Source organism: Dasypus novemcinctus, chromosome 26 (assembly GCF_030445035.2).
Source record: "Dasypus novemcinctus isolate mDasNov1 chromosome 26, mDasNov1.1.hap2, whole genome shotgun sequence".
Taxonomy (NCBI): Eukaryota; Metazoa; Chordata; class Mammalia; order Cingulata; family Dasypodidae; genus Dasypus; species Dasypus novemcinctus.
Genome location: NC_080698.1, coordinates 58579493 through 58651581, shown reverse-complemented (window position 1 = coordinate 58651581; position 72089 = coordinate 58579493). Strand labels below are relative to the sequence as shown.

The 72089-nt window shown below is 44.9% G+C and overlaps 1 protein-coding gene and 1 long non-coding RNA gene across 2 annotated transcripts; one reads left to right on the top strand and one right to left on the bottom strand.

Annotated features, from left to right (window-relative positions):
• Nucleotides 1–44446: 44446 nt before the first annotated feature.
• LOC111759834 (uncharacterized) lies at nt 44447–69799 on the bottom strand. Its single transcript, XR_002793702.2, has 5 exons — nt 69729–69799; nt 47774–47960; nt 46333–46478; nt 46025–46185; nt 44447–44931 (listed from the first exon to the last, which is right to left on the bottom strand). It is a non-coding gene; the product is annotated as an uncharacterized lncRNA (long non-coding RNA).
• Nucleotides 68463–70102, top strand: GP9 (glycoprotein IX platelet). Its single transcript, XM_004475947.4, has 2 exons — nt 68463–68586; nt 69338–70102. The coding sequence occupies exon 2, from the start codon at nt 69444–69446 to the stop codon at nt 69975–69977; it is 534 nt and encodes a 177-aa protein (XP_004476004.2). The 5' UTR covers nt 68463–68586; nt 69338–69443; the 3' UTR covers nt 69978–70102.
• The last annotated feature ends 1987 nt before the right edge of the window (nt 70103–72089 follow it).

The following is a 72089-nucleotide window of genomic DNA, read 5'->3' as shown; positions in this document are numbered from 1 at the left end:
ATAACCCTGAGGAGAGAAGGCTGGAGCCTCTGGTCCTGCCCCTACCTCAGCCACTGGAGGACCACACTGTCCATGAGAGAGGGCAGGAAGCAGAGGGATTGGACAGGGATGTGGGGGGAGTCACTGTGACAGGAGCTGGATGACTTACAGCCAATGGTACTCCCTAGGGAAGAGGAGCAGCAGGTGGGTGCTGTCAGAGGCTCTCCTGGAAGGGAGGCGGCTCAGTGTCCCCTCACCAGGGAGAGGAGCAGCTGGAGCAGCCTCCTGGGGGCTGGGGCCCAGCAGCCCTGCAGGCCCTGCTCTCCCCAGGCCTGGGTCAGCCCCTCTTTCCACCCTGGAGGGCTGGGAGGTGGGAGCACAGGCTGTTGGAGGACAGGACCCGACAGCAGCTTGGGGAAGAACATGCCCAACCCTGGGGAAGGAGGAAGGGGACAGTGTTTGGTGTGGAGGGTCATCAGCACCCCTCACTCTCTCCTCTGCATCCTAGAGCAGCTGCCAGCCCCACCTGCTCAGAGCTGCACCAGGCCAGGTCCACAGATGCCCAGGCATGGGTCCCAGGGTCCTGAGGTGAGGGACAGGCCACTGGATGGTTTGCTTGAGGGGAAGGAGGGAGGAGAGGGTAGAAGCCTAACTGAGCTTTGGAAGGGCCAACAGGGAATCCCCCCACCAGAGCAGGACCCCAGGGCCGCAGTCTCCACCTCCTCCACGGAGCTGGAGAAGAAGTAGGCCTTGGAATTTGATTTTTTGTTGTTATACATATTACTGTAGTTTAGAGGAAACTCCCTGTGCTGCCGGCTTTGTGAGAGAGCCCTGTTGCAACTTCTCCTCCACTTCCTTGGACCACTGTAGAGGACAGGGTGGAGAGGGAATTTCCGGGCAGGGAAAGAACTGAGAGACCCCAAAACCTCTGTAAGGACAAGGCCCAGAGGCAGAGGAATTTTGCCAATGACATACAGGTTCCCTGCCTATTTACTCTACTGAAGTCACCCATTCTTCCAAATACACACCTACCAGGGGAAGCCAAATGAGTTCCCCATAGAGTCACATAAAATGCCTTTGAGGTCACCCACTCACCCACCCCCCCGCAGTTTCACTGCCAACTGCCTGCTTTGGGAGCTCACCCGAGCTTTCTTGCTGTTCACTGTGAAGCTTTCCCATGCTCATGCCTACCGTGGGGTCTCTGCCCAAAACAAGAGATGGTATTGACCCTTTTGCTAGAGCAAGCTTTGAGTAAACAGCCTCTGCTCTCATTTGAACCCTCAATTTCTCCAGTCAACTCCACCCTCCTAGAAAGAGAGGAAGGCCCCAGGGTAAAGACACCAGTCCAGTCTCTGCAACCACATAGGTGGGGGTGACTGGCCACCTGGCAGCAAGGGTCTGTAGGACCCTCCTCTGGTCTCCCAGATGGTTCCATTCACCTTTGGAAGCTGAAGCCTCCTGTATGTTAGGAGCCAATGCTTAGGAAGGCCTTATAAGTGAGGATATGTTCTGCAGGTGAACCCACTGAGTCCCCACCCAGCACCTGCAGACCTCCATCCCTAAGCCCTCCAGCACAGCATACTGCTCATGCCCAGTAGCTGAAAAGTGTTGTTCAGGTACAACCTACAGTTGTTTGTGTCCAGAACCTGCTCATCTCCCCCATTGTCTTTTCTGGCTCTGTGTGGTGTATAATCTTGTTCTTCCACGGAAAATCTAGTAAGAGCAGACTGGACTCTTCATGTGTTTTCCATTTTTGGTCACTGTCTGCTGGTCACCATGTGAGATGGGAGCATCTCCATGTGCTTTTTACTTTCAGGTTCACAACTGATTTCTCCCAGACTCACTCACCAGCACCAGGAATCAAAGACAGCTCACAGCACAGCTGGCCACAGCCCCTCAGGCTTTCTGGACTGGGCCCCACAGATGCTCAAGGGAGAGGCCAAGAACTAGGAGCTCCACAGCATGGCCTCATGGCCTCACCTCCTCTGCAGTAGCAGCAGCAGGGATGGAATCCAATAACAAAACATTTTTCCAAGCCAAGTCCAAAGAGAGCTCTGTCCACCTAAGGCAGCTCCCATTGGAAGGCAACTAGGAAAATTTTCCCTGCATTGGGTCCCTAGCCTCTCATTCTAGCAACAGCCAGGCCAGAGTGGACCCAAAGGGAACCTGTTCAAGGTTAAATGCAGATGTGTGCAGGTCAAATTTGCCAGAAGGAACCTCACTGAACCTCAAAGCAAATACCTAGGGGAAAACTCAATGCTCAGGAAGCCAAGGTCCACTCAGGAGACTTACAATGGAGGATGAAGATCAGGAGCCCCATGGAGCCCATGAAGATGATACAGGAGATAATCACTAGCAGCCACAAGTGGGACCTGAACATCCAATACATGCTGCTCTGGTGTCACACCAGGCTGGAGGGTGTGCATAGGGCAAGATGGAGGTGTGCATAGGCCGTGGCAGACTCTCAGTTGGAGTCCACTGAGGAGGATTCCAGTACCTCCATGGCATGCAGAACATTACTACTAACAAAGGAGCGTCTGTTTTATCATGTTTCCAGGAGATGTGGGGGTCAAGGGGGCAGCCACTGGCCCTCAACACCAAGCTGGGAGAAGGACAGGAGAGGGGAGCAGGCCCTAGGGCACAACCAGTGCAGCCACTGGAGTTCTGCCTGGGGGTGTGGGGAGTGGTCACCTGGGCAGTGAGGGCCTGCAGACCCCTGCCCTGGTCTCCCATTCAGCACCTGGGAGTCCTTTAAAGCTGAAGCACTTTTGTTAGTGTGGCAGCAGTGTCTCTAAAGGCCCTGGAGTTCCCAGACAACATTTTGACTTGCACCCTGTGGAGCCCCCACCATGGCAGTCTGCACACCTCCATCCTCCACTGGAGGAAGTCCTGCTGGCCCGGCATCCACAAGTGCACAACAGCCCATGGTGCTCCCTCAGGTCCCACTCACAGCCAAGTGCATCGAGCACCTGGCAGATGTCCTGCATCATCTCGTGGGGCTCCAGGGAGCTCATGATCTTCATCCTGCACTTAAGGTCATATAACCATGGCTGGGCCCCCTGAGGACCTCCTTGGTCATTCCTCTCCCCTGCTGATGCTTCTTGCTGGCACACCCTAGGCACACATGATGGGTGAAAGTCATGAAACTCCTCAAGGTGCACAGTTGGCCCTGGTTGTTGCCAGAAGGGGAGACTGGCCTCACCCCACAGGGAAAGTTCTGCTGCTCGCCCCTAACTTGGTGACTTCTCCTGGGGAAGGCTTTACTCTTGCAAACAGGAGGTGGAGAATTGCTTCCTTCAGGGCCTTCATCCCCACCACAGCTGCTGTGGGTAGAGGGCCACAGGGCCAAGCTGGGGCCCTCCTTGTGGCTCTCCCTGGGGCAGAGCCTGGGGGCCTGACTAGGCTGCACCAAGGCCATCAGGGGCTGCTGGTACAGATGAGGTAGGACCAGGGGCTCTGGTTGAAGCAGACATCTTGGGGGCTCCTGATGCCTGTGTGCATTGATTTTCTCAGCCCTTGTCAGTGAAGGCCTTGCTGAGGCTGATCCTCTGTAGAAGAGGAGTACTGCAGGGTTGACCGGTGCAGTGGGGAGGCTGTGTCAGGAGGGCACTGAGATGGGCTTCTCCCACTCCTTATCTGGCAGGGGCCTGGCATAAGTGTTGGTCATGCTTCAAGCCTTCCTCCCTGAATTCTAGTCCTTCTCCCTGTATTGAATGGTTTTAAACAAGGAATCAGAGGGGAGAACTGCAGATTCACTGTATCTTCACTGCCTGGGCTGGGAAGACATGCTGTGCTGTTCCACAGGGTGTGGGGAAGGAGGGTGGCTGTGTCTCTGACCAGGTGAGGGCTGGGGCTGCAGGACAATGGTGGAGGTCTCCTGCTCCCATCTGCTATAACCCAGCACTAGGTACGTAGCCATGATTAAGTCATGTTTCACATTTGCCAAAGACTCCTTTACCTCTTCCATGGTGTACCCCATTGTTACCATCATTGCTATCCAGTGGGAGTCCTGGTAATCCAGGAGGGGCTCCACATATGGCTTCAGTTCTTGGTGCTTATAGCCCATATTTACTGAGGGGTCACTCATTATATCCTGCAGTGTTGTTCTCTTGCAGGAATCCACTGTAAGACACTTTTTGATGAGGTTGACACAGTCCACATGTTGCAGCAAAGCTGGGCATTCTGAGCAGCAGAAAAACCCAAATGGCACTCAGAGAAGCAGAGGAACAGATTTATTATGCACTGGACCAGAGGAGAGTCAATCTCCAAATTCTGAACCCTGTTTTTCAGTTTTCATAGGTTTATATAGGATTTTATGTGGTACTAGCATGGCTCTGCTCATTGGCTAACATGTTGTTAGGTGAAATTTTGCAAGTGGGGTCACAGAAGCAGAAGGCAGGTGCAAGGTCATGCTCTCACAGGCTGATTTACAGAAGAGGGGGGCAGGAGTGTTTCCTTAGATAGTCTCCTGAAAGGCCCTGCTCTTGGGGGCTGATTTACAGAAGCAGGGGACAGGAATGACATGTTAGATAGTTTTCTGCAAAATTATGCTTTTTATTTCTCAACATTTACCCCTTTGATGCCCTTATAATTTTTACAAGGTGTCACTTGTGCTAAATGGAAAAATAATTTAAGGTAGTAAAGCATTTTATGAGACACAAGTATGTTATTAATATTAGTATCTTTTTAACTATACTCCAGCCTCTGGAAGCTGTAGCAGTTAGTTCAGTTTCAAACAGTAAAGTGAGCAGTTTGAAGAAGAGCAGGAACCACAGCAAACAGGAGTCCATCTAGTTAGGTGATGGCAATTCTCAGTGGTTCCAAGCAATTCAGATTTTGAAGGGACAGTCAGATACAGGGTGGGTTATCCAGTCATCTTGTTTTTCATTGGAGTATGTTCTTTTAATTCTGGTATGATAAATCCAAGGGACTATACCTGAAACTTTGAGAGCAGTGGGGATTATAAGGATAACAGTATGGGGGCTCATCCAGGAGGGCTGGAGAGGTTCCTTTTTTCCAGTCTTTTACCCAAACTAGGTTTCCAGGTAAGTCTGGGTGTACTGAGTGGCCTAATGGGATGGGATCTCAAGACAGGACATTTTTGTGTATTTGGGCTAGGGTTTTTCTAACTGCTGGAGGGTGGAACTTTGGCCAGTTTCTCCTAAGAGTCTGAGATTTCCCTTGAAGGTTTTAATAATTGGGGGTGGTTGTTTAAACAGAATTTCAAAAGCTGATAGCCTGAGGGTCGGGGGTGCATCTAACTTTAAGGAGGGCTAATGGGAGCAGATCTACCCATGGGAGGCCAGTTTCTTGACAGAACTTGGGTAGGGTGGTTTTGAGGGTTTGATTCATGCATTCCACTCTCCCTGAGCTCTGGGGCCTATATGCTGGGTGGGACTTCCACTTAATTCCTAACATCTTCACTAGCTCTTGGACAATGGCTGCCCTGAAAGCTGAGCCATTGTCACTGCCTATAGATAAGTGTTTCCCATGCCAGGGAACTATTTCTTAGGGCAAAGCTTTATTTACTTCTCTTGCTTTTTCAGTGTAGGTGGGAAAGGTTTTGACCCATCCTGAGAAGGTGCACATTATCACTAATAAGTATCTATACCCTTGACTTGGTTTTATTTCTGTAAAGTCCATTGTTAAGTCTTCAAAAGGGGTAGTTCCTGTGTGTTAGATGCCAGCCAGGGCCTGGGGACTTTGGGAGGGATTGCTTTTAGTGCAAGTTTAGCATTGGCTGCTAACATTGGTGCAGAGCAAGATCCAGGCAATGTGGTAATTTTTTCCTGACCAGGGCTCCTAAAGCAGCCTTTCCCAGGTGGGTGAGCTGGTGGTCTTGTTGAACATGGGTGTAGGTGGCCCCTTTGGGATGAAGACTCAGCCATGCAGGAGTAGCCAGTTTCCCTCTAGGGTCTGGTGCCTTCCTTCTCTCCTCGCCAACTCCTGTTCCTCCCAGGTATAGTTTAGTTTTTCAATGTGTTGCCCTAAAAGGGACAGGTGAGGTGCTGGTGGCAGGGCTTGCCATTTGAGGGCCCTCTTGGTTGCCTGTTGAGGTGCTTTATCAGCTAGTGTATTTCCTTTAGTAAGTGCACCCATTCCCTTTTGATGTCCCTGACAGTGGATGATGGTGACCCTGCTTGGCTTCCAGACTGCCTCCAGTAGTTAAAGGATTTCTTCTTTATTTTTTATTGCTTTTCCCCCTGCAACTAGGAGTCCCCTCTCCTTATAAATTGCTCCATGGATATGTACAGTAGCAAATGCATACTTAAGAGTCAGTGTAAATGTTTACTGTTTGCCTGCAGCCAGTTGTAGGGCTCAAATTGGCACCCAGAGTTCTGCTCACTGTGCAAACCACCCTTTAGGTAGGGGAGCTGCTTCCACTACTTGTTCAGCCATGGTGACCGTGTATCCAGCAAGCCTCTCTCCATCTCTGATAAAACTACTGCTGTCTGTGAATAGGGTTTTCTCTGGGCAAGCAAATGGACTGTCCTGGAGGTCAGGGTGACTGACAAACACTTCTGTTACTTCTGTGCAGTCATATTCAGGAGTTCCTCTTTTGGTTGACAGGAAAGTGGCAGGATTCAGGGTGCACACAGTTTCTACTGTTATCCTGTAGTTTTCACAAAGCAGGCCTTGATAATGAGTAAGCCAGGGGTTGGATAGCCAACAGCGACCATATGAGCTCATTAAAGTGGTGACAGCATGTGGTACCATGACATAAATGGCTTGCCCAAGGGTGAACTTGTCAGATTCTTTGACAAGGGCTACTGTTGCTGCTAAAGCCCTCAGGCAGGGAGGCCACCCAGCAGCTATAGGATCTAACTGTTTTGATAGATAGGCAATAGGTCTCTGCCAGAGGCCAACTGTTTGAGAGAGGACTCCTAGGGTCACCTCATTTTTTTCACACACAAACAGGTTAAAGTTCCGAAATACATCCAGACGTCCTAGGGCAGGGTCCCAGCTGAGCCTTTTTTTAATTTCTTCAAAGGCTTTCTGTTGGGTTATACTCCAGATAAGGGTTTCTTTTTCTGGGCCCATGAGGACTTCATAAAGGGGTTTAGCGATAGCCACAAAACCGGGGATCCAGATGCGACGGAATCCTGCCACCCCCAGAAATTCACAGAGCTTCCTTTTAATGGTAGGTGTTGGGATAGTGCAAATTCCCTTCTTTCATTCCAGACTGAGTGTTCGGTGCCCTTCTGAGATGATGAACCCTAGATACCTATTTTGGTGCTGGCAAATCTGAGACTTTTCCAAGACACTTTATAGCCAATTTGCATTAGAAGTTGTACAAGGGCCCGTGTTTCCTTCCAGCAATTTTCTTCTGTCTTGCTAGCAGCTAGAGGTTATCTACATACTGAAGGGGAGTACAACTTAAGTTTTCCCATGGTTAGGAAGCCAGATCCATCACCAGGGCTTCTCCAAAAAGGGTGGGGGAGTTTTTGAAGTCCTGCAGGAGTCAAGTCCAAGTTAATTTGAGTCTTTTGTTGAGTCCTGGGATTCTCCCATTCAAAAGCAAATATGGACTGGATCTGGGGAGCCACGTGCAGGCAGAAAAAAGCATCTTTTAAATTCAGACAAGTAAACCAGGTGGCCCCAGGCAGTAATTGCCCCATTAAGGTGTATGGGTTAGGAGCAACTGGGTACAGGGTGATTGTAGTGTTGTTGATGGCCCAGAAGTCTCAGACGGGTCTATATCCCATCTATCAGGTTTTTTTACTGGCAGCAGTGGAGTGTTTCAGAGTGATTGGCATTCAATTAAAATCCCTTCTTCTCTTAAGTGGTTTATGTGTTTGACCATGTTCAATTGCACCTCATGGGGGATCAGGTATTGCCCTTTTCAGACTGGGGTTGCCCCAAGTTTTAGGGCTATGATGAGAGGGGCATGGGTCTGGGCCATTCCTGGTGAATTTCTTTCAACCCAGACCTCAGGGTACAATTCTAATAGCTTCTCCCGATTTTGACTTGAAGTTTCCTCTTCATGCAGTCTCCATTCCTCACTCTGGAGAATGGTGACAAGGAAGGTGAGGCCGGTCCTGAGGTTTAAATTTGTTGACCCTTCAGATTTAAAGGTGATATGGGCTCCCAGTTTAGTTAAAAGGGCCCAACCCAGCAGGGGTACTGGGCATTCAGGTAGATACAGAAGTTCATGGGTTACTTCATGTCCACCCAACTGGCAGGTTCTGGACTGGCAGAAAGGCTACTGGCTGAACTGATTTCTAGTTGCTCCTATGATGTTAGCCATCTTTCCACTAAAGGGGCAACTGGCATGGTTACTACTGAATATTCAGCTCTAATATCCACCATGAAAGTCATTGGTTGGCCCCTCATGTTTATTTTGACTGTGGCCTCACGGGGGCTGAGTTCTAGTGAGCCCAGTCGCCCCTATTCAGAATCAAGTACCACTAGCCCAATCAGGTGGTCTTGGGGTTCACATCAGTATTGTCCTCTGGGAGCATTTCCCTTGTTAGTCTGGCCTTTTTGCAGACATTCATTCTTCCAGCATCCAGTTTCTTTACAGTAGGCACATTGATCTCTCACCAGGGGCACTCTCTTGTAGGTATTCCCCCCTTTTTGGGGAGGCCCTCCTTGATTGGTCAGGTCTGGATTCCCTAAGTCTGCTGCTAACAGGGAGACCTGCTGTTTCATTTGCTTTTTTGCTTCTTTTTCAACAGTTTTGTCCCAATTGATGAATACTTTGTGACTTCAAGGAGCTGGGAGATGTTCATTTCTGTGAACCCATCTAGCTTCTGAAGTTTCTGTCCAGTATCTGGCACCACCTGGGCAACAAAAGCTGCATTGAACATCCTCTGGCTTTCTGGGGCCTCTGGGTCAAAGGGGGTTTAGATCCTGAAGGCCTCACAGAGTTGCACATAGAAATCTCCCAGAGATCTTCAGACTTTTTAATGATGGAGGTCATTTTGGACATGTTTGTGGGCTGCTTCACTCATTCCCATACCCCTCTGAGGAGTGCTTCTTGATACCACTGAAGGGCAGCCCATCCCTGATCTGTGTTAAAGTCCCAGGCTGGTTTGAGCTTCTGGTGCTGCCTCTTGGGCCCATTCCTTTGGCTCCAAGATACTTGCAGGGGCCTGTTCTTGCAACCACTTTCTGGCTTACATAAGGATCCAGCATCTCTCTTATGTATTGAACAGCGTTAGGAGGAGTTGGCAGCAATCATCCCAAGTGGGGCGGTGGGTTTGGAAAATGGACTCCATGAAGTCAATAAGAGCCTGAAGCTTTTCTGAATGTGAAGGGGTGTGGTGCTTCCAGTTTAAGAGCTTTATAGTTGTGAAGGGTTGATAAAACAGGATTGGTCTCCCAGGTTGGACCATCCCATCTGCACTGATCTGGGCTGGACTCTGTGTTTCATGGAGGGGCATCTGGAGTGCAGGCCATGCTGACTGAAGTCTTCTCACCAAAGGAATCTCAGGATCCCTCTCAGGGGGAGGGGCTGATGGGCCCGGGGAGACTGAAGTCTCTGGGAGATCTGCTTGTGGAGGCTCTGGGGCAGGGAAATGTCCTGGAATGGCTGTAACATATGGTGGAGGTAAAGTGTCTTCCTCCAGAGATCCTCATAGAATAATAGGTTTTTGAGGTCCAGCCATTTGAGCTACTGGGACCCTACTCTGACCCTTCCTTCCAACACAGAATCAAACCCAAGGGGGCAGGGTTGGCATGATTTCTAACCAAGAATCCATGTAGGGAAACTGATAAGGATGGCCGGGGTTTCCAGTGACTATATACCAAACTGCACAAACTTTGATTACATCTAGGGTCCCTTCTAAGGGCCAGTCAACACCAAACATGGGCCACTCCAACTCACATAACATCCAGAGAGGTCCAGGGGACAGATACCATAATCCCTGGAAAAGCCTTTCTTGAAGTTTTTGAACACACACTCTAAGACTGTAAGTCTGGATTGTGATGATCTCATCCCTGAACTGGTGTCGCAGGACAAACAAAGGAGGGGTGCCTCTCATGAGGCCACTCAGATGCCCACCTGTCCATGTCTCTCATGTGAACTTAGGCTCATCTTAGCTAAGGCATCTGTGTAGAGTCTGGATTAGCTGTTATGCCATATGACATAGCTGAGTGCAGGCTGGGGCCCACTCAGACTCCATAGCACAGGCTGTGGAGCCACAAACTGGATCAGCAGAGGCAAGCCTCTGCAGGGCCTGTTCATTCACTCAATCACTCAGAGGTTACACAGGGGACTTCCCTATCCTGGAATCTTTAATCTCAAGATTTTGGAAGGTGATCAGTCTCCCCTTCTTCCGGAGGTGGGCCTGACTGGGACTCAGAACCTTGGGGTCTTACCTTTCTGATGTCTTCTTATGTTGTTCAATCCACTTCTCCACTGAATCAGGCCAGGTCAGAGGACATGGCCCACAGGAATCCTTTCCCTGAAGGAGGCCCCATCAAGGATACAGGTGGCACCACCTCATTTGTGTAGAGATCTCTGCCAGTTGTGTCCACCAATCCCAAATGGGAGGCTCAGTTAGGTTTTCTAAATATGAAGTGGTGTGGTGCTTCCAATTTAAGAGACCTATAGTTGTGAAGGGTTGATAAAACAGGATTGGTCTCCTGGATTGGACCATCCTATCTGCACTGATCTGGGAACAAAATGTTGCAGCAAAGCCAGAAATTCTGAGCAGCAAAAAAACTCAAATGGCACTTGGAGAGGTGGAAGAATAGATTTATTATGCACGGACCCAGAGGATAGTCAATCTCCAAATTCTGAGCCCTGTTTTTCAGTTTTCATAGGTTTATATAGGATTTTATGTGGGACTAGCATGTTTCTCACTCATTGGCTAACATGTTTTTAGGCAAAATTTTGCAAGTGGGGTTACAGAAGCAGAAGGCAGGTGCAAGGTAATGCTCTCACGGGCTGATTTACAGAAGTGGGGGGCAGGAGTAGTTCATTAGATGTTCTCCTGCAAGGCCATGCTCTTGTGGGCTGATTTACAGAAGTGAGGGCAGGAGTGGCTCATTAGATAGTTTTCTGCAAGGTTATGCTTTTTATTTCTCAACACACGGACAGGTACTCTGGAATGTAGAGCTCCCCACTGAGCACCTGCTCCCGCAAATCCTGGAAGCTCTGTTCAGTGAAAGGTACATCCCCGCTGACCATGATGTAGATAATCACGCCCAGGCTCCAGACATTGACAGCCAGCCCATCATATGTGTGTCCCTTAAAGATTTTGGGGGCAGTACAATAGACACTGCTGCACAAGGTTTTTAGCTTCTGGTCAATGTTAAATGTATTACTTAAGCCAAAATCAGCAACTTTGATATTCCCAGCAGCATACAAAAGCAGGTTTTCTGTTTTTAGGTCCCTGTGGGAAATAAATTTTTGGTGACAATACTGCAGGGCAGATACTGCTTGACAAAATTTCACTTGGGCTTCTTCTTTTAACAGAGGGCCTTGGATCACCAGGTATTCAAAGAGATCTCCTCCAAGAGTGTAAACTATAATGTGGGCCATTGACCATGTAATGCAGCAGTGCTCAGAGATGTATTCACCAAGTGCAATGAATGCCCCATGATGATGGAGGAGGTTGTGATTATGGGAGGAGTGGGGTGAGGGGGTTGGGGGGTATATGGGGACCTCATATTTTTTAATGCAACATTAAAAATTAATTAATTTTTAAAAATACATTACAATCAAAAAAAGAAAAAATGAAGAGATCTTCTCCACTGGCATACTCCATGATGAAGATAGAGTTTCTTATTGTTCTCAGTAACTTCAAGTAACTGGATGATCTTTGGGTGACTCAAGGCCTTCAATATGCTCACCTCTTGGGACGGCATGCAGTGGCTGGTGTTTTCATTTTTCTGTATGATTTTGATGGCTACCTCATGGCTGGTGAGGATGTGCCATGCTAATTTTACCTTAGAAAAGCCACCCTTTCCTATGGTTCTGAGGAACCAATAGTTCCCAATGAGGGTCTCCTCCTCAGCACACATGGCTGAGAGAGCCTGCAGCATGCTTGGTTTCTGCTGGGGTGGAGACCTGGTGACTCTAGGCAGACTTTCTGATGGGAAGAGCTGGTGACAAGATGATCAAAATCACCAAAAACACAAACTCTTCCAAAGTCTACCTGAATAAATGCTCTAATTTTTAAAAATGGAACCAAATGCTAGAAAACAAAAATTGGGCAAAATAATAAAATAAAATAAATAAATAAGAAAATAAAAAACAGGAGGAAAAGGAGAAGGAAAATATTTTTGAAAAACAAATGGCAAAAGAAAAAAGTAAAAGAATTTTTTTAAAAAAGGAAAGAATAAAGAAAACAAAATCTGGAAAGAGAATTAGGACGAAAAGAAAAAATAAACAAAATAAACAAAAGAATCCACAAATGAGAAATAAACAAGCCAAGAGAAGTCCGAGTCCCACAGGTCACCAAAAACAGCTTCCTGGGCAAGCAGACCTTGAACCTCAGCGCAGGGCCTTACATAGGGGCGTGGAGCTCCCCCACAATGGCTCCTTGTGAGGTCATCACAAGAAATGGACCAGTCCAGGCTGTGGTCATCCTCAGTGGTTTCTCCTTACTTTCTGGTCTCAAAAACCCCCTATGCTTTTCACAAATATATTGAGGATCTGACAGAGCTTTGTGTTTATGTGGGCTATAGCTCTCTATAATTCCTTATCAGAAATTAAAACCTAGAATGCCACAGTGGCTTCTTCATTTCTAGTTTGAAAACCTGTAACAATATATGGCTTTGAAAGAGCTCAGAATGTCTACACTGGAAATATCCAATTCCTTTTTCTGTAACTCTGCACAATCCAACTCAATGTGATACCACAGCTAGAGTGATAGCTTGGTTCTCTCTGAAAATGTTCTGTTGCTTAAAGCATAAGGTACATTATTGGCATCTATAACCCTTAGGGAAAGATCATTTTCATCCTATTTTCATTTATTTTCTGTTTTGCCCGGGTTCTTCATTGTAGCTGTCCCCTCCCACAAGCCAGAAAAATCACTGATAGATCATTTTTCCTGTCTTTACATGGAGAGAATGAAGCTGTGCATGAAGAGAGTAAGTCTTCTAAGTCTTCTACCCTTTCTTTAAGTCAACAATCTGCTCTGTGTCCCTCTTACTCAGTGCAGTGGTGGTGTTTGGGAGGTGGACATGGCACTAACACCTCACAGGAGGGAACAGTAAGTCCTACATGGTTGTTAAAACCATCTTTGAAATATAGTATAGCTACGCCATTTGGTTGTACATGTCTTATTTTTTATACCTCAGTTCTTTCATTATTGCCTATTTTCATATTGATTTGATTTATGAAATGAACCATTTTTAGTCCCTTTTCAATTTTTTGCCAGCTGGGCCCTGAGCCTCAACAGAGTTGCAACACCTACTCTCCAGTTTGTTGGACTTAGCCAGGTCAGTTAACAGGGGGGTGATGAGAGAGTCTACAGCTGTAAGCAGGAGAATTCCATCCATCAGTCATATGGGATCTAAGCACCCTCTAGATTTAGAAGTGGAGTGGACATCGCCATCCCAGGGTCCTCAGTATGGAGGAATAAAATATGGATTAGAATGGACTTACTGGTGTTCTACTGTAGAATTATTGTGACTCTAGCAATGGAAGAAATTAATATCATTGATGTGAAGACAGTGGCTGCGGGAGTTGCTGAAGGCAGGGAGAGGGACATTTTCAGGACTTGGAGTTGTCCTCAATGATGTTGCAGGGACAGATGCAGGATGTTATATATCCTGCCATAACCCACTGAATGGACTGGGAGGGAGTATAAACTACAACATAAACTATAATCCATGCTGTGTAGCAATGCTCCGAAATGTACTCATCAAATGCAATGAATGTACCTCACTAATGAAGGAGGTTGTCAATGTGGGAGGAGTGGGGCATGTAGGGAGTGGGGTATAATGGAATCTCTTGTGTTTTTTATTGTAACATTTTGTGTGATTTATGTATCCTTTTTAAAAAGATAATAAAAATTTAAAAAGCAAGCAATCCAATTTAAAAATGGACAAAAGCCTTAAATGGCCATTCTCGAAAGAGGAAATAAAAATGAAAGAAAAAAAAAACACAATCACTAGCTATTAGGGAAATGCAAATCAAAACTACAGAGAGATATAATCTCACACCTCATAGAATGGCCATTACTAAAAGAAAGAGAAAACAGTAAGTGCTGGAGAGGATGTGGAGAAATAGGAACATGCCTTCACTGTTGGTGGGATTGTAAAATGGTGCAGCCTCTGTGAAAAATAGTTTGACAGTTCCTCAGGAAGCTAAATACAGAACTGCCATATTACCCAGCAATTCCTCTACCAGGAATATATCCAGAACTGAAAATTGTGATGTGAACAGACAATTGCCCACCAATGTTCATAGCAGCATTATTCACAATTGCCAAAAGATGGAAACAACCTAAGTGTCCATCAACCAAAGAATGGATAAACAAAATATCATATATACATACAACGGAATACTATGCTGCTGTAAGAAGAAATGAACTTGGAACACATGAAAACATGAATGAACCCTGAGGACATTATGCTGAGTGAAATCAGACACAAAAGGATATATATCATATGGTATCATTAATATGAACTAAATATGAAAAATAAACTCAGGGAGTTAAAAACTAGAGTATATGTTATGAGGAGGTAGGATGGGGGATGAGATGGGGTACTGATGCTTAATATATGTAGAATTTTTAATTAGCTTGACTGTAAAAGTGTGCAAATGGATAGAGTTGATGGTAATACATTATAGATAGTATAACTCACACAGCCAGTTTATAAATGGGATTGTGACTAAAAGGGGATAGTCTAGGGATGTAAATATCAATTGAAAGTAATGCAGGGAAGCGGACTTGGCCCAATGGATAGGGCGTCCGTCAAACCCCAGGCCTCTTTGACCCATGTGGAACTGGCCCATGCGCAGTGCTGATACGTGCAAGGAGTGCAATGCCACGCAGGGGTGTCCCCCACATAGGGGAGCCCCATGTGCAAGGAGTGTGCCCCATAAGGAGAGCTGCCCAGTGTGAAAGAAATTGCAGCCTGCCCAAGAATGGTGCCGCATACACAGAGAGCTGACACAGCAAGATGACACAACAAAAAGAAACACAGATTCCTGGTGCTGCTGATGAGGATAGAAGCAGTCACAGAAAAACACACAGTGAATGGACACAGAGAGCAGACAGCTGGGGGGCAGGGGAAGGGGAAAGAAATAAATTTTTAAAAAATAAATTAAAAAAAAGAAAGTAATGCAGAGAATAATCTAGGGTCTGAAATCATAGTGAATTCAGAGGTAGATGAGGATTGTGGTTAATCATACAAATACAAGAATGTTCTTCTATGAACTAGAACAAAGGTACATCACAATTATAAAGTGGTAAGAATATGGTGATGCATGGAAAAATATAATTAATGTAAATTATGGATTATAGTTAGCAGCAATATTGTAACATTCTTGCATCATTGTGAAAGCAGATATTATATCAATACTAAGGTTCAATAATAGGGGCAATATGGAAATTTTTTTCTTTTGAACTAGGGAAAATGCTCAAAAATTTACTGACGTGATGAATGCACAACTTTGTGATGAAAGTGAGAACCACTGGGTTTACATTTTGGACAGATTGTTCAAACCATGGGACAGTGAACCACATAGTGGAAGATGGACTGTGATTAGCAATACATATATGAGAGCAACAGTACAATTCATGGTAATAATTTAAATTTTTCTTTAGTTAGAATGATATTAAGTAGTAAGCAAAACATACCATGAAAATTAGAGATATTGTGAGAGAAAGGAAAAAGATTTATATTTTTAAATCTTTAATGTCACTTTTTCCTCCTTTTAGAACAAGGGTCCGGCTATCATTTTGTACCGGGACCTGGTCTTTGGGTGAATTTGTGGTTTTCATTATATAGAGATATAGAAATAAATATAGATGTTACAGTCTTTATTACCCATTTATATATATATATATATATACATACACAGTATAAATATTCATATATTCCTTAGCTCTATTGAGAACTGTAAACAGTGACAACCCAATAGGAGTGAGCCCCCTATCACCTAGATCTTGGTATCTAAATACCAATCTCCACTAAAAGCACCCAGCCCTTTTAGAAAAATAGTTGGTTCCAAGGCTGGGGCAGGGAAAGTACTTCTTGAGACTTAAAGACTTGGTTTTGCCATAATTTAATGATGTTGGCTTGTCAAGAGGACATAAAAGACAGTTTGAAGTGGAGCCCACTAATCAAATCTGAAACATTTTGAGAATCAAAATAAATAATGATAACCCATTGAATATAATAGGAGTTCATAAATCTATACCAAAAGAAATAAATGAATGCATAATTTGAAAATTATGATGAAGAACATGATATTTGCATAGTCTCAAAGTAACTCCCCACAAAATTCTTGTTAATTACAAAAAGGAAAAGAATAATTCTACAATGGAGGAGACTGGCAAACACCAATGCAATCAAGTGATGGAAGGAAACGACATTGCTAATGGGACAAATTGAACCCAGGTGCTCCCTGACAGAATGCAATGATAAGAATACAGCATCACTTTGTGATATTCCTGCCAAAGATGCTTAACTTGATCAAATATAAGTAATAAATAGAATCTCAATGGTGGCGGACTTGGCCCAGTGGTTTAGGGCATCCGTCTATCATATGGGAGGTCCAAGGTTCAAACCCAGGGCCTCCTTGACCCATGTGGAGCTGGCCCATGCACAGTGCTGATGCGTGCAAGGAGTGTCGAGCCACGCAGGGGTGTCCCCCATGTAGGGGAGCCCCACACACAAGGAGTGCTCTCCATAAGGAGAGCCACCCAGCGCAAAAGAAAGTGCAGCCTGCCCAGGAATGGTGCTGCACACATGGAGAGCTGACACAAGAAGATGATGCAACAAAAAGAAACACAGATTCCCATGCTGCTCACAGCAACAGAAGCAGACAAAGAAGACGCAGCAAATAGACACAGAGAACAGACAACCGGGGTGGAAGCTGGGGGAAGGGGAGATAAATAAATAAATAAATAAATAAATAAATCTTTAAAAAAAGAAATAGAATCTCAAATTGAGGGATATTCTAAAAATAGCTGGACTGTATTCTCCAAAGTACCAAGGTCATGGGATTCTAGAAATACTGTGGAACTTGAGCAGTTTGAAATACATTAAGGAGATATAATAACTAAATAAAACAAATAATTCTCTACTGCATCTTTTTGCTAAAAAGGACACTATTGGAACAATTTGTGAAACTTGAATGATATCAGAGTATTGCAGGTTATAATTTGACAATGTTCATTTGCAGATGTTGAATATTGTGGCCGTGTATAAGAATGTCCTGACATGGAAACTCTCTTCACATCAGAGGTCCCCAGGATTGAATCCCGGTGAATCCTGGAGGAGAAAAAATGAGAAGAGAAGACCAAAAAGAGAAACAGACACAGAAGATCACACAACAAATGGATACATACAGCAAAAACAGCAGGGCAGGGGGAGGGGAGAGATAAAAAATAAATAAATCTTAAAAAAAAAAGAACATCCTTATTTGTAGAAAATAGATATTAACAACTTACTCTCAAATGAGTCTGTATAAATGAAGTCCCTGTACTGTAATTGCATCTTTTATGTAAATTTCACAGTTTCAAAATATGAAGAATAAAAAAGATTTTAAAAATTTAAAAAGCATTACTTTTATTAAATTAACTATTACTGTCCTCATTGAACAAAGCAAAAAAGTACAGATGGGTAAGTGGGGTAGAAGTGCTGCTTTAATTCTATTCAAAAACCTAAACCAACTCTGTCTTTTACATAAATCTCAATTTCTAGTATTAAGTACATTGAAGGGGTGGAAACTGTACAACTACTGCCACCTACTGGTCACAGAAGATATTTTTAGGGTAATAGTAAACATTGATACATTATTTAATGTTCTATGTGCAAACTTTCCTTAAATGGAGACCAGGGGTTTGCGCATATCATAAGATTTTCAACAAAGTGTCAATAATAGGGTGGTATATGGGCATCCTGTAATTTATGAATGATTGTTCTGTAAACCAAAGACTCCTCTAGTAAAAAAAAAATAGGGAGTAAGCTCACACATATGAAGATATTTCCTATTTGTTTAAGTTTTGCTCAGTGAAAGTCTATTAAGAAGCTTGGTAGGGTTTTTTGTTTCTTTGTGGTTTTTTGTTTGGTTGGTTGGTTTTTGGTTTTGTTTTTGGATTTTTTGTTTTGTTTTGGTTTGGTTTGGTTTTTTGGATTTTTGGGCCACATACCAAGTTCTCATAAATGTAATGGCTTTAGGGATGCAGACTTGGCCCAATGGATAGGGTATCCACCTACCACATGGGAGGTCCGTGGTTTAAAGCCCGGACCTCCTTGACCCGTGTGGAGCTGGCCCATGCACAGTGCTGATGCATGCAAGGAGTGCTATGCCACACAGGGGTGTTCCCCGCATAGGGGAGCCCCATGCTCAAGAAATGCGCTCTGGAAGGAGAGCTGCCCAGTGCAAAAGAAAGTGCAACCTGCCCAAAAGTGGTGCCACACACATGGAGAGCTGACAGAACAAGATGATGCAACAAAAAGAAACACAGATTCCTGGTGCCACTGATAAGGATAGAAGCGGTCACAGAAGAATACACAGCAAATGGACACTGAGAGCAGACAACTGGGGGGGGGCGAAGGGGAGAGAAATAAATAAAAATAAATCATTTTTTAAAATGTAATGGCTTTAAACAACACCCATTTTTCACCCAGTTGTTTCTGTGAGTCAGAGGTCTGTGTGAGCTCAGCAGGGTCCTGTGCTCAGGGTCTTACCAGGTAGAAATCCAGGGGTCCCCAGGGCTGTTCTCCCTGGAGGTTCTAGGGAAAGTCCACTGCTAAGGTCATTCAGGAGGTTGGCAAATTCTGTCTTGTTCTCATGCTTTCCACACCTCCCTCCATCTTCAGGGCAGCAGTGGTGGCTGGAGTCCTTCTCATGCTTCCAATCTCTCTGACACCCTCTTCTTCCTCACTTCTCTGCATTTCAGGCTCATGTGATTGCACTGCATGCCTCCTTCTCTTTAGAGTTTAGAGCAGACAAAGCCCCATCAGTTTAACTGACAACTGCCCCTTCCCAGCTGACTGCCCTGCCCCCTGCCTTCTAGTCCACAGTTCCCTGAGTGTCTCTGACCACTGTCATGACCCACCATGACCTGTGTCCCCACTTTTGTTCTTGGCAATCCCCAAAAATCTACTTGCTGCCAAATCCAGGGCCAATCCTGCCCAGCTCTCCTAACCTGTGGCACCTGGCACCACCTGTCACCCCGCCCAAGGCTGAGGCTGTGCTCTCAACTGAGGCGCCCCCGGGTAAGGACCCACCTCCAAGGTCACTTGTGCTATTGGCAGGATTCAGTTTCTACTGATGCCTCTGTCCCTTTCTGTTTTTCAGGCACTCCCTCTGCTTGTTCCCATGTGGACCCTGCACAGGGTAGCCCAAAACACCACAGCTTCTTTCCCAGCGTGAGGGATGGAAGGAGGGAGAGAAAGATAAAGAGACAGAGAGAGAAAGATTGATCGATATAGATACATACATACAGAACAAAAGAGAACTAGCAGGACAAAAGTCACAAATGTTTAAAAATCTTGGAAGTGATGTATCTCTGTGTCCATATTCTATTGATTAGAAGAGTCACTAATTCCTCACAAGGATGTGTACACCAGGAGGCAGAGATCCTTGGAAGACATTTACTGGCTGCCCACCAAATAGACAAAGCGGAAGAACTTAATCTGCTTTATTTTTTTTTAAGATTTTTTTTATTTATTTCTCTAACCCCCCCCCCCCACCCCCGGTTGTCTGCTCTCTGTGTCCATTCACTGTGTGTTCTTCTGTGACCGCTTCTATCCTTATCAGCAGCACTGGGAATCTGTGTTTCTTTTTGTTGCATCATCTTGTGTTGTCTTGTTGTGTCAGCTATCCATGTGTGTGGCACCATTCTTGGGCAGGCTGCACTTTCTTTTGTGCTGGGTGTCTCTCCTTATGGGGCACACTCCTTGTGCATGGGGCTCCCCTATGTGGGGAACACCCCTGCATGGCAGGGCACTCCTTGTGTGCATCAGCACTGCGCATGGTTCAGCTCCACATGGGTCAAGGAGGCCCAGGGTTTGAACCGCAGACCTTTCATGTGGTAGGCGGATACACTATCCATTGGGCCAAGTCTGCTTCCCTAATCTGCTTTAAATATCATGAGTAGCCATTGAAGTGTTTTAAGCTTAAGGATGAAGATACATGATTTTCATTGAATTGCAAGGCCATCATGGTGTAGACTGGAAAATGAAGCCAACAAGTGAAGTTGCATTCCCAAGATCACATCAACAGAAACCAAACCTGTTTTGGGTTGAACTTCCTGTTGCTTTGCATTCTTTCTTGCAATTCTTCCACCTCTAAGTTCATGTATTAAGTACATGTGGCACCATTCCACTAATTTTATAGAGACTATTTCATATACCTCTGTTAAACTCCTAGGGAGTACATCCTAGAAGATCCTCAAGGTTCAGATGGGGAGAGAGTGGCAGTTTGATATTATTTATGAATTCCAAAAAGAAATATAGATTATATTTGTAAACTGGCCTGTTCCACTGGGCATTTAACCCATTGATTATATTAGATTCAGCTGAGATGTCTGATTGAATTATGTTAAGATTAGGGCTTTGATCCAACCACATCAGTACAGTGCATCTCAGCATCCAGTCCCAGCCCCCTTGGGCTGATAAAACAGCAGGGAAGTAGACATACAGAAGATACACAGAGGATCCTGCCGCTGGGGAAGAGAGAGGAACCTGAGAGTTAGCAGCTGAAGAGGACAGAGCAGCTAAGCCCAGATATAAATAAGCCCCAGGAAGAGACAAGCCTTATGCCAGCCTCCAGCTGAGAGCGGAAGAAGCTGGGACCACAAAGCCTTAAGAGGAAGAGAAAGGCTGAATCCTCACAGAGATGGCAGCTACCTTGCTCCAAAGTGTGGCAGCAGATTTTGGTGAGGGAAGTAACTTACTCTTTATGACCTTGTAACTGTAAGCTTCTACCCCAAATAAATACTTTATAAAAGCCCACAGAGTTCTGGTACTTGGCATCAGCACCCCTTTGGCTGCCTTATAAAGATGGGGAGACTAGGAAGACCCAAGAGGCCCAGTCACTTTCCAGGGTCACAGAACTGGGAGGAGAAGGAGTAAGGTCTGACCAAGTTCCACCTTCTCAATACTGGGGTCTTGAATTTCCCAGGCCTTCCATTGCCTGTAGGGATGACTGAGTTGGCGTAAGTGTACATTTTTCTGGCCATTTAGCAGGAGACACCCAAAGGAAACACAGGGTGGCACAGGGCAGGGCATGAATACCAGGTGATGGTTGTGACCCTGTCTGGGCACCTCACAGCACTATGTGTGGCCTGGAGGGGTATCAGGTGCTCAGGCCCTGGATGGGAGAAGATTCTTGGTGGGATGGAACCCTGGTGGGCTTATACGTCCATACCCAGATCATGGCTGGCAGGGCTGGAGTGCTGGGATGGTGATCATCTGCCCAGATGTCAATCAAGAGCTGCCACCTCCTGTGCTCATGGGCTGGAAGTCTGAAAAGACAGGGTTCTGTTTCTAATCTGGGGAGATGAACATCATGTGATGGCCAGGCTGGGACCTAATGCTGCCAGGCCTAGCTGCTGGGCACTGTCTTTGCAGAGCTCCACCTGGAAAATGGGTAAGAAGCTGGACAAGAGAGTCATCTATACCATGTCATCATGCAAGGAGCAGGTGCACCACACTAACAGCAAGGGCCAGGGCAGGCCAGAGGTGAGAACAGCTGCACAGCAGTCTCCACACCCAGGGTCATAGTCCGTAAAAGAGGACTCCAGAACCCCAGCCTGGCAAATCCCCAGGCTCCCTCTCAGGGTTTTCCTGATTATCGGTCAGGGTCCCACTCCCAAAAGTATCTGAGCTGAAGTCTTTCCCCCATTTCCACTGCCCAGCCCCTCTCTTGGTCATGTGCAGCTACTTTCCCTATATTTGTACTAACACAGAAAAGAAGCTTTTATGTTTCCATTTCATTTGGAACCATGAGTGCCTCTGCATTTTGTAATTGTTTTGGTCATTTTCATTACCTGACCCCAGGTGTCCCCTGTATTACTCTGACTGTCCTTACACAACTTCTCCAATTTTAATAATCACCATGAACAGCAGGACTGTTTTTATGAAATAAGATTGAGGGGATAATACTATATATCTCTGTTTCTGTAACTTGTCATCCTACAGAACACATCCTGGTAATCCCTCAAGACTCCACAAGACCAAGTGACAAAGAATGTCCAAGAAGGGATGCGTGTTAAGGATATGCATGAGAGGATACTCAGCCTCTCACAGCTGATGGACCTTGATGTGATTCCTTTCTGTTGTATTTCAACAGTGCTGCTGAGGAGGTCATATGTCTCTTAATATTCTAATGCTCTTCACACACTCAGTATAGACCCCCAGGAGCAAGGTTACTGGGTTGAAGTGTATGCATACTTAACATTTTAATTACAAGAGCCAGATAATTTTGAAAAGGGGGCATCTCAGTTAAATTGCCCACAGCAGTCTATGGTGGTGGAGACTTTCCTACATCCCACCAGGCATGGGTATATATTTTTTTTCAATTTCTGTCAAACTGGTGTCAGAGCAGAAAAAGAAATCACATGTCCCTCATCTGTCCCAACCTTGGTGTAAAAACATGTCAGCTTTGAATTCAGCCACGGCTAGCATGGTGAAGATCAAAGCAGACAGGGTGGAGAAGTTGGTAGAACATCTGGTGCCTGCCTTCCAGTGCAGGGACTTCTCTCTCATCACCAACTTCCTATGAAGGAGACCTGGTCACCACCCATCAGGTGCTGGACTTTCTCTTCACAAAGTGAGCACCTCCTCCCAGCACAGCCACCACTCTGCCACATACTAGCAGTGTGTCATGGGAATGTCACTTCGCCTCTCTGAGCCACAGGTGGCTCCTCTGAAAAATGGGATGAAGAGAGAACAAACTTCATAGGGAATAGGAGGACTAAATGGAATAAACCATGGAAAGCTGTGACCCTTAGTGACAGCCTAAGAATGATGATCTTTTGACCCACAAATTGCTCTGCTGTGTCACATAAGCCCATCCAGGATGGGTGAGGCAGTTCAATTGTTTGCTTGGGGAGCTGGCAAGGGATTAAAGATCCAACCCCGCCAGTCTCTCTCTACAGACCAGGACTGGTTGTTGAGGACACAGAGGGGAGTGGAATTACTCCCTACCTGGGAAAAGGGAGGGGACTGCCAGCAAAGTTTGGAGAACTGCCTCTGAGAAAGGTTGACTCCAAGCATTTTTATTTTCTAAAGTGATATCTTTTTTGTGTGTGTTCTTTTTCTTGTCTTTGTTTCCTTCCAAAGCAAATGATCAGAGCTCTAGGTCACTCACCCTCCCTACTCCCAACCACAACCCATCCAAATTAGCAACAACTGAAAACAGGTGAGAAAATCACCCTCAAGGAAATCACAAAACACAAGCACAATTTCACAACAGCCACCAATGAGGCAAAGAGCTCTACTGCAATGCCCCTTTGCCAGGTCTGGAGAAACTGAAACAAACGTCTATGGAATTGGAGGGCCTGGAGAGGTGGGAGGGCAGGGAAGAGGAAGTAAGCAGAGCGAAGGCGTCCACCTGGTGCTTAGGAGCAAGTTCGCCTCTCTCCTTTGCCCGAGGGACTGCTCCCCAAAAGGCGCTCACCAGCCCCGGGGCCTCCATCCCCGCGGGAGTCGCAGGAGGCAAAGCCCAGCGCTCTAGTGTGGGGCGAGTCCCCAGTCTGCACATGGTGGGCACCACGGGCGGGGCACCACCTTGTGGGCCAGGGTGGGAGCAGCACTCCAGGCTCTGCGCATGGCCACTGCTCTGGGAAGGGTGCTCAGAACTGAGTCACAAGAACTTTTCCCTTGATCTTCCTGCCCTGACTTTCCTGCCTCCAGCAAGCTAGTGGAGGGTGGAGGGGTTTACTACAAGGGGTGAAAGACTCACTGGTGCAAGACGGAATTGGCCCAACAAAGAGTTAGTCTCAGAGCTGGGAAGGTGCCGAGGAACACAGGCCAGTGGAAAACAAGGGCTGCTATTGTCTGTTTCCACAAACACTCCAACCAGGCATTGAACTGAGGACTGCCAAGGAGTCCCATCTGCTGGTAGACCAAGGAAGTGCATGTGGGGAAAGTAAGAATAAGAGATGCCTTTTCCAGCCTTTACAGCCTCCCTCCCCAAGGACCTACGAAGTGGGCCTGAAACCCATTATTGTGTCCAAGGCCCAGAATTGAGCAACTAACAGGGACATTCCTAAAGACCAGGAACACATCGAACCAAGAATCAAAGAATGCCAGTAATACACAGGCTCCTGGGATTAAATCCCCACAAAAGGAAAGTAAGCATCTGAATAAACTCACTATCCTAATTAGATGCCTAGACCTCAGCAAGAAAGGAAGAAATGACCCAAGAAAAGGAATACATCAACAAAAAAAAAAAAAGAAAAGAAAAGGAATATACCAAAGCTCCAGAAGAGAAACAGGATTTGAGACAACTAATCAATGAGACACACAAATTTCTTAAATCAAATTAATGAGTTGAATGACAATATGACTAAAGAGATAAAGGACATCAAGGAGACACTAAACACACAAAGAGGAATTTGAAAACCTGCATAGAAAAGTAACAGAGCTCATGGGAATGAAAGACACAATAGGTGAAATCAAAAACATCTTAGAGGGAAGTGGATGTGGTTCAACCAGTTGGGTGCCCACCTACCACATGGGAGGTCCTGGTTTCAGGTCCCATTGCCTCCTAAAAGAAGATGAACAGACACCACCCTTGCCACAATGAGCTAGATTCCACTCCCACCTCAACAAGATAGATGACAACCCACCGCAAGAAGGTAGACCCCAACCTACAGCAACAAGTTAGATGCCACTGCTGCCACAAAAGAACTAGGCACCACCCCACACACACAAAGAGCAGATGCCACAAGCCAGCAGATGCCACAGCCTGCAGGGAGTGAACATGGCTCAGGCACTTAGGCACTTGCCTCTCATATGGGAGGTCCCAGGTTCAGTTCCCAGTGCCTCCTGGAGAAGGCAAGCAAGCAATGAGCAGACAGGTGAGAGAACCATCTAGGGGGAGGGGATAATAAAGAAAAAAAGTGAAAAAAAAGGCAATGAAATCAAGAAAAAAACACAATTCTATAAAAATAACACATTAGAGGGAGCAGATATGGCTCAAGTGGCTGAGGGCCTGCTTCCCATATACAAGGTCCCAGGTTCAATCCCTGTACCTCCTAAAAATAAACAAACAGACAAATGAAAAAACCAACTCACACTGAGAATTATATGTAGCTTCTCATATTTGAGAAACTTGGCGCTTGAGCTCAGTGCTTGAACACATGCTTCCCACATACAAGGTCCTGGGTTCAATCCCTGGTAATTCCTAAAAAGCAAACCAACCAAAAAAAAAAAGAACATTAGAGTCATAAAACAGCAGGCTTGAAGTGATGGAAGAAAGAATAGGGAAGCAGATGTGGCTCAAGCAATTGGGCTTCGGCTTACCACATGAGAGGTTCTGGGTTTGATTCCCAGAGTCTCCTCGAAAAGGTGAGCTGGTTCCATGGGCAGGCATGGTGAGCTGATGCAACAAGATGATGCAACAGAGAGACACAAAGAGGAAAAACAATGAGAGACACAGCAAAGCAGAGAGCTAAGGTGACTGTCGGTCACCTCTCTCCCACATGAGAGGTCCTGGGTTCAGTTCCCCACGCCTCCTGGAGAGAAGATGAGCAGACACAGAAAGAACACAGCAAATGTACAAAGAGAACAGACAGCAACCTCAAACAATGAAGAGGGGGGATAAAAAAATAAAATCTTTTTTTAAAAAAGGAAGAAAAAGTGATACAGAAGGCAGAAGAGCTGAAATTGGAGAGACAAAAAAAAAAAAACACAGAAAAAAATGGAAAATTTTGAGCAAGGGCTCAGAGAGTTGAGTGATAACAGAAAACACAACCACATGCATGTCATGGCAGTTCCAGAAGGAGAAGAGAAGGGAAAAGGGGCAGGAAGCACATTTGAGGGAATAGCTGAAAAGTTCACAACTCTCATTAAAGAAATGAACTTCCATGCCCAGAAAACACAGTGTCCCCAATCTGCGTGCATAGACCTCCAAGATACATACTACTCAGAATGTCAAACATCAAAGACAGAGAGAAAATGCTGAAAGCAAACCATCACATATAAGGTATGCCCAGTAAGAGTTAGTGCAGATTTCTCAACAGAAACCATGGAGGCAAAAAGACTAATACAATTAGGATACCAAGAGAGAAAAACTGCCAACCAGAAATTCTTTGTCCAGCAAAATTGGCCTTCATATATGAAGGTGAGTTTAAAATATTCACAAACAAACAGAAACTAAGAGAGTTCATAAAAAAGAATCCACCTTTGCAGGAAATATTAAAGGAAGCCTTACAACCTGAAAGAAAAAGACAGGCTTGGAAGAGAGTATAGAAGAAAGAATAGCAGAAAGGATAACCAAAAGAGTAAAAATACAGATGAAAATAAGATATACCTATGAAAAACAAAGAATAAAATGATGGAAGTAAATAATGCATTTACAGTAATATCATTGAATGAATTAAACTTCCCAGTCAAAAGATATAGGCTGATAGAACAGGTAAAAAATAAAAATAAAATTAAAAAAACATGAACCATACATATGCTGATTACAAGAGACTCACCTTAAACCCAGGGTTATAAAACAACCAAAAGTGAAAGGCTGGAAAAAGATACTCCATGCAAACAGTAACCAAAAAGAGCAGGGGTAACTATACTAATATCAGACAAAACAGACTTTAAATTCAAAAAAGTTATGAGATACAAAGGACATTATATATTAATAAAAGGAACAATACACCGGGAGAGATAACAGTCATACATATTTATGCACCTAATCAGGGTTCCCCAAAATACATGAGAAAAAACTTGGGCAAAACTAAAGGGAAAAATAGAAATTTCTACAATTATAGTTGGAAACTTCATCACACCACTCACATTACTAGAGAGAACAACTAGACAGATGAGTAACAAGGAAAGAGAGAACTTGAACAAGATGATAAAGGAGCTAGTAGATCTAACATACATATACAGAATGATACACCCAAACTCAGTGGGCTAGACATTCTTCTCAAGTGTCCATGAATCCTTCTCCAGGATAGACCACATGTTGGGCCACAGGGCAGGTCTTAATAAATATAAAAAGACAAATGATACAAAGCACCTTCTCAGATCACAATGAAAAGAAACTGGAAATGAATAATAGACAGGATAGAGGAAAATTTGCAAACATGAGGAGGCTGAACAAAACATTCCTAAATAATCCATGGCTCAAAGAAGAAATATTAAGAGAAATTAATAAATATATTGGGATGAATGAAAATGAAAACACAACTTACCAAAGCTTATGGGATACAGTGAAGGTAGGCTTGAGAGGGAATTTTATAGCCTAAACATCTATATTAAAAAAGAAGAGGGAAGTGGATATAGCTCAACTGATAAAGCATCTGCCTACCATATGGAGGGTCCAGGGTTCAAACCCAGGGCCTCCTGACCTGTGTGGTGAGCTGGCCCACATGCAGTGCTGATACATGCAAGGAGTGCTGTGCCACACAGGGGCATCCCCGGGTAAGAGAGTCCCACATGCAAGGAGTGCACCCTGCAAGGAGATCCACCCCACATGAAAAAAGTGCAGTCCACCCAGCAGTGGCACCGCACACACAGAGAGCTGACGCAGCAAGATGATGCAACAAAAAAGAGACGCAGTTTCCCAGTGCCACAGGATAATGCAAACAGATGCAGAAGAACACACAGCAAATGGACATAGCAGACAACAGGATGGAAGGGGAGAGGAATAAATAAAATAAATCTTTTTAAAAAGAAAAGAAGAAAGAGCTAAAATCAAAGATTGAGGGTGGCGAACTTGGCCCAGTGGTTAGGGCGTCCCTCTACCACATGGGAGGTCTGCGATTCAAACCCCGGGCCTCCTTGACCCATGTGGAGCTGGCCCATGCCCAGTGCTGATGCGCGCAAGGAATGCCCTGCCATGCAAGGGTGTCCCTGTGTAGGGGAGCCCCATGCGCAAGGAGTGCGCCCCATAAGGAGAGCCGCCCAGCGCAAAAGAAAGTACAGCCTACCTAAGAATGGTGCCACCCACACAGAGAGCTGACACAACAAGATGATGCAACAAAAAGAAACACAAATTCCCATGCCACTGACAACAACAGAAGCAGACAAAGAAGACGCAGCAAATAGACAGAGAGCAGACAACCTGGGGGGGGGCAGGGGAGAAAAATAAATAAATAAATAAATCTTTTTTAAAAAATAAAATAAAATCAAAGATTGAACTGAATAACCAGAGAAACTATAAAAAGAACAGAAAACCATTCCAAAAACAAGCAGAAGGGAAGAAACAATAAAGACGAGAGCAGAAATAAATGAAATTGACAACTGAAAGATAATAGAGAAAATCAATAAAACCAAAACCCGGTTCTTTCAAAAGATCAATAAAATTAACAAATCCCTAGCTAAACCAACAAAGGAAAAAGAAAGAGAAGATGCAAAAAAATAAAATCAGAAATGAAAGGGGTGAAATTACAGCTGACCCCATAGAAATAAAAAGGATCATAAGAGGATACTATGAGAAAGTATATGCCAACAAATGAGGCAACCTAGATGAAAAGGACAAATACGTACAAATCCACAAACAGCCTACAGTGATGCTACAAGAAATACAAGAACTTAACACACCAATCACACTTAAAGAGACTGGGGGAGTGAATGTGGCTCAAGTGATTGAGCACCTGCTTCCCATACGGGAGGTCCCAGGTTCAGTTCCCAGTGCCTCCTAAAAACAAAAACAAAAAAGCAAGCAAATAAACAAAAAAAACAACACAGGGGAGCTGATGTGTCTCAGTGGTTGAGTGCCGGCTTCCCATTTAAACAAGATCCCTGGCCCTGGTACCACCAAAAAAAAAAAAAAAAAGATTGACTCCGTCATCAAATATCTCCCAACAAACAACAAAGAATGGTCCAGGAACAGAACTTCACCAGTGAATTCTACCAAGCACTTTTTGGTCTTTTTTTCTTCTTCTTTATTTTCTTTTAAATGTTACATTAAAAAAATATGAGGTCCCCATATAACCCCCATCCCCCTCACCCCACATCAACAACCTCCTCCCTCATCATGACACATTCACAGCACCTGCTGAATACATCTTGGAGCACTGATGCACCACATGGACAGTGGTCTGCATTGTAGTCTACACTCTCCCCCAGTCCACCCAGTGGACCATGGCAGGACACACAGTGTCCAGCATCTGTCCCTGCAGCACCACCCAGGACAACTCCAAATCCTGAAACTGCCCCTACATCGTAGCTTTTCTTCCTTCTCCCTACCATCAGCAGCTACCGTGGCCACTTTCTCCACATCAGTACTACAATATCTTCCATTACTAATCACAATAGTTCCCCAGCAGAACACCAATTCACTCAGCAGAACACTCTAATCCATACTCTATTCCTCCATCCTGTGGACCCTGGAATGGTTATGTCCAGTCCCCCTCTACATCAAGAGGGGGCTTAGATTCCACAGGGATGATGAATGAAATTCTCCTGCTTGCAGTTGTAGGCACTCTTGTCTCCCTGATGTGGTAGTTGACCTTCTTTGCCTCCCTGTTAACTGGCCAAGATAAGTCCAATAAACCAGACAGTGGGAGTTGCAAGTCTGCTGAGGCTCAGGGCCTGGCTGTCACTTGGACAGTCCAAAGATTCAGGTCTCCTGAGTATACACCACCCCCAGTACCAACCAGCAGAATATCTCAGCCTGCATATAATATCAGGTATTTTTAAAAAAACTGCTTTTTGACTTTGGATAAAAAGGGGAAATGGAAAGGACAAATGAGTTTATATGGCTATGAGTCTACCAAGCATTCTGAGATGAATTAACACCAATCCTATTTAAACTCTTCCAAAAAATTGAAGAGGAGGGAAAATTACCCAACATATTTTATGATGCCGACATCAACCTAATACCAAAACCAGATAGACACCACAAGAATAGAAAATTAGAGACCAATGTTTCTAATGATCATAGATGCAAAAGTTCTCAATAAAATACTTGCAAATAGAATCCAACAGCATATGAAAAGACTTACACAACATGATCAAGTGGGATTTATTCCGGGTATGCAAGTCTGGTTCAATATAAGAAATACACCACATTCATAAATGGAAGGAAAAACCACATGATCATCTCGATCAAGGCAGAAAAAAGCATTCAACAAAATCCAGCATTTTTTCTTGATAAAAAACACTTGGAAAAATAGGAATAGAAGGAAAATCCCTCATTATGATAAAAGGCATATATGAAAAACCCACAGCCAGCATCATACTCAGAGGAAAGGTTGAAAGCTTTCCCTCTAAAATCATGAACAGGACAAGTATGCCACTGTCATCACTGTAATTCTACATTGTGCTATATATTCTAGCTGGAGCAATTAGACAAGGAAAAAAATAAAAGACATCCAAATAGGAAAAGAGGAAGTAAAGCTCTCACTATTTGCAGATGACAGATCCTGCATTTAGAAAACTCTAAAATGTCTATGGCAAAGGTGCTTGAGCTAATAAACAAGTTCAACAAAATGGTAGGATACAAGATCAAGACACAAAAATCAGTAATGTTTCTCTACACTAGTATTGAACAATCGGAGGAGGAAGTCAGAGTGGAAATTCCATTTACATTAGCAACGAAAAGTCTTAAATACCTAGGACTCAATTTAGCTAAAGAAGTACAGGGCATATATGCAGAAAACTACAAGGCAATGTTAAAAGAAAATCAATGAAGACCTAAACAAATGGAAAGACATTCCATGTTCATGGATTGAAAGACTAAATATTGTGAAGATGTCAATCCTACCCAAATTGATTTATAGATTCAATGCAATACCAATCAAAGCCTACTTTACAGAAATAGAAAAAACAAGTACCAAATTCTTTTGGAAGGGAAGAGCCAAAAGCATTCTAAAAAAGAAGAGCAACATAGGAGGAATTTCACTGCTTGACACATTACAAAGCTACAGTCTTCAAAACAGCATGGTATTGGCATAAAGATAGAGACATCAATCAGTGGAATAGATTGAGAGTTCAGAAATAAACCCTCACCTCTATAGCCAACTGGTTTTTTACAAACCTGCCAAAGCCATGCTAATGGGACAAAACAGTCTCTTCAACAAACTGTGCTGGGAAAACTTGGATATCCATAACCAAAAGAATGAAAGAGGACTCCTATCTCACTCCCTGTACAAGAATCAACTCAAAATGGACCAAAGGTCTAAATCTAAAAGCTAGGGCCATACATCTACTAGAAGAAAATGTAGGGAAGCATATAAAAGACCTTGTAGTAGGTGGTTTTTCTTGGACCTTGAATCTGAAGCATACACAACAAAATAAAAAAATAGATAAACGGGACCTCCTCAGAATTAAATACTTTTACACCTCAAAGGACTTTGTGCAAAGGGTGAAAGGCAGCCAACTCAATGGAAGAAAATATTTGGCTATCACATAGCTGAAAGGGTTTAATATCCATGATACATAAAGAGATGCTAAAACTCAACAATAAAAAGACAACAACCCAATTTAAAAATGCCAAAAGAGGGAAGCAGATTTGGCTTGACTGATAGAGCATCTGCCTACCATATAGGAGGTCCAGGGTTCAAACCCAGGGCCTCCTGACCCATGTGGTGAGCTGGCCCATGCACAGTGCTGATGTGTGCAAGGAGTGCCATGCAGGGGTGTCCCTGGCATAGGGGAGCCCCACATGCAAGGAGTTTGCCCCACAAGGAGAGCTGCCCTGCACCAAAAAGGCACATCTGGCCCAGGAGTGGCACTGCACACACGGAGAGCTAATGTGACAATATGATGCAAAAAAAAAAAAAGATGCAGATTCCCAGTACCACTGACAAGAATGCAAGCGGAAGAACACACAACAAATGAACACAGAGAGCAGACAACAGAGGCGTGCAGGGGGAGGGGAGAGAAATAAATAAAAAATCTTTTTTAAAAATGCCAAAAGATTTGAATAGATGTTTGTCCAAAGAGCAAATATGAATGGCAAAAAAAAAAAAAAGAAAAAAATATTCAGCAACAGTAGCTATTAGGGAAATGATAATCAAAGCTAGAGTGAGATATCATTTCACACCTATTAGAATGGCCACTACCAAAAAGACAGGACAGCAAGTGTTGGAGAGGATGTGGAGGGATAGGAAGACTTATTTACAGCCACTGTGGAGGACAGTTTTGCAGGTCCTAGAGGTGTATTTGCCGTGTAAGCCAGCAATACCACTACCGAGTATATACAGAAGAACTGACAGCAGAAATTTGCACACCAATGTTCTTAGCAGTTTTGTTCACTATTGCCAAAAGTTGGAAACAACCCAGGTGTCCATCAACTGATGAATGAATAAACAAACTGGTGTATTCACATAATGGAATATTATGCAGTTGTAAAAAGAAATTAATTTGGAGGAATTGTGGTAACATGATTAGGCAGATAAGGCAGAGCTCTCACTGAAACAATGGAGAAAGAGCCAAAGGCTGCCTTGGGGACCTGCTTTGGGGTACAGCAGACAAGGACACTGCTTCACAACTCCCAGAAGAGTAGGGGACAGAGAGAGGAAGAAGCCAAAACAACAAATCATGAGTTTTTAACCCCTCAGTCTTGGGAAAGGCTCCCCTCCCCCACCCCCAAGAAATTAAACAAGGGTAAAACTCCTAGTGAATTGCATCTAACTGAGAGGAGAGCAGATGTCTCCCTCCCTGCCAGCTGCTTTGGATATACAGAGAATGGGAAGGTGTGCTGAGTCATCTAGGAGGGTACTGGAAAGATAAGCCAAAGGAAATCTGTGAGTTGCTGGCCCCTGCGGCTGACAGTGGCACATATGCCCCACCCTCAGGGCAACTAGCCTAGGTGGAGCCACGGTTTCTGAGGGGAAGAGGGGTCTGGGAACCTAGGGAGTTGTTTCTTGGTTGTGAGTTGGTGAATATAGAAAGGAATGCCAAATCAACAGGGAGAGGGGAGGGGGATCTCCTCAGGCAGGCTGCTATGCCCAGCCACCCAGGTAAAGGAGGAGTTAGAGAGGAGGCAGGGACAGACAGGTGCCTAATTAGCAGGATTCTGGCAAACTACAAAGCATCTAACCTGCCCGAGGGAAAGGGGGCAGATAGCCTTCTGAAAGGCTAACTACCCTAAGGAGACAGGTTAGCTCACTGGAAGAACTCCTCCCAAGGTCACTGGTACAATTCCTGGCTCTTCTAGAGAAGCAAACCACTGGGTTATCAGACACCCAGCTAAAACTTTATGACAGAGAACATAGAGACTTCTTTTTATATTAGCTTTTCTTGGATTTTTTTTTCAAGTTTCCTTTTAAATTCACTAAAACCAGGTTCAAAACTTGCAGAGGGCAGGCTGCAGGGAGATTGATTAATGAACACCAGCAGCCTGAGAACATCTTTAAGGGTCTAAGAGAGAAGGCTGTTTTTCCATGTTTATTTTTGTTTTTTGTTGTTGTTCTTCTTTTCCTTCTTTTTTTTTTTAAACAAGTTGCTACTATCTTGTTTCTTTTTTGTTGTGTTTCCCCTTCCTTTGTTTCCCTGTTTGTTTCTTTTTCATTTACTGATTTTTTTTTAACATATGCTATTTTTTTTCTCTCCATCTTGCTATCTGATGTTTTGTGTGTTCTGTCATTCCAGCTCTTTTTGTTTGGTCTTCAATTTTTCTTGTTTTTATTTCTCACTCCTTTTTTTCTTTGTTTCTTTCCTTTTTACTTTTTTCTTTTTTGTTGTTTTCCTCTCTTCATCATTCTGGCTTTTGAATTCATTCTACATATTTTTCTCTAATCTGTTTCTCATTTCATTGTTTCTATTTTACTTTTTTATTCTTATTCCTCTGTACTTCTTACCCATGTTAATTATTCATTTTCCTAGGTCTTGTATGGTTCTTCTCCTACTTTTTACTATTTTATTACTATTATTATTATTCTCTTCCTATTTTTTTCCTTTTCTCTGGTCCTAATTTTTTTAAGGGAACATAGACAACAGCAAGGAAATAGAATAAGAGAACTAAGTGTCAAAGTGAAATCTTACAATACATACAAAAACAACAACAAAATAACACCCTAGAGTAGAGAGAGAAGCTAATCAACTGAATAAACCCATCAAGATAAACAGATGCCTAGATGTTAACAAAAAATTACAAGCCATACTAAGATATGGGAAGACATGGCCCAGTCCAATGAACAAACCAAAAACCAGGAGGATATGCAGAACATGGAACAACTAATCAGAGATGTCAAACGAATATCATGAATCAGTTTAATAAAGTGAAAGAAGAAATTAATGATATTAAGAAGACACTAGGAGAACATATTGAAGAAATTGTAAACAAACATAAAAAGATAATGGATATGATGGTAATGAATCGCACAATCCAAGAAATCAAAAATACAATGGAAGCACATAACAGCAGATTCGAACAGGCAGAGGAAAGAATGAGCAATGTGGAAGACAGTACATCTGAAATCAAACAGACAGATAAAAAGAGAAAATATCCAGCAGAGTTAGGGATTTGAATGAAAACATGAAATGCACAAACATATGCATTTATAGGCATCCCAGAGGGAGAAGGGAAGGGAAAAAGGACAGAAGGGGTGTTGGAGGAAATAATGGCTCAAAACTTTCCAACCCTATTGAGGGACGTGGATATACATGTCCAGGAAGTGCAGCATACCCCAAACAGTATAAATCCTAGGTCTACTCTAAGGTCTACTCTAAGACATATATTTGTCAAATTGTCCAATGCTCAAGACAAAGTGAGAATACTGAAAGCAGCAAGAGAAAAGAGATCTATCACATACAAGGGAAGTTCAATAAGGTTAAGTGCTGACTTCTCATCTGAACCATTGAGGCATGAAGGCAGTGGTATAACATGGTTAATGTGCTAAAAGGAAAAAACTGGCAAACGAGAATTCAGTAAACAGCAAAGCTGGCATTCAAAAATGAGAGAGAGTTCAAAATATTCACAGAAAAGCAGAAATTAAGAGAGTATGTCAATAAGAAACCTGCCTCTCAAGAAATATTAAAGGGAGTTCTGCAGGTCAAAAGGAAAAAACAGGAGAGAATTGGAGGAGAATGTAAGAACAACTAAAAAGATAAAAAGAGAAATAAAAACAACATATGGCATACTTAAACCTAAAGAAAATATGGCCAGTGTAAGTAATTCCTTGACAGTAATAACATTGAATGTTAATGGATTAAACTCACCAGTCAAGAGACACAGATTTACAGAATGGGTAAGGAAATATGACCCTTCTATATGCTGTCTACAAGAAACACACCTTAGACACAGCGATGCAAAGAGGTTGAAAGTGAGTGACTGGAAAATAATTTTACATGCAAACAATAACCAAAAATGGGCATGAGCAGCTATACTAATATTGGACAAAATAGAATTTAAATGCAAAACTATTGTAAGAGACAAAGAAGGACACTATATTTTAATAAAAGGGATAATCTATCAAGAACAAAGAACAGTCATAAACATTTATGCACCTAAACAGGGTGCCTCAAAATATGTGAAGCAAAAACTGGAAAAACAATGGGAGAAATAGATGCCTCTGCAATTATAGTGGAGGACTTTAATACACCATTATCACCATTAGACAGAACATCTCAACAGAGAATCAATAAAGAAACAAAGACTTTGAATAATACATTAGAGGATCTGGACCTAAGACACATACACAGAACACTACACCCAAATACAGTAAGATATACATTCTTCCTGAGTACACATGGATCATTCTCCAGGATAGACCACATGCTAGGCCACAGAACAACTCTCAATGAATTCAGAAAGACTGAAATTATGCAAAATAATTTCTCTCACCACAATGGAATGAAGCTGGAAATCAGTTAAGGGCAGAGAACCAGATTAGGCACAAAGATATAGAAGTTAAACAACACATTCTCAGACAAGCAGTGGGTCAAGGAGGAAATCACAGAAGAAATCAGTAACTGTCTTGAAATGAATTAAAATGACAACACAATGGATCAAAACCTATGGGAGGTAGCAAAAGGTGTACCGAGAGGGAAATTCAGCCATAAATGCCTACATCAAAAAAGAAGAAACTGTAAGTTGCAAAACAATAGGGGAAAGCCTGAGGATGTCTGAAAACTAGAGAATGGAGTTTGGCTTGATCCAATAAGCAGAGATCAAGCTACTAACTAAAGACGTTGGGCTAAAAGGAAATTCACAATGAGTAAATTGTCCACATTGAATAGAACAGGAACAGACCAAAGAAGGAAGAAACTGGAAAGTGAAAAGGTCACTTAGTTTTGTTAATGTACAGTTGTGATGGGTAACACAACATTGTGAATATAATTAACACCACTGAATTATATATCTGAATGTGGATAAAAGGGAAATTTTGGGGTGGTATATACATTGCTAGAATAAAAATTAAAGGTTAACAACCATAAGATGACACAATATAGTGAACCCTAAAGGAAACTATAAAGAGACTATAATTAATAGGACAAATATATTATCCACAATTGCTAAAAGATGGAAACAACCTAAATATCCATCATCCAATGAATGGATAAAAACAAAATGTGGTATTTTCATACAAAGGGCTATAATTCAGTGGTAAGAAAAATCAACTGGGGAAGTAATGACCACATGGGGGAACATTGAGGATATTAGGTTGAGTGAAATAAGCAGATACAAAAGGATAAATATTTTATGGTCTCACTGATATGATCTGACTTCAATGAGTAGACTTCTGTATTTGGACTATGAAGTGTAGTTTGGTGGGAGATGGAATGTGGATGAGAATAGGAAAATAATGAAGGGTATATGTAAAATGTTTATGTAAATATATGGTAATTCTTGATCTTGATGGTAACACATCATAATGAATATAAAAAACACTGCTGATTTATGAACATGAATGTGGCTGAAAACAGTAGTCTAGGGAGGCAGACTTAGCCTGGTGGTTGGGGCGTCCGTCTTGCCACATGGGAGGTCCACGGTTCGAACCCCAGGCCTCCTTGACCCGTGTGGAGCTGGCCCACGCGCAGTGCTGATGCGCACGGGGAATGCCGTGCTGCGCAGGGGTGTCCCCCGTGTAGGGGAGCCCCACATGCAGGGAGTGCACCCCATAGGGAGAGCCGCTCTGCGCGAAGGAAGGTGCAGCCTGCCCAGGAGTGGTGCCCTGCGATCGGGGAGCTGGTGCAGCAAGATGACGCAGCAGGGGGAAACGCAGATTCCCGTGCCACTGACAACAATAGAGGCGGACAAAGAAAGACACGCAGCAAAACAGACACAGAGTTGGATATACTCATAGTGGCAACAATTAAAAACCACAGTAGGGGGGGTACTGGGTTCCTGGCCAGTGGTGCTCTGTCGTGGTCCCTAGGGGAGCAGCGACAGTCTCCCAGGTACAGTGGTGGGGACCGGGAGGGAGTGAGGGTTCAACAGTGAGCCCCAGATGCTAATGACTATGCTTGTGAGCTGATAAACCCAAAATAAGAACAAGGCCTAGAGCAACTTTGTGCCTGGGAATTTCCTTCTGTCAGCCTTCATGTTACTCAAATGTGGCCAGTCTCGAAGCCAAACTCAGCATGTAAATGCAATGCCTTCCCCCCAGCGTGGGACATGACACCCGGGGATGAGCCTCCCTGGCAACGAGGGACCACTATCAACTACCAACTGATGATGCAACTGGAAAATGACCTTATACGGAAGGTTCAATGCGGATCAGCAGAATATCCATGTCTACATAAAATACCATGACTTTAAAATGCTGTTTGACCTAAAGTAAGGGGGAAATGGAAAGGAGAAATGAGTTTATATGGCTACGAGTTTCTAAAAAAGAGTCTGGAGGCTGGCAGAAGGTTTGCCCTCATGCACAACTGAGCAGAGTCAGAGAGACAGATAAAGCAGATACAACCCCCAGATATTGGTTCCTTTGAGGGCTAAAGAGACCCATGGGAGTTATGGTCATGGCTGATGGGGTTAACTACCAGGGCAGATGGCCCCTCTTTGGAAATGGTGTTTATGTGTGATGAATCTGGACTCAGATGGGATCTCCCTTCATAAGACTTTCATGCTAATGTGCTGGAGGTACAGTTAATGTTGGGGTTTAAGATATATTTAGGGGATTTGAATCTCTGGACTGACAATGTGATAGCCAGATCCTGAGCCTCAACAGACTCCAGCACCTACAATCTGATTTATTGGACTTACCACACTCAGCTAAGATGGAGTTGAAGAAGGACAACCACCGCACCATGGAGCCTAGAGTGATTACAACTGAAAATGGGAGGATTGCATCCAGCATCCAGGTGGAATCTGAGCCTCCTCTTGACATAGAGGTGCAATGGACACAACCAATCCAATGTCCACATAGAAGAGGTGGCATTGGATTGGGAAAAGTGGACATAATGGACAAAGGGTGTGGGGAAAGGCAGGAAGAGATGAGAGGTGGAGGCGTCTTCAGGACATGGAGCTGCCCTGGATGGTGCTTCAGAGGTAATCACCGGACATTGTGGATCCTCACAGGGCCCACTTGATGGAATAGAGGAGAGTATGGGCCATGATGTGAACCAATGTATATGAGGTGCAGAGGTGCCCAAAGATGTACTTACCAAATCCAATGGATGTGTCATGATGATGGGAACGAGTGTTGTTGGGGGGGGGGGGAGAGGGGGGGGTGGGGGGGTGGGGTTGAATGGGACCTCACATATATATTTTTAATGTAATATTATTACAAAGTCAATAAAAAATAAAAAAATTAAAAAAAAAAAAACAGACACAGAGAACAGACAACTGGGGCAGGGGAAACGGGAGAGAAATAAATAGATAAATCTTAAATATATATATACATATAAAAAACAGTAGTCTAGGGAAATTAATTTTAGTTGGAGAACAGCTGGAGGATAATACTGGGAATGTATAATAATGATTTTGGCAGGAGATGAGGATTGCGGTTAATAATATAAATACAGGAATGGACTTCTACAAGTAGTTAAGAATGTGCTGATACAATGGAAATAAAAATAACGTAATTCATGGACTATAATTAAGAACACCAAAGTTGGTACTATGTTAATGCTAAAGGTAAAAGAAAGACTGGAAGTTTGGTTTTGTGAGATCTGAATATGATGAAGCACTTTTCTCTTCAGTATTTTTTTCATTAATACTGCAAAATTATGTTATTTAACTAATCTCTATATCTTTCTGAACACTAGAGGAACAACTGAGTTAAAATTTGGAATTAGATGAGATAAACGTGCCTGGAAAGAATTTTTTATGAGGAATGTCTCCATAACTTGTTGAGCTGCATTTTTCTGTTGTTGTTTTTTCTGAATTTGAAATAAAGTTATAAAAAATAGTACAATTATAATAATATTTACTCACTGATTGTAACAAAGGTACCACACTAATGTAAAATGTTAAAAATGGGGGCAGGTAATTGAAACTATTTTATGCATCTTTCTGGAAATCTACAACCTCTCTAATAAAAAATTGTTTAAGGCAAAAGATAAAGAAAAAAATCTCAACACATCAGGCAATGAAGTGGTAATAAGATTGAAAAAAGGAAAAAATTTGCAGAACTCTAGTAAATGCCTACATTATTCAAGGTGGAGACAAGGTGAAAGATGACATATGAGTTTCCAATCCTAGGTGAGACTTCAAGATCATTTCCAAAAGGGCAGTTCATTTCACAGGAAGATAAGAAATTACATTTAGACACATTACATCATTACATGTCCCAAAGAAGGGACATTTATGTAAAGCTACCAAAGGAAAAAGGTGGATGGTGGAGTCAAACAAACTGATGAAAAGCTAATCCTTAAGTTGCAGATTTGGGGAAACGGACTTGGCCCAGTGGTTAGGGCGTCCGTCTACCACATGGGAGGTCCATGGTTCAAACCCCAGGCCTCCTTGACCCGTGTGCAGCTGGCCCACGTGCAGTGCTGATGCATGCAAGGAGTGCCCTGCCACGCAGGGGTGTCCCCCGCGAGGGGAGCCCCACGTGCAAAGAGTGCGCCCCATTAGGAGAGCCACCCAGTGCGAAAGAAAGTGCAGCCTGCCCAGGAATGGTGCCACACACATGGAGAGTTGACACAGCAAGATGACACAACTAAAAGAAACACAGATTCCTGTGCCACTGACAACAACAGAAGCAGACAAAGAAGAACACGCAGCAAATGGACACAGAGAACAGATAACAGTGGTGGGGGAGGAAGGGGAGAGAAATAAATAAAATAAATCTTTAAATAAATAAATAAAGCCATACACCTCTGGGTAACTGATATTTGAAAAGGATGCCAAGTCTATTCCCTGGTAAAAGAACAGTCTCTTCAAGAAATCATTAATGGACAGCTACATTTCCTATAATAAAAATGGCCTACTTTGTGCCATGAACAAAAATTAACTCATAATGAATCATTGGCCTAAATATATGACCGTCATCGATAAAATTCTTATGGGAAAAGGTAGGAATAAATCTTAATGACCTTGCATTTAGCAATGACTGTGATATGAAAAGCACAAGCAACAAATGAAAACCTAGGTAAATAGGGTGATGAAGAAGAGCACCCCTATTTCCTCAAGGAACAGTGATCTCAACACCAACACGAATCAAAGCAGGAATTCCTGACTGCTGGAGAGGACCAGCCTTGGCCTCCTTCCATGAGGATGAAGATCTTCCATCCCAGCCTGTGTCTCATGCTCCAAAGCTTCTGATTTTGAACCAGAAAGTATAAGGCACTGGAGATGCCCCCACCTTGTATGGTGGGCAGCAGAGGCACTGAACAAAGACAGAAAAAGTCGAGAGGCCAGTCTACTCTCACTAGATTTTCTATGAAGGGCAAAGATTACGTAAAAGTTACACGGAGCCTGAAAGAGCAATGGGGGAGATGAGCAGGTGACAGACACAAACAACTGTAAGTTGGGCCTGAACAGCACTTTTCAGCTGCTTGGTATGAGTAGCACACTGGGCTGGAGGGCTTGGGGCAGTGGGACGGGGGTCTGCAGGGGCTGGGGGGGTTCACTGCAGAGCATATCCTCACCTACAAGGCCTTCCTAAGCATTGGCTCCTAAAATCCAGGCCTTAAGCTTTCAAAGGGGAATGGAAGCATCTGGGACACTGGAGGATGGGCCTGGAGACCCTCACCAGGTGGCCACTCACCCCCACCTACATGGCTGCAGAGACTGGACTGATGGTTTCCCCTGGGGTCCTGCTCCCCTCTCCTGCCTTTCTCCATCTTTTCCTCTCTTTCTAGGAGGGTGGAATTGATTCTGGACAAATAAAGAGAATTCAAATGAGAGCAGAGACTGTTGATTCAAAACTTCCTCTAGCAAGAGGGCAATACCACCTCTAGTTTTGGCAGAGACCCCACATGACGCAGGAGCATGGGAACGCTGCAGAGTGAACAGCAAGAGGCCGAGGTGAGCTCCCAATGCGGGCGGACGGCAGCGGCAGCGACCTGGGGGAGGGTGACCTCAGAGGCCTTATGTGGCTATTTGAGGAACTCATTTGGCTTCCCCTGGTAGGTCCTTATTTGAAAGAATGGGTGACTCTAGCAGGGTAAACACACATTGACAAAATTCCTCTGCCTCTGGGCCTTGTCCTTACAGAGGTTTTGGGGTCTCTCAGTTCTTTCCCTGCCCGGAAATTCCCTCTCCATCCTGTCCTCTACAGTGGTCCAAGGAAGTGGGGGAGGAGAAGTTGCAACAGGGCTCTCTCACAAAGCCGGCAGCACAGGGAGTTTCCTCTAAACTACAGTAATATGTATAACAACAAAAAATCAAATTCCAAGGTCTACTTCTTCTCCAGCTCCATGGAGGAGGTGGAGACTGCGGCCTGGGGTCCTGCTGTGGTGGTGGGATTCCCTGTTGGCCCTTCCAAAGCTCACTTAGGCTTCTCCCTCCTTCCCTCTCCTCCCTCCTTCCCCTCAAGCAAACCATCCAGTGGCCTGTCCCTCACCTCAGGACCCTGGGGCCCATGCCTGGGCATCTGTGAACTGGCAGCTGCTCTAGGATGCAGAGATGAGATTGAGGGGTGCTGATGACCCTCCACACCAAACACTGTCCCCTTCCTCCTTCCCCAGGGTTGGGCATGTTCTTCCCAAGCTGCTGTCGGGTCCTGTCCTCCAACAGCCTGTGCTCCCACCTCCCAGCCCTCCAGGGTGGAAAGAGGGGCTGACCCAGGCCTGGGGAGAGCAGGGCCTGCAGGGCTGCTGGGCCCCAGGCCCCAGGAGGCTGCTCCAGCTGCTCCTCTCCTGGTGAGGGGACACTGAGCCGCCTCCCTTCCAGGAGAGCCTCTGACAGCACCCACCTGCTGCTCCTCTTCCCTAGGGGTGCTTTTGGTGGTGATTTATCCAGCTCCTGTCACAGTGACTCCCCCCACATCCCTGTCCAATCCCTCTGCTTCCTGCCCTCCCTCATGGACTGTGTGGTCCTCCAGTGGCTGAGGTAGGGGCAGGACCCAGAGGCTCCAGCCTTCTCTCAAGGCCATTTTGGGAGCAGGTATTTATGGGCACTTAGCTGGTGGCAGACAGTACATCTGATTTATTTCTCTGCTGTTTTGAACTTTTGAGATATTGGGGAAGGGAGCCATACACAGAGGTACTCCCACTCTTACCTGGGCTGTGCATTTTCTTGTGGGGGGTTATTTCTTACTTTATTAATTTATGGATTCATGGTGAATCCTCAACCATTCATCATTCCCACTCCCCTGGTCTCATTCCAGGCTCTGAGGAAAGTCAAGACCTTGGGAACATGCAGGAGGCCCAGCCAACATCATCTCTCCTGTCCCACTCCCCTCCTGGGCCACCCATCTGTCTCCTCTCCTTTCAGGCCTGTGGAACCATCCAGATGATCTGGGTGTCTAGAAGGGCACAGAATTGCTCATGAAGAGGTGAGGGTCAGGTGTACCCCAACAACGTAGACCCTTCCTGTCCTACTTCCTATCCTGCACTAGCTTCTCTGAGCAATTAAACCCAAAATCAGAATTTTGTGAAGAAAAAGCCATGGGGAGCATAGAGGATTTTCACCAACTGATACAGTGTTATGTAAGTTTTAATGGGATCCCTGCTTAGAGAAAGTGATGGGGGACAAGGGAAGAAGGAGGTGGACACTGGAAGCATTGCCAAGTCCAGGTTTGTTCGACTGGACCAGGGTCGTAGCTGGAGAGGAGTGCCTCCCTGTGGCTGGCAGCTCGCACTGCTGCACCCATGAGATGCCTGATTCACAATGGAATTCCAGCAGGGCCCTCCCTGCCTCACAGGTCAGGAATTTGATTTTTTGTTGTTATACATATTACTGTGGTTTAGAGGAACTCCCTGTGCTGACTGTTTTGTGAGAGATCCCAGTTGCATCCTCCCCTCCTCCACTTCCTTGAACCGGTGTAGAGGACAGGGTGGGAGAGGGAATTTCTGGGCAGGGAAAGAACTGAGAGACCCCAAAACCTCTGTAAGGATAAAGCCCAGAGGCAGAGGAATTTTGTCAATGACATACAGCCTCCCTGTGTGTTTACCCTGCTGAAGCACCCATTCTTTCAAATAAGGACCTACGAGGGGAAGCCAACTGAGTTCCCCAAATAGTCACATAAGATGTCTTTGAGTCACCCTCCCCCAGCTTCACTGCCAACTACCTGTGTTGGGAGCACACCTCAGCCTTCTTGCTGTTCACTGTGAAGCTTTCCCATGCTCCTGCCCCCACCCTGTTTCCAGCTAATACCAGAAAATTCAAGTAACAGGCAAAAAGAACTATTCTAAGGTTTATGTTAATATGGAACTAAGAGAAGAGGAACAGAAGTAGACAGTCATCTGTTCATGGGCTTAGTTGCAAGTAAGAGAAACCAACTCAAGTTGATTTTGACAGGAAAAGATTCATGATGATATTGTGTAGATTTTAAAATTGCAAGAGTGGATGGAGAATCATATTCTATGAAATTCAGATAGGAGTCATGCCACAACCACATGGAACAACTCTTCTAAGTGAAGACAAACTAAACATCCCTGGAGACCCCTTTATTTCTGCCTGGTAAGACCCTGAGGAGACCCAGCTGAGCTCTCACAGATTTCTTGGGGTTTTTTTGGTGTGTGTGTTGTTCTCCTCTATTTTAAAGAAGCTTTAGATTACATATGTGTTACATCAAAAATATAAGGAATTACCATATACCTACTCCCTTCCTGTCCCACTTTCCCCCATTAACAACATATTTCATTAGTGTGGTACATTTGTTACATTTAATGAACACATATTGAACCATCATTAATAACCATGGTCTATAGTTTACATTATGGTTTACAGTTTGCACTGCACCATTTTATAGGTTTTGACAAAATGTATAATGGTTTGTATCCATCATTGTAATACCAGGCATAATTGTTCCAATGTCCGAAAATTGCCCCATGTTACACCTCTTCTTCCCTCTCCTTCCCCTCAGAACCTCTGGAGCCCACTCTTTTTATATCAGTGTTACAAGTTCTTCCATTACCAGGATAATAAGTCTAGTCTATGGTTGCATTCCCCCTTATATTTGTTCATTCCTCAATCTTGAAGATTTGAGGAGGGCAATGCTGCTGTGTTTTTTGACAAGGAGCTTAGATCCCAGGGGGCAGATGGTTGGAACTGTCCTGCTTGCAGCTGTAGACACTCTGTTTTTTGAGATGGGCTTTGTCCATCATCATCCTTTTGTTAGTTGTCCTGGGCAAGTCCGGTGAACTGGAGAGTAGGTGTTGGCTGCAACTCTGCTGAGATTCAGGGCTCAACTGGCATATGAACAGTCAGAAGAGTTAAGTCTCTGGGACATACATTTAACGGATATAGTGCTGATTATAGGTTCAAATAAAAGGGGAGAAGAACCACGTATAGGGAAATTATAAATGAGTCTAACTGATGCACTGGGGAGATAGGTTATCATATATTCCAAGGAAAGGCCCACCTTGGGGGGCTGATTTCCTGGGGTGGTCTGCCCTGTCTGTAGTGCCCAGAGGTCTCTAGAGCCCTCAGGAGCCCCCTGCTTGAGGCACTCTTTACCATGGCAGTCAGTGAGATCCTCCTGAGATGTTGCACAGATTTCTGACCCACAGAAACTGCTAGGTAATAAATGGGTGTTGTTTAATGCCATTAGGTTTGTGGTAACTTGCTATGTGACAAAAGCTAACACAAGTTACCTGATGGACTTTTTGTGAGTGAAAATTTTAAAATATAGACAGAAAATATCTTCATATGTATATTCTTACTCTCTATTCATTTTTTTAATTAAAGAAAGTTTTAGTTTACAGAACAATCATGCATAAAATACAGGAACCCATATACCACCATATTGTGGACACCTTACATTGGTTTGGAATATTAGTTACAACTGATGATGGCACATTTCTATAATTGTTCTATTGACTATATGTCCATGGTTTAACTTGGGGTTCACTGTTTTTGTAGCCCAGTTCCGTGGATTTTTTTTTAAAGTTTTTACCCTATTACCATGTACGCATCCCCACATTTCCCTTTTTAACCACATTCAAGTGGTTAAAAGTGTTCAGAGAATGGCAGGGGCAGGATAGAGCAAGGAAGAAATGAGACTCCAGAGGGCTGGTGTGGATTTTGGAAAATAATGGTAGTAGATAAACTAAGACTAGTTCAATGTGAGAAATTCCACATTGTTCACCTGGTGGAGACCAAAATCTACCTGTGGTATGAGTTTTTGATTGAGGGAGGAGATTGAAAACTTAATGAGGAGATAATTAACATATAAAAATGCAATGACTTAAGTGATCTTATCTCTAAGATATTTAGTCCCACGTTATTTATAAGCACCAATAGCCACAGACTTCTTACTTTTGATTCTGTGCGAGTCCTTACCCTGTTTTTCTTGGAACATAATGCATGTTTCTGTCGATTAGCTGGTGGGTTACTCCCAGGTGAAGTTTTGGGTATTCAGGGAAAGCAGGTCTGGAAACGGGATTAGTCTTGAGTCTCACAGCTTCTTTACCATCCTCAGCATTGCCTGCTTAATTCTTGGACTGTGAGTGAGAAGCCAGAGGAAGACTTTATTTGGCAATGCAACTACTCATGAATGGGGAATTGTTATTTCTACTGAAATTGCATCTGTATTACTAGAATTTGGGCAGAATATAGGCAGAATGTGGAAAAATAATTCATTCATTTACCAAGTTAGTGGTTCTAATGTGCTTAGGATTATGGTAGACAGGGTTGACAGAGATGAGTAAGAGCACAACTTGACAGTCCAATCTGGATGCAGATGTTTCAATAGGTGAGTTCAATGAATCCAGTGTTACAGGTGCTGGGGTGAGGGCTGTGCAGTCATCAGGACACCAGGAGGATGAGGCAATGAAAGATAATTTATTAATATTCTCTAGTAGTAAATGTCTTAAATTTCTGATAGAATATATTTGTGCATTTTGAAAAGATGTTTAACATTCTCTTTACCACCTTGGCACCAATAACCCATTTTCTCTCTTTGTAAATAACTTTTGTACACATTTGATAAGTGGAATCAAAGGACAGGGAAATACTGTTTCCTCTACTTAGGCTGTGCATACAGTGGTTAGAATAAAACTTCAGGTCTTGTGAACATTTTTGAAGTATGAGAAAGACCAGAACCAATAAAAAGACTAATGTTAGCCTTGAACAGAATCAAGGTGAAATTCAAGAGAGACAATGAAACTTGGGTTTGGAGGCTTCCTATCACAGGAAGAGTCAGGATAGGTTCATGCTTCAGTATAGCAGTCTCAGTGGCCACTGGCTTGTGCTACTGAGTGTCTACCCTAAATCTTTTCACAAACACTTGAGTTTTGTAGAGTTGAGGAAGAAACTACTGAACCCAAGTTCTGTGTGAAACCTGTTTAGTTATGCAGATGCTGTACATTGTTTCAACACTTTTCCTGCTATTTTAACATCACTTGCATTTGTTAGTTAGAAGGCACTTTATATCTTAACTCATTGCATCTTACAAAATTTGTAACAGTTTATTAAACCATTTTATAGATGAAGAAACTGAGGTCTGTGATGGGAATAATCAAACCATCATCATGGTTAAAAAGTGGCCGATCTGGTTATTTCTTCCCTTATGATAAATCTGTAGATTTACTTGAAATTGGAAAATACAGATTTAGTTATGAATTCTAGAGTGCAGAATATACAAACAACATCTGAAAGTCATAATTACCAGTTGGGAAATTTCAAGGCTATATCACACCATATTTCATGTGATATCTCTTTATAATGAGGTTTCATTATTTATTATATATGTATGTTCCTGTGTCTCTGAATGATAGATGCCAGGTTAGCACTGAGAACCAATGACTGGAACCATAAACACAGTTCCAGCATTCTATACATGCAACCCTCCTTTCCTCGTTGCTCTCATCCCAACCATCCTTCTCCAGACATTGGTATGGATGGCCCTTTCTGAACCAGAATGTCCATTATGTTGTATAAATCAGTGACCTTCAGAAATGTAGCTCTAGCCTTCACCTAGCAAGAGTGGGTTTTGCTGTATTCATCCCCAAGAAAGTTGATAAGAAATACCACGCTGGAAAACACCAACAGGGAAGCAGATGTGGCTCAACCAATTGTGCAGCCACCTACCACATGGGAAGTCCCGGGTTTGGGTCCCTGGTGCCTCCTAAAAGAAGACAAGCAGACACTGCCTCCCACCACAACAAGCAGATGCCACAGCCAGCAGATGCCACAGCCCACGGGGATCAGAGGCAGCTTAGGCCTTTGGGCACTCGTCTCTCATGAGGGAGGTCCTGGGTTCAGTGTCCGGTTCCTCCTGGAAGAGGTGAGTAAACAATGAGCAGACAGATGAGAGAACCATCTGGGGGGAGAGGGGAGTAAATAAAGAAAAATAAAATAAATCTTTTTTTAAAAGGAGAATATCAATAATCTGGTGTCCATGGGTGATTCTCTTAAATTATGTTATTTATGTATTTACTTTCTTATCTTTCATTTATTCAATAAGTATCTAGAAAAGCTCTGCCCTCTACTACCCCAACCTCTACCCTGGTTTGTTCAAATACAACAATCTGAAATAACTTTGGTTCTTTGTTTCTTACTTATATCACATTTTTCACACCAGTGGAATGCAATCTTTTTGACTAAAATTTCATGTTATTCTTGCTAATTAATCTCCAAAACTCACAACTGTACTGTTTACTCAATAAATATTATGTTACTGGGTAGGTAAATGGTTCAGTATTCTCTAAATTATTATTATACTCTAGGGACTATATTGAGGCTTCTGAACACAGTAGTAAATTTATAGGCATGCTGTAGTATAAACTAAGAACACATGTGGCTATAAAATAAATGATGGTCAGTAGGCCTAAGAAATCATCATGAATGGCTGTCACTACGTGTCACCTAAGAGTAGGATATAAACTTAGGGGCCCGGGGATTTTGACAGGTGAGGTCACCTCAGCACAGCTGTAACTTTTGGAGACCTTAAAATAAGGCTTACCCTTGCAAGAATAGCTTGAACTCCACATATGAAAGAAACACCTGGTAAAAGACAGACTGAATGTGGTAACAGAGAGGAGAGAGTCTCTTATAACTCTGAGAATATTCTCTTTATTTTTAAGATTTTTATTTTTTCTTTATTTCTCTCCCCTTCCCTGTCCTCCCCCTCCCCCCACCCCCACCCCCATAGTTGTCTGCTCTCTGTGTCCATTCGCTGCGTGTTCTGTATCTGCTTGTATTCTTGTCAGCAGCACCCGGAATCCGTGTCTCATTTTTGTTTGCGTCATCTTGCTGCGTCAGCTCTCCATGTGTGCAGCACCACTCCTGGGCAGGCTGCCCTTTTTTCATGCTGGGCGGCTCTCCTTATGGGTGCATGGGGCTCCCTTATGCAGGGGACCCCCTGTGTGGCAGGACAGTCCTTGCACACATCAGCACGGTGCAGGGGCCAGTTCATCACTTGGGTCAGGAGGCCCTGGGTTTGAACTTTGGATCCCCCACGTGGTAGGCAGATGCCCTATCCATTGGGCCAAATCTGCTTCCCAAGAGAGAATGTCCTTTTAATGGAGGCACTCCCAGCCAGTTGGTGATATGACTCCTTTACTGTATCAGTGCCTACGTCATGGGGCTCATCCTGCTGTTGCTCTTGTAAGAGCACTGTTTAAGTAAACTGGCTTGAGCATCTGACAGTTCCTGAGAATCATCTTTGATACAGATCAAACCAAATGTTAGACATTGTCCCTGGGGACCGATGTCCCCTAAATACAACATATAACTTTTACCATGAGGAACTCATAGTTTTATGTGTAGTTTAGGTTTTTTGGATTCCTTTTTATAATGCTATTCAACTACTGTGAAACATATAATTTCTCCTTATATTGAAAGACTAAGAAAACTACAGTCTTTGAACTTGGGCATGGACATGAACAACCAGAGTTCTTTAATGTTTTTCAGCACACATTTATGTGCCATCACTTTGCTGGTCAATAGCCTGTGTTCAATTGCACTTTTCTGTGCTGACACTCAATGTGACCTTATTCTTCTCATAGCCTTCTTAGTTTGCTAAAAGTTCCCAGAATGTAATATACTAGAAATGGTTTGGTCTGTAACATATAGGCTTACAGTTCTGAGGCTGGGAAAGTGTCCAAATCAAGGCATCAGGTGATGCTCTGGATCCTATCACATGGCAGGGCACAACAGCATCCTCTGCTTTCTCTCCCTTCTCCTCCCAGTTTTGTTGCTTTCAGCTGCTGGCTTCCTGAGCCTTCCTCTCTGCTCCTGTGGCTTTCTCTCTCCAGAGCTCCACTGCTTTCAGCTTCTGGTGTCTGGGACTTTCTCTCTCAGCTTCTGAGGGTTACTCTCCGTCTCTTGGTTCTCTCTCTCCATCATCATCCCATTTATACAGGACTGCAATAAGTCCAATACTTAATACTTAATACTTCAGTAAGAGGATTAAGACCCACCCTGGGTCACACGCTATGGAAGTGATCTAATCAAAGACGCTCAGCTGAGGTGATCTAATCAAAAGTTCCCACCTACAACAGTTTCACACCCACAGAAACGGATTAGCCATAAGAACATGATATTACTGGGGTCCATAAAAGCCTAATCCAGGATGGATCTTAATGCTATTACTGGAGTCTTTTATAAGCAGAATGAAATTCAGAAAGAGAGATATAGCACAGAAAGCAGGAAGCTGAAATCCATTGGAACCCAGATGAGAAGGCAGAGAAGGAGATGTTGCTATGTGCCTTGCCATTTCACAAGATAAGCACCAAAGAACAGCAGCCAGTAGATCCAGAACACCAGTCTTCAGGGAGAAAGCATCACCTTGATGACCTGGCTTGAACTTTCTTTTAGTGTCAAAACTGCAAACAAATTCCCATGTTTAAACTGACCCATTTCATGGTATCTACCTGAGCAGCTTTGGAAAGTAAAGAACATCTTAGAGAGCTGGCCCACAGTCATCTAAATTAGCTGAACAGAATCAGTGACCAGCTACTAAACTATATACCCATGGATCTTGGGAATTAGTTCTTTATATCCCAATCTGGTACCAGCTGTTTACACTAGAGCTGGAGCTGTGGACACACTGCTGCATGAAATGAGTCTCTGGGATAGGGGATGGGAGTCACTGCACAGAGTGAAACTCACCGGTATTTTCTGCAATTTCCTAGCCTCATCCTCCCACTCCCACTTTTCTTTGGATGTTCAACATTGTTCTACTAGGTTCTGGAGTTTCAAAATAGTTGATCCAGTTAGTGCCAGTTCAGTATCTGTTCTCGTGGAGGAACTAAATCCTGGAGCTTCCTACTCCATTAGTTTCCCACAACCCTTGTGTATTTTATTCATCTTCACTTAACATTTATGTACAATGAAATGTACATCTTAAGTGATGACTTTTAACAAACATGTATATCTATGTAACCAAATCCCTTTCAAGTTCTGGACCATTAACCTTCACTCACAATATTCCCTCAAGCCAATTTCCAGTCATTCCCCATCTATATCCTGATTTTCTCCCCCATGGATATTGTTCACCTGTTCTGAAACTTCATATTAATGAAATCATATAGTATGTATACTCTGTATGGTAAGGCTTCTTTCACTCAGCGTAAGGATGCTATGTGTATTTAGAATTCATTCATCTCATTACTTAGTAATCTTCGATTGTGTGAAGTACCACAGGTTGTTTATCCATTCTCCTTGAAACGGAAACTTGCTCCTTTTCTACTTTGGGCTATTTATAAGTATTTTAATGAATGTATATGTATATAGTGGGATTCTCATCGAAGTTGGAAGTCAAATGCTTTCCATCATTTATTGGGAGTCAAGGACCAGGGCGGGAAACTTGCCAGTGGTTGCACAAGTCCCAAGAGATCCAGGTACTCTCTGATGTCGGTGTTTTGTGCCACTGTTGTGGTCCTATTTCTGACAATGCCTCAGAGAAGGCTAGAAGAGTTGAACATTACTAATTCCTCTGGTTTGCTTGTACAACATAGTATTAATACCCAAATTCCTTTCAGGTGGAGAAAGTGGAATGGTTATCCTATTTTTCCTGTATTCTGGGCTCAGACTATGGGAAGGTTGAAAAGAGAAATGGGCTCACGAAACCATGAGGGCTGATGCCACAAGCAGGAAACTCCACTACAGGTGATGCTGAACTTATTATCTCAGTGGGTGGAGACCCACACAATAAACAAGGAAATATTAAGCCCCTATCCTGGGGAGTCCTGCTGTGTTCTCAATTGAAGGGGCAAGAATCCGTCAAGAGCACAGGCAGTGCCTAATAAAATACAACAGACCAATATGTCAAGCCCTCAATATTAGTACAAGTAACTATGAATCTTATTCTTCAAAAACTGAAACTCAGTGGTTACCATAGGCTCCGAGGGGAGGTGGAGGGAAAAATAGAATATATGGAACATAGGACATTTTAGGGCATTAGAATTATTCTGTATGATCTTGCAATAATGGGTACAGGCCATTTTAAATTTCATCAAAAACCTTTCAAAGTGTATGGTCCATAACGTAAACCATTGGCCATGGTTAGTAGCAATGCTTCAATATTAGTACATCAATTGTAACAAATGTACCATCTGCATGTAAAATGTTATCAATGGGGAAAGTGGAAAAGGGAGAGGGCACTGGGTATATGGGAATCTCCTATATTTTCTTTGTGACTTTTCTATAACCTAAAGCTTCTGTGAAGATAAAATGAAAAAAATAAGACACTAGGTAAATATATGGAAGAAATTGTCACTGTACATAAAAGACAACAGATCTTACAGGGATAAAAGATACGATGTCTAAAAAAGTTTTATATTATTTCAAATTTTTATTTTTATTTTATTTATTTTTAAAACTATTACTTAATTTTCTTATTAAATTTTATTTGGTTATTTTGATGGCTTCCTTTTTGGAGAGGTTTTGGATCACAGACAGGTCAACTGTGGCAGGGAGGGATCGCTGGTGTGAGGTGTCTGTGAGGGGGAGATGTGTGGGGAGGGGTGCGCCTGCTGCATGCCTCTAAGGCATATGAGTATGTCCAACTGTTCATGGGGCCTTCTCTCAGTGGGCGGAGGCCCACACAATAACCAAATGAATATCGAATTCCCGTCCTGGGAAATCCTGCTACATTCTCTAATAGAACAGCATGAATCCCATGAGTACAAGGGAAGTGCCTGGTGAAGGACAGACCATTACACCAGGCCCTAGGTACTGATGACTGTACTGATGAACCTTTCCTTGTGAAATTGAAACTTAGCCTAGTATTATATGTTACCTAAGAATTACCTCCTGAAAGCCTCCTTGTTGCTCAAAGGTAGCCTCTCACTAAGCCAAACAGCATAAAAACAAACTACCTTCCCACCCATCCTGGGGAGGCCTGATGTTCTCAGAGGGCAGGGTGTCTCTCAAGAGCCTGGGTGGCTCCCAGTGGGGGAGGACTGACTAGTGTGTCCAGCCCTCAGCATTGTTAAGTATCTATGAATCTTCTCCTTCAAGCGGTGAAGCTTTGTTGTCACTATGAGCCCTGAGGGGAGGGGGAGAGAGGAATAGAATAGTTGGAAGGGGGGGTAACTGGGGGACAATGGAAGTGTTCTGCATGATCCTGCAGTGATGGATACTGACCATGTTAAATATCACCAAAAATTTATAAAGGCATACAGCCTAAAATGTAAACCATAGTGTAAACAATAATGGAACCATAGTTAGTAGCTATGTTTCAATATTCATACATCAGTTGGAGCAAATGTAACATCCACAAGTGAAAAAATCATTGCTGGGGAAGGGGGAAAATGGTTTGATGCTGGGTATATGGGAGTTCCCTATATTCTATGACTTTACTATAACCTAAAAATTTTGAAGACATTAAAAAAAGGGATGTAGACACTGAGGAAGAAATGGGAGAGATTGCCTTGCCATTGTACATACAGGGCAACACCTATTAAAGTGATGAAAGACAAAATGTCAAAAAAAAATTTTTATATTTTTCAAATTTTTAATACCCCAATTTATTTTTTTACTTTATTTTAGTTTTTCTAAATTATTATGTATTCTATTTCTAATCTTTAAACCTATTACTATTTCATTTTCCTATTAATTGAATTTGGCAATATAGTAGACTTCATTTTTGAAGAAGTTTTTGATCACAGAGGGGTTCAACTACGGCAGGGGAGGAGCACTGATATGGAGTGTCATTTATGGGGGATGCATGGATGGGAGGGCATGCATATAGGGTACATAGATATGTTCAGCTGTTCATTGAGTATTGTCATAGTAGGTAGAGTTACACATGACAACTGAGGGAGTGCTGAGTTCCAATCCTGGGGAGCTCTGTTGCATTCCCCAATGGAACAGCAACAATCCCCCAAGTGCAAGTGCAGTGAAGAAGGATGGTCCAGTGATGGGCCCTTGTACTGATGATTATGCTTATGAGTCTGTGTGCTTGAAATTTCAACTAGGCCTAGAGTTGCAGGGTGCCTAATAGTTACTTCCTGAGAATCTCCACGTTGCTCAAATGTGGCCACTCTCTAAGTCAAACTGAGCATGTAAATGCATTCCCTTCCCCCCAGTATGGGACACAACTCTTGAGGATAAGCCTCCCTGGTACTGAGGGATTACTACAGAGCACAGCTGGTGATGTAACTAGAAAAAGATCTTGAATAAAAGGGGTAAATGGTAAAGACAAATGAGTATATGGCTAAGAGTCTTCAAAATGAGTGAGGAGGTCATCAGAGTTGTTGCGGTTATGCACATCTCAGCAGGATCTCAGAGACAGCCAAAGTAGATACAACCTCAAGTACTGGTGCTCTTGAGGGCTACAGAGACACCCAGGTCCTACAGTCATGACAGACTGCTCTGGAGTTCAGTGCCTTGCCAGTGGGCCCTACTTTGGAATTTGTGCTCCTGAGTGGGATGGACTTGGACTCAGATGTAACCTCTCTATGCATGCCTCTTCTTCCACTTTTACTGAACCTGTGGTTGGTGCTGGGGTTGGTGTATGCTTGGGAGACTTGAATCCCTGGACTGTCTATGTGCCAGCTGGGCCTTGAGCCTCAGCAGAGTTGCAACACCTACTCTCCAGTTCATTGGACTTACCCAGGTCACCTAACAAGGAAGTGATGATGGTCAAACACCACACCAGGGAACCGAGAGAGTCTACGGCCGCGAGCAGGAGAACTCCATCCATCAGCCATGTGGGATCTAAGACCCCTCGCAATTTAGAGGTGGAGTAGACATTGCCATCCCAGGATCCTCAGGATGGAGGAATAAAATATGGATTAGAGTGGACTTACTGGTATTTTACTATAGAACTATTGTGACTCTAGCAATGGAAGAAATTATACCATTGATGGGCAGACAGTGGCTGCAGGAGTTGCTGAAGGCAGGGAGAGGGAAAAAGAGGTGTGATATGGGGCCATTTTCGGGACTTGGAGTTTTCCTCAATGATATTGCAGGGACAGATGCAGACATTATATATCCTGCCATAACCCACTGAATGGGCTGGGAGAAAGTGTAAATGACAATGTAAACTATAATCCATGCTGTGTAGCAATGCTCCAAAATGTACTCATCAAGTGCAATGAATGTACCACACTAAAGAAGTTGATATGGGAGGAGTGGGGGGTGTGGGGAATGGTGTATATGGGAACCTCTTATATCTTTTAATGCAACATTTTGTGTGATCTATATATCTTCTTAAAAAGAAGGAAGGGAGGGAGGGAGGGGGGGAGGAAGGGAGGAACCAAGGAAGGAAGGAACCAAAGAAGGAAAACATACTCCCTCCCCTCCCTCCCCAGTGTGGGACATGACCCCCAGGGATAGCGTCTCTGACACCAAGAATTATTACCAAGCACCACTAGCAACTTCCCTCTCCCTCCTCTCAGAACCTTTGGTGGCCACTATCTTTTTATCATTGTAAAACTTATTCCATTACTAGAATAATAAAAAATTTACTTTGGTCCATAGTTGATTTCCCCCTTACATTTGTTCATTCCTTAATCTTGACAACTTGGGATGGCAATGCCCACTCTGTTCCCAATTGAGAGGGGGCTGAGATCCCATGGTGCAGATAAATGGAACTTTCTTGCTTGCAATTGTAGCTTCTCTGTTTTCTAGGAAGGACATTTTCTATCTTCTTCCTTTTGTTAGTTGTTCTGTGCAAGTCTGATGAACTCGAGAGTAGGTCTTGGCTGCAACTTTGCTGAAATTTAGGTCTCAACCATTATCTGGAGACAGAAAGGGACTAGGGTGTGAGTTGATGCTCAATATGGCAGAACCTATGATAAGGTGGAAGGGGGTGGTTTGGCAGTGGATGGGGGTGATGGTGGTATGGAGATGTGTTGGGGTCAACGGTGCTGGAATGTGAGGGTAAGCAGAGTTGGAGGGGCTAGGGTTGGTCTATCCATGGAATTAGGGGTCAGGTTGGAGGAAGGAACAGGTCAACTGTGGGGATTTGTAGGTCTGTGGTTGAAACTACAATGGTGTGAATGTTCTTTTGACAAATAGGGCAGGGGAGGGTCACTGGTGCAGGGTGTCCGTAGTGTTGGGATATGTGGAAAAGGGTGTACCTGGGGCATGCTACTATGGTAGCATAGTACTTTACTTGGTAAAGGGTGTTATCTCAGTGGGTGGAGACCCACACAATAAACAAGGAAATATTAAACTCCCATCCTGGAGAGTCCTGATGTGTTCTCACATAGAGGGGCAAGACTCTCTCAAGTACTTAGGCAGTGCCTAATAAAAGAAAACAGACCAGTATGTCAAACCCTTAATATTAGTGTATGTAACATGACCCTCATTCTTCAAAAATTCAAATTTAGTGATTACCATAGGTTCTGAGGGGAAGGGGAGGGAAGAATAGGTGGAACACAGGGCATTTTTAGGGCATTACAGTTGTTTTGCATGATATTAAAATGACAGATACAAGTCATTATACATTTTGCCAAAACATTTAAAAGTGTATGGTGCAAAGTGTAAACCATAATGTAAACCACTGACCATGATTTGTAGCCATGCTTCAATATTTGTTAGTCATTTGTAACAAATGTACCATACTCATAGAAGACGTTACTATTGGGGGAAATATTGCGGGGGGGGGAGGGGTATATGGGAATAACCTCAATTTTCTATGTGACTTTTCTATAACCTAAAGCTTCTTAGAAAATAAAGTGAAGAAATAAGACACTGGGGTAACATACAGAAGAAATTGTCAATATACGTAAAAGACAATGTCTTAAGGTGATGAGAGGTACCATGCAAATTTCTTTTTGATTTTTATTTATTTTTTGGCTTTGTTTTGTGGGAGGTTTTGAATCACAGAAGAGTCACAACCATGGCAGGGGAGGATCACTGGTGCAGGGTATCAGTGGTGGGGGATGTGTGAGGAAGGATACACCTGGGGCATGCCCCTATGGAATATGATTGTTTTGTGGTCATGGGGTGGTATCTTAGTGGGTAGAGACCCACACAGTAACCAACAAAATATCAAATTCCCATGTGGTAGACAAACGCCCTAACCACTGGGCCAAGTCCGCTTCCCCCCAGTGTCTTCTTGATGTCTTTTATCTTTTCAGCCATATTTCTTTTTAACTCATTGATTTGATTTTGGAGATTAGTGTGAACTTTGTTGATTAGTTGTCTCAAGTCCTGTGTTTCATCTGGGGCTTTGATCTGTTCCTTTGGTTGGACCGTTTCTTCCATTTTCTTAGTATAGATTGTAATTTTTTGATGTTCAGGCATCTTATTATGATGGTGAGTTTATTCTGATGTTCGATTTTTCTCTCTTTCATAGAAATTTAGTGGCAGGAGGCTGTGCATTGCAGCTGTTCTTGGATTCCTGGTTCAGCCTGTTCTAGGTCTTTAGGTTTGTCCCTGTTAGTTGCTCAAATCTTGGCCCTGGACTCAGTAATTGATTGCAGACCTGCTTCCAAGAGCCTTGGGGAGGGAGGCTGTACAGGTCAAAAAAAGAGCCCTTCTTACTTATTTTACACCATGGATCCTGGGGACCCTTGAAGCCAGGAGGAGCTTCCGTAACTTACTAGACACATCACTGTGCTGTGACCCCAAGGGGACCCTTCCAGACTGCATGGCTCTTCTTTTGGTTTTTCTTAATTGTATCCTTTCACTGTCATAAGACTATAATTGTGAAGTGTACACTTTCAGTGAGTTCTGTGAATCGTCCTAGTGAATTATCAATTCTGAGGGGATGATGGGAACCCCCCAAATCTGTAACCAGCTCAGAAGCGTGGAAGGCGTGGGCTCCAAAGCCGGGGACTAGTGCCTGCAGTCAGTCTTGGAGAAGACCACCCTGAAGCTGGGGGTCTGGCCTGACTCCTGAAAAGTAAGACCTGCATTGCATCGAGTGACTCAGGGCCTTCACAGCTGCTGGCTGAAGTTTCTGATACCAATAGAGTTGGTGTCAGAGGTTGTTGTGGAAGGTGTAGGAGGTTTTTGATAAACTTTCCCCTTGCACACCAATGTTCACAACAGCATTATTCAAAATAGCTGAAAGGTAGAAGCCACCCACGTGTCCATCAGCAGATGAATGGATCAACAAAATGTGGTGTGTATATATGATGGGATATTACTCAGCCATAAAAGAGAATGTACAGGAAAGCGGTCTTGGCATCAATCAATGGATAGGGCATCTGCCTATCACATGGGAGGTCTGCGGTTCAAACCCCGGGCCTCCTTGACCCGTGTGGAGCTGGCCCATGCGCAGTGCTGATGCGCGCAAGGAGGGCCGTGCCACTCAGGGGTGTCCCCCGCGTAGGGGAGCCCCACATGCAAGGAGTGCACCCGTAAGGAGAGCCGCCCAGCACGAAAGAAAGTGCAGTCTGCCCAGGAATGGTGCCTCACACACAGAGAACTGACACAAGATGACGCAAGAAAAAGAAACACAGATTCCCATGCCCCTGACAACAACAGAAGCAGACAAAGAAGACGCAGCAAATAGACACAGAGAATAGACAACCGGGGTGGGGAGGAAGGGGAGAGAAATAAATAAATCTTTAAAAAAAAAAAAAGAAAGATTCCCATGTCGCTGACAACAGAAGTGGACAAAAACAAGAACATGCAGCAAATAGACACAGAGAACAGACAACTGGGGGGGAGGAAGGGGGAGAAATACATAAAATAAATCTTTAAAGAAAAAAAAAGAACATACAACATCAATGAACCTTGAAAACATGCTGGGTGAAATAACAGACATGAAAGGACAACTATGATATGATTCCTCTTATGGGAACTGTCGAGAATAAGCAGATACATAGAGACAGAAAGTAGATTGGAGGTTACAGGGCAGGAGGGGGGGAACGGGGGGTTATGGCTTAATGGGAGCAGAGTCTCTCTCTGAGGGTGATAAAACAGTTTGGGTAATGGATGGTGGTGATGGCAACACAACATTGTGAGTGTAATTAATACCACTGAATCATACACTTTAAAAAGGGTTAAAGTGGGAAACTTTAGATTATATATATATATATATATTTTTTTTTAATCGTAATTTTTTTTAAAAGGCAGGGGCGGGGTGGGGTGGGAGACCGTGGTGTCCAGCACGCACACAAGCTTCTTCCAGACGAGGAAGGCCGTGAGCATGCTTACAGACTGAAAGGAAGAGGGCAGCAGAGGGGCAGGGGAGTGGGCGATGACCCATCAGGTAGGAGGGAGCCTGGAGAGACGCCCCGGTCTTCCCACAGGGAGAACGGTGTGGTCAGCCAGACCAGGTCAGCCAGCGTGGGCAGCCCCTGAGAGGAGGAGCCCCCTCTCAGGAAGCTGCTCTGCTCCCGCCCCTCCCCCCCACACACACACACACCACAAGACCCTGTGCAAAGGAGATAAGCCGTGCGGAAGGCAGAGGCAGCAAGCTCTGCACTTGAGGAGACTCCTTAAACAACAGTGCGGCGTCCCAGCCACAGAAGCAGCAATTCACACCAGCCCCCACCCAGTTCCTGCCAGCACTGGGGTCGGACAGAGGCCCACTGCCCTCCCTAACCCAACGTTAAAAGTTTCGTTGCTTAGCTGCTAAACAAAAGTAAAAATGAATCCTGAAACTGTAACCAGGAGTTAAGAAGGAACAGATGATTATGACTGAACTACGCAGACGCTTTTCTCTTACTTTTCCAGTAGATTGAGCAGAGCCGAAAGCCAACACCTGGAATTACTGAAGCTGGCTGGACCGGCCTTACCCTTGTTCATGGTTATTGCAAAACAAGGCCCTGGGGTATGCTTCCTTTTGTGATGGTAACCACTCCGCCCTCCCATGCCTGCACCCATAAAAACCCTAAATACCCCAAATCGGAGAAGGCAGATTTGAGACACCCCCATCTCCTGTCCTTCTGCAGGCGTTAAGATGGCCCTTCCTCTCAGGCCCATCCTGGTGTGGACTCCAATTCATCTGTTCTTGGCAAAAACCCAGAGGCATCCCTGCAGGGCTTCCTGTGCCACCAACGACATGAAGAGGTGGGTTTCTTCACAGGAGGGGGAACATTTCCAGAAGAGTGTGGGCCGCGGGCCATCCTGTTTGGGTGGGAAGAAAACATACACCAAAAAAGTGGAGGGGAGAAGGGACTTCCTTGTTTGGCTGTGGAATTGTGGAGAAGTTTTATTTTCTTCTTCCTGCTTCTCTGAACATCCCAATTTTTCCACAATGAAAATGATTTATTATTTGTGGGTTTTGTTGTTGTTGTTGGTTTAAGCTTCACGTTAAGAATAAGGAAAGCTCAGGGGCCCAAGAGGAAGAGGGCAAGAGCCCGGGTCAGGTCAGATCACTGTACCCAGACCGCACGCATCCCAGGGGCCCACTGAGGCCCCCACCTAGGCTTGAGGGGTCAGCCCATGGCCCCGGAGCTCTAACAGACGTGCAGGCGGTGGGGAGGAGGTGGGAAATGCACAGGGCGTCCAGCGGGGAGGGAAGGGAAGGCCCGGGAAGTCTGAGCCAGGCGACCTCGAAAGCCAGCAGGCCCCCAGGCCAGGGTGTGGCTCCAGGGGGTACCCCAAGGACCAAGTCCCCAGCCCTCATCTGCCTCTGGGAGCCAAAGCACCATCACCGTGCTTCTGGGCAGGGCTTGCCGCCATGCCGGTTGGAGTGGTCCCTCCACCAGCTCTTTCCCCGAGAGGGGACCTGGGTGGAGATGGGGGAGAGCGCGGGAGGAGGTCTCGCTGCAGGCTGGAAGGGACAGCCTTCCAAGTCCCCAGAAGAGGGGCATGGGAGAAGAAATAAGAAAGCCCTTCGGATCTCAGAGACAGGCAAGGTAGAAACAACCCCAGGTACTGGTGCTCCTGAGGGCTACGGAGACATCCAGGTCCTACAGTCACGGCAGATGGCCCTGGAGTTAGTGCCTTTTTGGAATTTGTGCCCCTGAGTGGGATGGACTTGGACTCAGATGTGACACCGCTACACATGCCTCTTCTGTCACTTTTACTGAACCTGTGGTTGGCGCTGGGGTCGGTATAAGTCCAGGAGACTTGAATCTCTGGACTGGCCACCTGCCAGCTGGGCCCTGAGCCTCAGCAGAGTTGCAGCACCTGCTCTCTAGTTCGTTGGACTACCCAGGTCAGCTAACAAGGAGGTGAAGATGGTCAACCACCACACTAGGAAACCGAGAGTGTCTACAACTGCAAGCAGGAGAACTCCATCCATCAGCCATGTGGGATCTAAGCCCCCTCTCAATTTTGATGTAGAGTAGACAGCACCATCCCAGCATCGCCAGGATGAAGGAATAAAATATGGATTAGAGTGGACTTACTGGTATTTTACTATAGAACTATTGTGACTCTAGCAATGGGAGAAATTATACTATTGATGGGCAGACAGTGGCTGCGGGAGTTGCTAAAGGCAGGGAGAGGGAAAAAGAGGTGTGATATGGGGGCATTTTCAGGACTTGGAGTTGTCCTCAATGATATTGCAGGGACAGATGCAGGACATTATACATCTTGCCATAACCCACTGAATGGGCTGGGGGAGAGTGTAAATGACAATGTAAACTATAATCCATGCTGTGTAGCAATGCTCCAAAATGTACTCATCAAGTGCCATGAATGTGCCACACTAATGAAAGAAGTTGTTGATGTGGGAGGAGTGGGGGGTGTGGGCAGTGGGATATATGAGAACTTATATTTTTTAATGTAATATTTTGTGTGATGTATATGTCTTTTTTAAAAAAGATAATAAAAAAGATATACATATGTTTAAAAAAAAAAAAGAATGCCCTTTGGGAAGTGTCAAGAAGATCCCTGTGCTGCTAAGATGAACACAGCAAGCACGTGTTTAAAGACCCCTCAGGCCCTTGCCTGGCCTTTCCCTCCCTACCGCTGTAATGACGCTGAAGAACCAAAGCCAGTGGAGATCGTCCTGTTGCCTCTGCTCCAGCTGGGGCAAGATGCTGGGCTTGTCAAATAAATGAAAACACACATTTTAATTAATTTTAATTATACTTTATAATGATAATATTCTATTTTACTGTTATGCTTAATTTTGTTCAATATTTTGTAATGTTCAAAGAATAATTAAAATAAATATATACTTATTTTTAAAAGAGAATCTTATATCACAAACATAAGTGGAAAAACAGTTCATTCTCCTAAGTAGAAAGTCACTAGAGGAATAAATGTGAGGCAAATAAAGCAATGGTTTTAAATTGTAGCTAGAGTCCAACTCCCAGTAAGGCTCTGGGCTCCAGGCCTGTAGTCTTTTGTTAAAAAGAGAGCTCATGCCAGCTGATGATATAACTAGAAAAAGACCTTTAATAAAAGGGTCAACTCAGACCAGCAGAATATCTCAGCCTACATGTAATACTAGGTGTTAAAAACTCCTTTATGTATTACACCATAACATATAGGAGATGATATTACACCATAACATATAGGAGATGACAGACTGATAATGTAAACCATAATGTAAAACATAGGATAACTAAAAATGTAAAGAACTGTGTATCCTAAAGTATGCACCATAATGTAAGCACAGATGTTACCTTGTTAGAAAGCTAATGTCTCAGACTCTGTACATCACTTTAAGTAAATATGATATGAATAGGGCGTAAGAGTATCACTGTGGAAGGGAAAAGGTTTTCTGGTGGATGTGTGGGAGTGCTGTATATTATATATATACATTGCTGTGGTCTAGGACTCCTGTGAAGAAACGCTGAATAATTAGGGGGGGGGGGGAAAAAAAAAGAAAAAAAAAAAAAGAAAAAGAAAAAGATAGGATGTGGAATTTTTTCAAGTCAACATTCTTTATCTAAGTTCTTTATCTAACTTTATCCAAGTTCTTTATCTATCCTTTAAACCCATCGCTATATGCCATTCCCTAGTAAGGGACCATGACATTATATTGGGCTTCAAATTTTGGGGAGTTCTGGATCACAGAGTGTTTCAACAATGGCAATGGAGGGATACTGGTATGGGATACCAATGACAGGTGATATATGGCTGACAGGGAGCTGTACAGAACATATGTCCAGGGTACATGGTAATGTTTGGATATACTCATAGTGGCAACAATTAAAAACCACAGCAGGGGGGGTACTGGGTTCCTGGCCAGTGGTGCTCTGTCGTGGTCCCTAGGGGAGCAGCAACAGTCTCCCAGGTACAGTGGCGGGGACCGGGAGGGAGTGAGGGTTCAACAGTGAGCCCCTGATGCTAATGACTATGCTTGTGAGCTGATAAACCTAAAATAAGAACAAGGCCTAGAGCAACATTGTGCCTGGGAATTTCCTCCTGTCAGCCTTCATGTTACTCAAATGTGGCCAGTCTCGAAGCCAAACTCAGCATGTAAATGCAATGCCTTCCCCCCAGCGTGGGACAGGACACCCGGGGATGAGCCTCCCTGGCAACGAGGGACCACTATCAACTACCAACTGATGATGCAACTGGAAAATGACCTTATACGGAAGGTTCAATGCAGATCAGCAGAATATCCACGTCTACATAAAATACCATGACTTTAAAATGCTGTTTGACCTAAAGTAAGGGGGAAATGAAAAGGAGAAATGAGTTTATATGGCTACGAGTTTCTTAAAAAGAGTCTGGAGGCTGGCAGAAGGATTGCCCTCATGCACAACTGAGCAGAGTCAGAGAGACAGATAAAGCAGATACAACCCCCAGATATTGGTTCCTTTGAGGGCTAAAGAGACCCATGGGAGTTATGGTCATGGCCGATGGGGTTAACTACCAGGGCAGATGGCCCCTCTTTGGAAATGGTGTTTATGTGTGATGAATCTGGACTCAGATGGGATCTCCCTTCATAAGACTTTCATGCTAATGTGCTGGAGGTGCAGTTAATGTTGGGGTTTAAGATATATTTAGGGGATTTGAATCTCTGGACTGACAATGTGATAGCCAGGTCCTGAGCCTCAACAGACTCCAGCACCTACAATCTGATCTATTGGACTTACCACACTCAGCTAAGATGGAGTTGAAGAAGGACAACCACCACACCATGGAGCCTAGAGTGATTACAACTGAAAATGGGAGGATTGCATCCAGCATCCATGTGGAATCTGAGCCTCCTCTTGACATAGAGGTGCAATGGACACAACCAATCCAATGTCCACATAGAAGAGGTGGCATTGGATTGGGAAAAGTGGACATGGTGGACGATGGGTATGGGGAAAGGCAGGAAGAGATGAGAGGTGGAGGCGTCTTTGGGACATGGAGCTGCCCTGGATGGTGCTTCAGAGGTAATCACCGGACATTGTAAATCCTCACAGGGCCCACTGGATGGAATGGAGGAGAGTATGGGCCATGATGTGAACCATTGTCTATGAGGTGCAGAGGTGCCCAAAGATGTACTTACCAAATCCAATGGATGTGTCATGATGATGGGAACGAGTGTTGTTGGGGGGGGGGAGAGGGGGGGTGGGGGGGTGGGGTTGAATGGGACCTCACATATATATTTTTAATGTAATATTATTACAAAGTCAATAAAAAATAAATAAATAAATAAAATAAAATAAAAAACTCCTTTATGACTTTGGATAAAAGGGGGAAATGGAAAGGACAAATGACTTTATATGGTTATGAGTCTCCAAAAAAAGAGTCGGGAGGTCATCAGAGGGGTAATGCTTACACACGCCTCAGCAGGGTACCAGAGACAGCCAAAGTAGATGGAAACCCAGGTACGGGGTCTCCTGAGGGCTACAGAGATCCACAGGTTCTATGGTCAAGGCAGATGGCTCTGGAGTTCAGTTCCCTGTCAGCTGGCTCTACTTTGGAGTTTGTGTTCCTGAGTGTGATGGAGTTGGACTCAGATATGACCTTTCTACACATGCCTCTTCTGTTACTTTTACTGGACCTGTGGTTGGCTTTGCGGTTGGTATATACTCAGGAGACCTGAATCTCTGGAATGTCCATGTGACAGCCAGGCCCTGGGCCTCAGCAGACTTGCAACTTCTACCCTCTGGTTTATTGGTCTTACACTGGCCAGCTAACAGGGAGGTAAAGAAGGTCAACCACCACATCAGGGAGCCAAGAGTGCCTACAACTAAAAGTAGGAGAGTTGCATCCATCATCCATGTGGAATTTAAGCCCCCTCTTGATGTACAGGGGGACTGGACATAACCATCCCAGGGTCCACAGGTTGGAGGAATAGAGTATGGATTAGGGTGGACTTACTGGTGTTCTGCTGGGGAACTATTTTAATTAGTAATGGAAGAAATTGTAGTATTGATGTGAAGAAAGTGGCCACAGTAGCTGCTGATGGTAGGGAGAGGGAAGAATAGATATGATGTGGGGGCAGTTTCAGGATTTGGAGTTGTCCTGGGTGGTGTTGCAGGGGCAGATGCTGGACATTGTGCGTCCTGCCATGGCCACTGGGTGGACTGGGGGAGAGTGTAGACTACAATGTCGACTACTGTCCATGTGGTGCAGCAGTGCTCCAAAATGTATTCACCAGGTGCAGTGAAATGTGCCACGATGATGGAAGAGGTTGTTGATGTGGGAGGAGTGAGGTGAGGGGGTGTTGGGTACATGGGGACCTCATATTTTTTTAATGTAACATTTAAAAGAAAATAAAGAAGGAAAAAAAAACATTACTACTAACTATAGAAAAAAAAGAGAGAGAGAGAACTCAGGGAAGCAGATGCAGCTCAAGCATCTGGGCTCCCACCAACCACATGGGAGGGCCTGGGTTTGGTTCCCAGTGCCTCCTAAAGAGGAAAAGCAAGACGGTAAGCTGAGGCAATGGGCTGATGTGGTGAGCTGATGCAACAAGATGACACAGAAGAGACACAGCGAGGAAACACAATGAGAGACACAACAAACAGGGAGTGGAGGTGGCTCAAGCAATCAGGCACCTCCCTCCCATGTGAGAAGCCCTGGGCTTGATTCCTGATGCCTCCTAAAAAGAAGACAAGCAGACAGTGAGTGCAAATGAGGGTGGGGGGAGGAAACAAATAAATAAATCTTTAAAAAAAGAGAGAGAGCCCAGTGGATTGTGGTTAATAGCACAAATACATGAATGTTCTTCTATGAACTAGAACAAATGTATGTCACCATTACAAAGTGGTAAGAATATGGTGTTGCATGGAAAAATACAATTAACATAATTTATGGACTACAGTTAACAGCAATATTGTAATATTCTTGCATCAGTGTCAAAGAAGGTACAATATCAATGCTAAGCGTCAATAATAGGGGATATGGGATCTTTTCTTTTAGACTAAGGAAAACATTCGAAAATGTGCTGAGGTAATGACTACACAACTCTGATGAAAATGAAAGCCACAGAGTACACACTTTGGATGGATCATACAAGGCATGGGACTGTACACCACAGAGAACCACGTGGTAGAAGACGGACTGTGGTAAACAGTACAAACAGGAGAGTGCTCTCTCATGAACTATAACAAGTGTACAATACTAGTACACGGTGTTAATGGGGGGGTATGGAAAAAATATACCAAATACAAGCTATCAACCGCAGTTAGTAATATTTTCATGATGTTCTTTCATAATCTGTAACTAATGTTCTATAGCAATGCAAAGCCCTGGTAGAGGAGTGTTGTATGGGAATTCTGCATGTTATGGTTTTGTAAGCTCAAACTTCTTTAATATATTTTTTTTTTAAAAAAGAGCACTCGGTTAATTGAAAGACAGCTACAGGATAATCTAGGGACTGTATAACATAGTGATTTGGGTAATAAATGAGGACTGTGGTTAATATAAATACAAGAATGTTCTTCTATTAGAAGGTGTTAAGAATATGGTGATATATGAGGAAACTACAACTAATGTAACTTAGAGACTATAGTTACTAATGTAGAGACTATAGTTAACTGTAATATTGTTAAAAAAAAAAAAAAGACAAATATTGTATCACTCCATTTATATAAAACATCCAGAAGAGGCAAACTCTCGGAGACAGAAAGTAGACTACAAGTTACCAGGCCTGGGGGGTACAGTTTCTTTATGGGGGGATGAAAAAGTTCTGGAAATTATGGTAATGATTACACAACACTGTGAATACACTTACTGCCACTGAATTACCCATTCAAAAGTGGTTAGAATAGGAAATTTTATATTTTGTATTTTTACCACAATAAAAAGGGGGAGAGGGAATAGCTCAGGAAATACAAGGCAGGTGTTAGCGATATAATGGCTGAAAGAAGTAGTCTAGGAAGATGAATCTTAGTTGGAGGACAGCTGGAGGATAATATTGGGAATATATAACAATGATTTGAGAAGTAGATGAAGATTGTGGTTAATAATATAAATACAGGAATGTTCTACCACAGGGTTTTAAGAATGTGGTGGTACATGGGAAAAAATATAACTAATGTAATTTATGGATTAGAGCTAACAATATTGTACCAATTTGTACCAAAACCAAAGTTTGTACTACATTAATTCTAAAGCTTTTTAAAATATGGGGGAGTGGAAGTTGTGCCAGCAGTTGAGTGCCTGCTTCCCACATGGGAGGTCCTGGGTTCAGTTCTCAGTATCTCCTTTAAAAAAAAGGAAGAAAGATAAAAGAAAAAACCAACTCAGGGGATCCAATGTGGCTCAGTGGTTGAGCTCCAGCTTCCCACATACAAGGTCCTGGTTTCAAACCCCAGCCCTAGTACCTCAAAAAGAAAAAATTAAAAACAAAAATAAATAGGGTTTGGTGTATGATATGAATATGATTAATCATTTTTCTCTCCTTCACTTTTTTTATTAATAAGGAGACCTTGACTAGGTCATTTAACCAATCTGTGTTCATCCGTGTATCTTTCTGAACACTAGAGGAACTGATTTAGCAGTTGGAATTAGATGATAAAAGTGCCTGAAAATGAACTTTTTAGGAGTAATGTTCCCATAACTTGTTGAGCTTTTTCTGTTCTTTTATTTTTGTGCCTTTGCAATAAAGTTGTTAATAAAAAGTAAAAAAAGATATAATGGCGCCAAAAGGAAACTTTCTCCTTGACCTATTCAGAAGGACAGAAGAGAACTAAAATCTCAGTCGCTCTCCCCCAGGGATTTTCGGGAGGCCCCTGAACCACCGCGCACGCCTGTGGCAAGCAGGGGGGGTTACTCCCATTTCACAGGTGAGGAAACCTGAGCTGCGGAGGGACAACCAGCGGGCCTCGCGCCCTCACTCAGCGGAGCAGGAAGAAGAGAACAGGAGTTTCCCACATTCCCACCACACGCAAGAACTGCTTGAGCCCCCGGGGCAGGTGACGAGCCCCTCGGCTCTCCCACACACCCTGTCCTGCTGGCACAACGGTGTCCTTGCGAGACCCCTTCCGTCCGTCCAACCGGGCGCCCCGTGCTTCCGTGCCCCAGGCCACGGGCCCCTGCCCCGGAGATCCGCCCCCAGAGCTGCCCTTGGGGGATAAGGCAGGCTATTTTCACCATTTCCTTCCTCCCCCCAGCCACTGCCTGACCCACAGCCGTCCCCACGGCCTCCTCCAGGACCACTTGGCAGCAGAAGGGGCGCCCCGCAGAAGGCATCGCAGGTGAGTGGCTCCCTCCCACCCCCGACCCCGCGGCGGGGGGCAGGCCTGGCTCCTGCCCCCTTCCAGCCTCTCCCCAAGGGCTCTTGCTCTGACCTGCCTTCTCCAGGCTGAGTCGAGGATAGTTCGTTTATTCCACACTGGAAGACCGCCGGCGGCCAGGCGCTGGGGGAGCCCAGGCTTGAGGGGAAACCGCCACACACAGCCCCCCTCAGGGAAGGCGGGGGGCCGGCTGGAGCCTGGCCCGAAAGGCCGAGCGCAGAGCTCGAGGGAGCCGAGCTTGGGCACTGGGCGTCCCAGGCAAGCTGCTTTCCTGCTCAAAGTGCACAGGAACAGGCGCCAGCCTAGCAGCAGCTCCTCGGTGCCCCTCTCCCTGCTCCTCGGTGCCCCTCTTCCTGCTCCCAACCCAGCGTGCGCACCGGGCTCTTCCCAACACTGAGCACCGCTCAGCTGCGGCCAAACTAAGATCCAGACCACCGGCTGCTCCCCCGGCGTCGGCGCGGGAGCTGGGCGGGGGCTGGGGGTGGGGGTCTCTGCCAGGGAAGCCGTCCCTTCCCCTTCCCTACCACCCTCAGCCCTGCCTCGCCCTCTGCACCCGCCCTCCCCCGACCCCCTCCACCTCTCCCCACGGCCACCGCCCACCCCGGGAGGGTCAGCCCCCGACCCCCTCCACCTCTCCCCACGGCCACCACCCACCCCGGGAGGGTCAGCCAGGCCCCGCACTAGACACGGCGCCTCCCACCCCCATTTCCAGCAGCCCCGGCGAAGGCCCGAGGACGAGGCCGAGCTCCCCGGCGCCAGGTCAGCGTCCCCGCGCCCCGGCGCCGCCCCCACGCCGCTGCCCGCGGCCGGCCGGCCCCATGCCCGCCTGGGGGGCCCTGCTCCTGCTCTGCGCCGCGGTCGAGGCCGCCCGGGACTGCCCGCGGCCGTGCGCCTGCCACAGCCTCGAGAGCATGGGGCTGTCGGTGGACTGCCGGGGCCGCGGGCTCACGGCGCTGCCCGCCCTGCCCGGCCGCACCCGCCACCTCTGCCTGGCCAACAACAGCCTGACGTCCGTGCCCGCCGGCGCCTTCGACCACCTGCCGCAGCTGCAGACCCTCGACGCGACGCACAACCCCTGGCACTGCGACTGCGCGCTCGCCTACCTGCGCCTCTGGCTGGAGGACCGCGCGCCCGAGGCGCTGCTGCGCGTGCGCTGCGCCAGCCCGGCCCGCGCCGCCCGCCGCCCGCTGGCCGAGCTCTCGGGCCACGAGCTGGGCGCCTGCGGCTGGCGCCTCGGCTCGCCCGGGGTGCGCGCCGGCGTCTGGGGGGACGTGGCGCTCGCGGCCGTGGCTCTGCTGGGCGTGGCGCTCCTGGCCGGCCTGCTGCGCACGGTGGCAGAGCCGCTGGCCTGAGCCCGGGGCCCCCAAATCCAGCCCCACGCCTCGGGGCTGGACCCTGAGCCAGCTTCCCGAAGCGCCAGCAGCCCTGCCCGGTCAGCCCCAACCACCGGGCACCCCAAATAAACCAGTCGCGCAGCGCCTGAGTCTGGCTCCTTCTGGAAACCTGGGTTCGTTTTGTGGTAAACAGGCTTCCCTGGGAGCTTCTCGGGCCCGGAGCTCCAGTACGGATGGGCTGCTCCGCCCCCTCCCTCCACCCCTTGCCAGTTCCACAATCTCTGGACATGCCAAGCCCACCCCCGATGCCTTCCAGTTCCCGGGGACCCCCGTTCTGGGCCCACCTGCCTCTGTCTCCAAGCATGTGTCCCTCAGGCCCTTTTCCCACCTCTCCAAACCCCAGAAAGCGCTCTCGCCACAACACATGTTGAGCAGACCAAGATGTGCTGAAGACGCCGGAGGGAAGAGGCATCGCTACCCCGAGAGAAACGCCTAGAAAAGGCTCAGCACGACCCCAAAGGCCTCTGCCCTTCCGTCCCCACTGGCCAAGCTGCCCTGGGCTCCCCTAGCCCCGTCCTTCCTCACCTGCTCCTTCATGTCTCTCTTGGTCTTCTCTCTTCTTTTCTTCTCCCTACGCCTCGTCTTCAGGCCCCTCTGGAAACAGCCCCTTCCGAGTGCCGACATCAGCTACTTCCAAGCTCCAGGGACCCACCCCCTACCCCATGCAACCATCACCAAATTCTTCAAAGAGATGGATGTCTCCCTCAGAGGAACTCCGGTGCCAGCTGTTAAAATAATGAACTTTTCTCCACCATGTGAGGTAACACTCACAGGTGTTATCTGGCCAAGCCATGCACTGGGTGGGGACTCAGCATCCAAAGAGAATTTACACTGAGGCCGCTCCCTGTAGGGGCTCCATGGGGGGGGGGGGGGGGGCGGGGCAGCTCACCTGGAGCCACTCAGAGCAGTGCCTACGAGGAGGGGGCCTGGAGAGAAGGTGACACTGGGAGGGTCAAGCAGGTACCAACTGAACAAGCTCCGATGGGAACAAGAGTCCCAGAACTAAATGGTAGGGGGCCGGAGTACAATATCACCACGTGAGGTCGGCCAGGTGTGTTTTCTGTGTACTACGCATGATAAACACTTGACAACATTCTCCATTTCCATGAAGAAATGGGCGTATCCTCTTTTTCGGGAAACAGGCTGCCAGGCCAACTTCTATTTGCCCACTTTGATAGAGACATGGAGCATGGAAACATATTTTGATTGTAAAAGAAAAACTGCAACACAGTGGTGGATGTAAAATGTAAGCTCAGTCTCAGGGTGGGGGGCGGTGGGGGGCAGTAGGGAGCGGTAGGGACTGTGGCAAGCCAAAGAGGCTGTGTCTCAGCTAAAGGAACAGCTGCTGCTCAGCCAAATGCTGCCAGGTGGAGAATGTGGGTGCAGGCACCCGATCTTCCTAATTCAAGAGGGGCTGGAAATCTAGATTTGTAAGTGAAATCATTTAAGGGCTGGCATCTACATCAAATTTTTAAGAACTATATCAATAGGACAAACAAAATGTATCAACCAATTGAATGCAGCCCATGGGCTGAGTTAGTGACATCTGCATTAGAAATCAGCCATAAAGTGGCTGTCCAATAAAAACATTATGGGGGGAGGAGTGGGGTGAGGCAGGTGGGGGGTATATGGGGACCTCATATTTTTTTAATGTAATATTAAAAAAATAAAGACAAAAAAAAGATGACATAAAAAAACATTAATAAGACCTGGCATCTATTACAGCACTTAGCATGCACTCAGTTCTGCAGGAAGCCCCTCACGTGGGTGGTTCTTGTATATCCATGTGAAAACCCTGAGGGGGGAGGGGGAGCGGACTTGGCCCAGTGGTTAGGGCGTCCGTCTACCACATGGGAGGTCCGCGGTTCAAACCCCGGGCCTCCTTGACCCGTGTGCAGCTGGCCCATGCGCAGCGCTGATGCACGCAAGGAGTGCCCTGCCACCCAGGGGTGTCCCCGCGTAGGGGACCCCCACATGCAGGGAGTGCACCCTGTAGGAAGAGCCGCCCAGCGCGAAGGAAGGTGCAGCCTGCCCAAGAATGGTGCTGCACACGCGGAGAGCTGACACAGC

What these genes read in the sequence shown, in the direction of transcription:
- GP9 (XM_004475947.4), top strand. Translation starts at nt 69,444, where the DNA reads ATGCCCGCCTGGGGGGCCCTGCTCCTGCTCTGCGCCGCGGTCGAGGCC.